Genomic DNA, 72089 nt, shown 5'->3' with positions numbered 1-72089 from the left:
AAACAAGTCAAGAGTTCGACACGGTATCATAACAGCGAGGTAACTAGAAAAATGAAAGAAAGGTTATGGCAAGATTTTCTAAAGTGGAATGGGTTGCTCTGCGCTAGTCGACATACCAGTTAGCAGTAGCTCTAGTGAACGTGCGTTGGAACAAACGAAGACGAATGGAGTCTTTGGTAATGGAATTGGATGAACATGACATATAGAAGGAGTGAAAATGATTAGTTGAATATTCTCCTGGATTACCTTCAAACTTGGGGATGTCTGAAGGGATTTTAGTAGGCATTGTTGGCCATGTAGGATTGTGGAGAAGAGGATCATTTATAAGCTGGCTAAAATCTGGGAGACTTAAACCGACCATAAAAGGAAGTAAGGGAGTAGGAGTGACCACACCGGTGGGGGTACCTTGGTTAGGACCTGGCTTACCACCGTAGGTTCTTGTACCCACCTTAGTGCCTGACATGGTGGTGATATGGGGTTGAGAAGACATGGAATCAGAGGATGAACTGGATGAATCAATAGAATCAGAATCAGAATCAGGATCATGACATGCTGGAGGACTCAGAGGATGAAATATAACTCGATGGGAAGAACTAATATTTCCTAATAGGAACTGAGGGTGAAGACCTCGAATTCGAAGCGACAAATGTCTTGGAGGCACAATGGTGTCTAAACTAAAGGGTGATGATAGGAATAAAAGAGAAAAAAACAGTAAGAAAACACCTAGTGCAGTGGTGCCAAGTGTAAACTAACTATTTTAATGATGTTACTCTAATACAAGAAAACATGTCCTATTAAAGAAAAAAACCTCTAGCCTATAGGTGATATAAATCCTCAAACAATCCTAGATATATTGTTTCAAATGGCCTTCCAAAGAAATTCTTACTTGATGGAATCTGATCCCCGCAAGCAGAGTTGTCTAGAGAAATGTGGGGTAGAGGACCAACTGCTTCCCACAGCCAGTCCTTTAAGGTGTTTTCCTAAGATTTGTCACTACGGTTACGTCGTTCCATGAGGGTGGTCAAGTCTTAAGCTTCTTGGTAGTCAGCCACTGCATAGAAATTCCCTGCCATAGGTTGGGTATCCCTGAAGAGAACTACTCGCACGATGACCTAGCCTAACCCTCTCCAAATTGAGTTTCTGGCGTATTCTAGCCTTGACTGTGGGATGGTGAAGGATTTTAAGCTCCATAATATGTCAACTTCAATGTCTCAATGAAAATGACAAAAGGGTGTTATTGGAAGCCTATCCCACTGACCCTATACCTACACTACAAATATTGTTTGGCCCTGATGCCCAAGTAGGCTTAACCTATGTGTGTTGATTTATTAAGGTGTAGTGTTTCAAGTCTTTGCTTGGCAGTGTTAACCAAGCTCACATTTTCTTAAGGTGTGAGTGTGTGAAAATTATGTGTCAAGTGGATGAGTTAATTAGGCATGTTTCATGATGCCATATGATGTTGAAAGTAAAATGCTAAAATACTGTAAATAGATCTAAAAAAGATAGAAAAATGAACAACCAATCAAGCACACGAAACCCCACCCACAAGGGCTACTAAGTAGCTAAGAAAGAGATGGAAAACAAGCTACTTAAAGAAACATAAAGAGGCGAAAAGGCTATAATATCAAGGCAGTGGAATCTAAAGTCTCTAAATTGTTGAAAATGATGCAGAGAAACAACAAAAAATAGAGGTGAAAAATGTTTCAAAGGATAGGTGTGAATATCTAAAACCTAGGATGCTCAAGGGGATCCTAAGGGGGAAAAGGAAAACCCAAACTCTAAAGGGATAAAAGGTAAAATAAACCTATCTAAGATATTTGAAAATCAATGGATCGGATCTGAAAAATAGTGGTTGAAAATGTTGAAAACCCTAGACTCCTCACTCATAAAATCTCTTCCTAATAATGTGGAGGTGTACTCTAAACCCTAGGGGGGGTTTTCCTTCTACAAAGAGATAAATAAAGTTGATTTAGGCCTAAGGGAGACTGAAATCAGAGATGAAGTACCAAAACCAGTCTGCTAACAACACTCTCAGCAAATCTAGAAGACGCAGGTACTAACCTGTTTCTGGGGAAAATGCAGTTTTCTGGCCAAAAAATGCGCTCTAGAACTCACTTATGGGGCTGAAAACTGCGCTCTATTCTCCGGATTCTTAGTCGGCAGATCTCTGATAATTTTTTCCGTCTCCTGCTCTGCTTGTACCTGTGACCTGCGGAAAAGACCAAAAAGCTACCAATATCTAAAATTTTGAAAAAATAGGGTTTAATACTATAAATAGAAATTGAGAGGCTACAAATAGCTGAAGAGAACTGTTATAGACATTTTTGTGCCTTGCAGCTATAAGCATGAAATGTCCATAATCCAAGGGATCCAAAGTCCCTAAACATGTTGTTCCTACCCCTAGAGGAACAAGGCTAACAAACCACAACAATTCACAGAAGTTCTCCACCAGAAACTTCTCAAAAACAAGTCAATTTAGGATCAATTCAGAGGCTCCACTAGTTGTCTGCGCTGAAATGCAAAGTCTGCACTAGCTACCTGCACTGCAACGCAGGTAGAAGCACTACCAGGGTGCGCTGAGCGGGAATTGACAAATGGAAAGTTCATTCAACAAGGTGTCAAGACCCTGGAAGCTTCCAGAATCTTCCTCCATGACACTTGCCTCAGTGAATTCGACTAGTGATGAGTAAGAGGTTCTCAATCTCCAAGTGGAAGCAAGAACCTCCAAGTGGAAGAAAGAACTGACAGAGGGAGAGGACACTAGTCAGATCTCAAGCTGACTCATCCTCTCTCCAAACATCTATATATGGATCTCTCCTCCATGAGATCTAGAGGCTGGAATTTTGTTATTGCAAAGAATTGCTGTTGGTTTGAGATTGGAATCATTGGGTGCTTAATGCTTTGAAGGGAGGTGAAGATAGTAATTTCATTTGCTGGGAAGGAGATGCTGGATTGGAGCCTTCTTGGTTGTATCTCTTCCTGAACCTTGTTATTCATCAATAAAGCTATCTTGGTTTCTCCTATATACTGATGTATCTTTGATGTATGATTGCATTAGTATGTTTAGTTTATTTCTAATCCTGAACTAGTTATGAATATGAATCTATGTCTTTTTGTAGTTTCTCCTCTTGTGATCTTGCAGATACCTGTTGAAGCTGGGCGAGTGAGAAGGCAAGTAGCTGGGAACTCCCAAAGAGAAGAGAAACCAGATCGAGGGACAAACGGAAGACACCGGTTAGTCCATCCATCTCTCTTCATTCTTATTTCATAAAGGAAGAATACTAGAATAGCTGTCTCTGTTTGTTGCTAAGGCACTGTCACACCTTAGGTGGATAGGATCATCCTGCATAGGCATTTTTCCCCACAACAAATTGGAGACTCCACTGGGGAGATCTGTTTAGTCATTTTATTTGTGTCTCTATCATTATTTGTTTCATAGACTCAAGAGCAATAATCGAACTGCATCTGCTATTCTCAGATGCAAAGTAGACAGCTGCTGCTTTGATCCAATCACTGGATTTGTCTATGATCTGAACAATGGACTCACAAATGATTTGATGATCCTTTGTGATAGATCTTAGCCCTCCCTCAAAGCATCCCTTTGATCGTACCTTTCTTGTTGCTTTTATTTGGCCTGAAACTGTAGATTAATCAGCAAACTGTAACCCAGAACCCAGAAACAACTCTCGTTTTTGCTTCAGCGCAGACTCTGTGAAGAGGTTCTGCATTTCAACGCAGGTCCCGTGAAGGCTACCTGCGCTGAATGTCAAAACCTCTATGTTAGGGGTGCATTGATCCAGTTAGGCCTTGTATAGCTGGGGTTCTCTGCTATGTTTTTCCTTGTTTTGATCTCTGATTTCTGTAGCCTGTAACCAGCATAGGTACCTGTCTGATAACTCCTTTTCTCTGCTTAGATTCCGCCTCCTTTTGTACAAAAAGACTGTGAGTGTTTTTATGTGTTTGTGGCATCATTTACAGTTTTCCTTTGCAAGAGTGAAATAGTCATACTGTAGCCCTTGATTCAAATCTGTTGATTGTGATCTTAGGAGAGAGTTCATTGGTTGTTGACAGATTGATTATACGTTTACTTTTGCTTTTGGTTTGAGTTTGTCTCTTTTAAGTGTCGAAACAAGTGTTCATTTCGAAAGTCGTAAAGTGTTGTATTCTCTTCTACCCTTTCTGATTTCGAAAAAGTAAACTTGTTTGTATTTGTCATTTAAAAGCAAATTCAAAGTTCTACAAAAAGCTTTCTTTTTAGGCATCAATATTAAGAGAGCAGAAAACAAACACCTGCATTGTGCATTTGCATCTTGATAGTTTGCATGCTTGATTTAGGAAAAGTGCATTTAGAGTGTGCTGATTGCTCTTTGAGAAAAGATGGTTTCTTTCTTTTCCCTTTGTAGCTAGGATTTTCATTGTTGAAAGAGGGATAAAATTTGCTTATCATCTTTTAGACTGCATTTAGGAATTGTATCATACATCTCGTGGTGATCCAAAAAGGCAAACTTCTAAGAAAGATCAACCTAAAATAAATTGAATGAACTTAACAACGCTTTGTAACTTAACGCACAACAAAGAGGTCTAGGCTAGAGACGTGTTCCGGCGTCGTAAAGCCTGGTGCCTGTCGATCTTGCTGATGGTGGGTGATTCCTCCTGAGGGACGATAGCGCCAGTACGGATTGTGCTCCCACGTACCGTCGAGTATATATTGGGAGACCCCTATAGGCATAAAACCTTTATCCTTAGGAAGCCGTGTCGGCCGCCCTATTGATCGCAATGCACTAAACACAGCATTCAGGAAGATTGACCGCCCGTACCTTAAAAAGTATTCTGCGGTTTTGCGAAAAGTTTGGCACACCCTCTACCTAGAACTCCAGAGCAGTTCCTTTTGGCCTTTTTCAGACTCTATAACGGAAAAAGTCCATCCGAGCATTTGTCACTTCGGGCTCGTTAAAACATCGAGGGAGACTAGAGTCATCTTTAGCTTTTTCTCGAATCTTTAAAACTGAAAAAGAAAGTTGTGTCTAAAGCGTCGTTAAAATTTATTTTAAACGGAATAATCATCACTTTTTCCTCGTTGATCTTCGAAGTTAGTCTCCCTTCATCACAAGTTCTTGTAGAATCGCTAAGAAATCTTTTGGATAGACTAGATATGTCTGAACAACCGTCGACATCTAGGACTGTGTCATCTGACACAATAGTGGCACAGCCTCCTACTGCTACTCCAACGATGTTCAATGGTATACCATCTGTCCTGACAAGTTATCAACAACAAGCTGGGGTCCCAACAGGGACTGCTTCGACGACATGGTTAGTTCCTATTTCTTCATCTGGATTATCATCTGGTATTTCTTATGTTGAAACTCAACAAATTGATCCAATGTGTCTTCAAAGGCCAACCTACCCTTTAAGTACTGGATTGCCACCATATGGAGGGCAGTATGCCTTTTCATTGTTCCCTCCCAGAGAACAACCATATGGGAGTTTACAACAAAGTTCAGGTCAAACTGGAATTACATCCAGTGGTTGGGTACCAATACTGCCTCAACGACCAAGGGTTGTATATTCAATGCAACCAGTCCACCCTGTGTCGAATATTCCCACTATACCTGCTATGGTGACTGCATCGCAAGTACAAGCGCTACCTGTTGTATGTCAACCCAAAGTTTCTCAGGTTGCAATACAACAGCCTCTTTCTCAACGACTCAATCACAACCTCAGGTTAGTGACTCCTTATCTGGAGCGACTCAGGATCAAACAAGTACTGTGACTCCTCATCTTGGTCAATCATCCAGTATTGGTCAACAGCAAATGGTCCAACAACCAGAGCTGGTTCAAACTCAACAACCCCCATTCCAGCAATCATATCAAGGACCTGAGTGGCAAATCTTTGAAAGTAATGGGCAATCGCACTTCCAAAGCGGTTATCAACAACCATATTATAATGGTTATGCCCATCAACCTTGTCAAAGTTTCCAGCATCAAATACATTATGCTGGTATGCAAAGACCCACTGCTCAGGCGATTCCATCTTATCCTGGATATGCTTCGCCTAACCTGAATCAACAGTTTCCCTTTGTAGCAACTCTAGAACTACCAGATCTAAACCGGCTGACGAATGATCCAATTGCTTATGCCCCTTGGTGGCCAGCGATTCCGCATAAACTTCCGTCAGATATTCCTAAATTTAATGGAAATCCGGGTGAAGACCCGTCGAATCATGTGATGACATTTCATCTGTGGTGTTCATCAAACACCCTAAATGATGATTCGATTAGGCTTCGCCTTTTTCACAGGACGTTAACTAGTCCGACAGCAAAATGGTATATTGAATTGCCTAGAGCTTCGTTCGACAACTTTAGTACCTTAGCCACAACCTTCTTAACCCATTTTCAATTACCCATAAGGTATGAAACGGGAACGGAACTCCTAACCAACTTCAAACAGACAACGGCCACTCACATATCTGATCATATACATGAGTGGCGACGTCGTCGTAGGATGGTAAAAACGTACGTTCCCGATCAGCTATTAGCTGAATGGTTTATCAAGTCATTACTTCCTGCCATCACAGAAGATGTGGCAAAGGGGGGAGTCGTAACGGAAGAGCAAGTTATCGCTCGTGCGCAATATCTAGACTTGGTCTATACTCAATCTGGCACGCTCTACGAGAAAATACCTGACGCCCCTAGGCCGGAATTCTCAATTCCTCCTCCTCCTAAATCGAACAATGACTCTCACGTCGGTGATGGCGTGATTGACACGACAGAAACGAAATCGACAAAGGCTACATCTAAGAAGGCCCGTAAGATTTCAGATCAAAATGCAAAAGACGAACTTCTTGCTTCGGAAGTAAATGCCGACAAGGGCAAACAACTGAAGCAACTAGGGGGAAAGAAGAAAAAGAAAGGGAGAAAAAGGAAACCCCCTGCAGGGTGTCATATATGCGATGAGGATCATTGGACGAGAGATTGTCCACATATAGCTGAAGTTAAGAAACTCTTTAAGAGTTCAAAACCCTCAGCAGTATTGACTGATCCGTTTCCAAACCCGGGAACCAAACTGGTTGCTAATCAAAATTCTTCTCGATCCCAAGTTCTTATGTTGTCTGTCTCAAAGCAGCAAAATGATGCTTTGACAAGGAATAAAGATTATGGGAATCCACAGCTGTCGAATAACAAGGCTAATGAACAACCTAGTAGTTCGACGACAACTTTGACCAAAGTTGTGCCACCCATCATTCCTGAACCAATGATAAATTCGCCAAAGGGAGTAGTACACAAATCGACATTTATTCCTCGTGCCAAAATAGCACAGAATTATAATATAATAAAGGACCTGGCCAAATCGTCATCCGCTATGTCGACACTTGAAGTACCGCAAAATTGCCCCTCCCAAGAGCAAGCTTTATTATCAGCAATAGGTGGGATTGGCCCAAGGGATTCCAATCTTGTGGCCTTTGATCATAAAGGATATGACCCTCAGTTACCAACTCAACTAGCTTTCCTTATTCAAGTGAAAGCCCTCAACAAAACTGTTCATCGAACAATTATTGATGAAGGAGCATCTACGTGTATTATGTCGATGAGTTGCTGGAATAATTTAGGCTCACCACCCTTGTCAAGATCATCAACGACGTTAAAAGCATTTGATGGACGATCATACACTCCATACGGGATTTTAAGTGACTTGCAAGTTGAACTAGGGGGCAAAACAGTAGGAATTGATGCTGAAGTAATTGATGGAAACCTCGATTACAACATCCTACTGGGAAGGCCCTAGATATATGCCATGGCCGCAGTTGTGTCGACCTACTTCAGGAAAATTGCATTTCCCTTTCAAGGAGGAATTACAATCGTCGACCAACAAACTTTCCTCCCCGACAGTTCACAAGTTACGGGAAGCATTCCAATGATCCATGGAAGCAATCATTTGCTTCAAAATATTGGAGTAGGTCTCCTAAAAGACCCTGCCTTAATGGGTACTTTTTCCCTACCGCCTGCAAGTAATCTGGCGGAAGTGGCCACAGTGGAAACCTACAATATGAAATCTTCTATATCTAATGGATTCGGAAGATTCCTAAACATTATGTCAGCGTGGATCATCGCCCTAATAGAAATATTGTAAATACAATGGGCTCCGAGGACGGTTCTAATCTCGTGTCAACCTCGTTAAAAAATGAAACAAGGAGTCATGAGGATAGTTCTTTTACTGTGTCGACCTCATTAAAAAATGAAACAATCCCCTTTCCAAATCTCAAAGGTAAACCTTCATTCCAACAACCAAGTTGAATGCAATGAAGCTTGGGGGGCATGCAAACTTATCATCGAGCAGTTTTAGCACACAGTTCATTCTCCTTAAAAAATAAACGCAAGATTCGAGCAGTTTTAGCACACAGTTCATGCTCGTTAAAAAATAAACGCAAGATTCGAGCAGTTTTAGCACATAGTTCATGCTCGTTAAAAAATAAACATAAGGCCGAGCAAGTGTTTCAATCCGCGTTTAAGCTCGTTAAAAAATGAACTACCCAGTAAATAACCACTGCGAACGTAAATTATCAGCCATTAAAGCCTTGGTCGTGTTTGCACCGTCACCTCCACTTTTCCATTGGCCGATCATTCACCTCCATTTGATTGTTTACCCATTTTGAGGAACAGCTGCGAAGAGTGATTTTACTTCGCCATCCTTGTGACACTGCCGTGATTGGAAAATTCCAAGCCTTACCTGGAATCAGCTGCTAACCCATTTTATCACTCGTTCCTCAAAAGACGAGTTTGCTTTAAGCTCTTTTCATCTGACCAGTAAAATATGAAAAGATTGCCGAGTTTTGGCCTTCCAGCTCGTTAAAGCAACTGGAAGTGCTATCCCTCCTCTAGATTTTAATCTTTTTGGACCTGAGGGATTATTGCACAAAAAGATCGAGCGCTTGTTTTGTTCGGCTCGTTAAAACTATCGAAAACTCATCCCTTCTGTATTGTTTTATACTTTTTCGGACTTAAGGGATTAGATGACGAAAAAGGACTTTTGGAGTTAACTTTATGTACCTTTTTAGACTCTCTAAAAATGAAAAGGACCGAGTTATCCTTGTCGTTAGACTCGTTAAATGCATTAAATAGCGACAAACTTGTCTTTAGACGAGAACGAGTTTCACTATCGCTAGGCACGTTAAAACATAGCGATGGGCTTGCCCGAAGGGCAAGTTATAGAACAAGCATATGTTATCCTCCTCAAGCTTGACAAAAATAAAGAGGTACTGGTCAGCAATGACTGGGGAAAAATTGGGAGAAACTCAAGAAAACTTTGATGGTAGCAAGTCACTCTTGAACATGACACTTTTCCTCCGTACCACAATCGGGTTGGGTTGTTTCATTCACCGGTCACATCACCATGGTCTCACCATACCATCCATATTTGGGGTAATGCTACCGATCCATCGCATAAGTGTCGCTATATGTTCAAGAGAAGTCGTTCAGAGAAGTCAACTGTGTCCCATCCACTGCCGTACATTATCCTTCATCCTTTCATGACCGCCACCCTGAATCATATGTCATCAAATCGTTTTCACCTCCATCAAAATCATTAGCTCCGTTCTGTGTCATTGATGTGGGATTCATTAAGGCCCTCCTTTGACAGATCGCTTCTTGTCGACATCAGCTCATTATCCAAGAAGTTGATCTAGGAACAACCCCTTCAGTACTTTGAAGCTTACATGCCTCAATGGCAAGTTTCTCACTTCCGGCGACAGGTATACATCAATGACCTTCGACCGAAAGATTTTGCGTGGTGTTCGACGCCAAGTCCTTTATTCACACCACGTGAATTGCATTGCAGTACCTTGAGGGTCATTATCATTATCGGTGATTCCTCTCGCGCTTGTTAATGGTTTACCTCATTGACCGGTAATCAAGCGATGTCTTTCCATGTTCGACTTCAGAACATTTCTCACATGGATCGACTTGTACCTAGAGTGAAGATCGAACGAGTTTGAAGACCCCGGATCTAGTTTCATCCATCCGGGCTGCGATATATATTCAGGAAAGATAAAGACAATGACATGTACATCATTGCAGCAGATAATCATCCTACCCCAAAGGATGATAATTTCATCAAAATTATCAGTCTACCATCAGACGATTGTCTGTTCTATGTACAGAAAAATGAATTTATAAAGCTGAGCATGGGAATGCCCGCCTCAGCTAGATCATGAAAGCAGTATGAAAAATAATGTATTGTATTGTATCTTATTACAGGTCTCCTCCCAGCAATGAATGAACTTCAGATCCTCCTGATAAAGCATTTCACCCGATAAACGACCTCATACTTTAGGGGGCAACTGTTATAAACATTTTTGTGCCTTGCAACTATAAGCATGAAATGTCCATAATCTAAGGGATCCAAAGTCCCTAAACATGTTGTTCCTACCCCTAGAGGAACAAGGCTAACAAACCACAGCAATTCACAGAAGTTCTCCACCAGAAACTGCTCAAAAACAAGTCAATTCAGGATCAATTCAGAGGCTCCACTAGTTGTCTGCGCTGAAATGCAAAGTCTGCACTGGCTACCTGCACTGCAACGCAGGTAGAAGCACTACCAGGGTGCGCTGAGCGGGAATTGACAAATGGCAAGTTCATTCAACAAGGTGTCAAGACCCTGGAAGCTTCCAGAATCTTCCTCCATGACACTTGCCTCAGTGAATTCGACTAGTGATGAGTAAGAGGTTCTCAATCTCCAAGTGGAAGCAAGAAACTCCAAGTGGAAGCAAGAACTGACAGAGGGAGAGGACACTAGTCAGATCTCAAGCTGACTCATCCTCTCTCCAAACATCTATATATGGATCTCTCCTCCATGAGATCTAGAGGCTGGAATTTTGTTATTGCAAAGAATTGCTGTTGGTTTGAGATTGGAATCATTGGGTGCTTAATGCTTTGAAGGGAGGTGAAGATAGGAATTTCATTTGCTGGGAAGGAGATGCTGGATTGGAGCCTTCTTGGTTGTATCTCTTCCTGAACCTTGTTATTCATCAATAAAGCTATCTTGGTTTCTCCTATATACTGATGTATCTTTGATGTATGATTGCATTAGTATGTTTAGCTTATTTCTAATCCTGAACTAGTTATGAATATGAATCTATGTCTTTGTGTAGTGTTCTCCTCTTGTGATCTTGCAGATACCTGTTGAAGCTGGGCGAGCGAGAAGGCAAGTAGCTGGGAACTCCCAAAGAGAAGAGAAACCGGATCGAGGGACAAATGGAAGACACCGGTTAGTCCATCCATCTCTCTTCGTTCTTATTTCATAAAGGAAGAATACTAGAATAGCTGTCTCTGTTTGTTGCTAAGGCACTGTCACACCTTAGGTGGATAGGATTGTCCTGCATAGGCATTTTTCCCCACAACAAGAACCCTGAAATTTTCTAAAACATCAATTAGCGAAGAACGTATTACAACAATGGAGTCTCCATTTGTTAGTGTGAAAATTCTTGGAAGGTGTACCAAAAATACTTCACTTAAGTCACTAGGTGACAAGTGACCCTAACAATAATTTGATAGTTGTTGTCGTCTTAGATCTCAAACACAAATATAAACCTTGCAGTGAAAGAAGATATGATCCAGAACATAAAGCAACAATATAAAATATCTAACATAATAACACAATTGGAAAGACTATTTTAAATGAATAAATATTTTATTGATAATACCTGGTTAAGGAGATCTACAGATTGGTCTATAAGTCCCCCTTCGTGGGATGGATCCTTTGATATCCTTGATGCTTCAAAAATTGATTCTCTCTCTCAATATGTAAAAGCTCGAAACAAAAGTGGAGAACTCAAAATGGGAGCTCAAGAAAAATGATGATAATGTTGACGATGATTATGATCATGGTGAAGAGTGAATGAAAAACCCTCCTTTTTATAGCAAAGTATGGAGTTAATCTCGAAAATGGAGAATAATAAAGTATTATTAACCAAATTCAGATCTAAATGCTTGGAATACTTTATTATATTTAATGGAGAGGGAAAAGGTAGTTAAAATGGTTAAATACCTTTATTTAGAAATAATTAACAAATCAAATGATTTATTAATTATTTCATGAGAAATAAGAAAGGTGTGAAATCAAAATAATTATTAAATAGTGATTTAATAATTATTCTAATAACAGAAATAATGAAATTTAAATAAATAGTGATTTATTTAAATATTCCTAAGGGATTTAGTCAAATGTGATAAGGAATAATTATTAAATAATGATTTAATAATCATTTCTAGAGAAAATAAATATATAACGATTAATCTAATTATCTCATGGGTTTTTTTATTTAAATCAGAAATAATTTAATAAAAGTGGTTTACTAAATTATTTTCCACAGTGAAAGTGATTTTACTATGGTAAAATTAAATCTACATGGTGTATTTCGATCCACCTAGTTAGAAATGGCTAGGTGATCAATTTCTGGTGATAAAAATTATTCCCTAGTGTTCTTTCTTTAGAAGCTTTATCACGCAATTAGAGCTACTTATCTTTCATGGTTTCCCTATGATACCCCTTAATTCAACTTCCTTTCCTTCCCAAAATAATTTCAAGAAAGGTTCTTGAAAATTAAAATTTATCGTCCTCAAAGATTGTAACAAGTGGAATCCTAGTACAACATCAACACGAGCCATTGGAGTGGAAGGAATTGGACCATTTAAAACATATTGCCCCATGGTTAGCTTGATATTTTGACACTTTCCAGAGAAATTTATATGTCCTCCATTTGCAACCATCACTTGACACTCTGGTGCTAGATATAAGAAACACTTCAATTCCTTGGCTATCTTACAATATATAAAATTATGGGCACTACCTAAATCAATCAGACGTATTACCCTTTTCTTCTCTATATATCCTTCTATCTTGAGTGTTTGAGGAGTGGTAATTATTTCCAATGCATTAGAAAATATTTTGAGATTCATTTCTTCTTTATTTGGGGTTGGTTCCTGGTGTATATCCTCCTCTTTTGATGTTTCTTGTCCCTTTTCCTCTTCCTCTTCACAATCTATGTAGAATAATTTCTTCTCAACACACTTATGACCTTTAGTGTAAATGGTATCACAACTATAACAAAGCCCTTTTTCTCTTTTTTCCTCCAATTGTTGTTGTGTCAACCTTGTAAGTTGTGGAATACTAGGAGTAACAAAAATTCCATCTTTATTGTTGTGAGTGGTAGACTTCCTTGTTTCCATAATTTTGCTTTTGACTTTTCTTTCCACCTTGAATGTCTTCTCTAATGAATCATGTTCCCAAAGGAAAACCTCATGTTGGATGTTCTCCTTTAAATTCCCTATGAAGACATCACTTATATGCTCGTCTAGAATATCAGTTACCCTAATATTCAATTTTTGGAAGTCTTCAATGTGCTCTGCCATTAAACCCTTTTGTTTCAGATTTATCAATTTGCTAAAGAAGGGGTTTCTATTTGTATCTTTATAATGTGTTATCATTTCCTCCATAAACATTGACAAGGTGACAAGTGGTTTACGAGAAAAAATCCATCTATACCACACAAACTGATTGTGTTATAAATATAAATATGCAATACATACCTTTTGTGAGTATTTCATTTCATGTAGATCAAAATATTGCTCCATCTGTAGTATCCATGTTTTTGAATCCTTGCCATCAAACTTCCTCATATCGACCTTTGGAATGTGGTAGGTTTTCAACCCAAAGTTAGAGTCTCGAAAATCACGATTAATATTCATTTTTTTCTCATCATGAGTTTCATGGAATGACTTATCGCCATTATGAAGGATTTATTGTAGCTACTTTGTCAAACCTTCCATTTCTTTTGTTAAACCATCCTTCAAACCTTCCATTTTTGTTTCTAAACCATCCTTAAAGCCTTCCATGTCCATTTTTATTTTTGATTCTAAACAATCCATGTTCCCTTTTAAACCCTCCATATTAACATTCATCATCACTTCCAATTCATTTTTGGTTACTCTTTGTGAGAGTAAAATTTGTTCCACTTGGTCTTGTAATTTTGATATATCATGTTGCATTTCTTCCTCTTCTTCATGTGCCATATAAGAGCTTTCTGGTTGCTTGGTAGGTGTGTCCATTTTTTTGTTTTGAGATATTTTGGAATCAAACAATTATATCTATGCTTCTCTATGCCCTTTGAATCACTTCGAACTGATTTTTCAAACAAAAGTTATGTAAACTTTTAAAAAATTACACACCTTTTTCTTGTTTTTTAGGAGCTTGATATTGAAACTATTGTATCTCCATAATTTCATATCTTCAAGGTTTGAAATTTTGTCCTATTGTATCTCTTTGAGTCTTCTTTCCAACCCCATAGGTCAGACTGATATTGGATTCTTCAAGAAAATGTTATGCGCAATCTCCCATGATGACCTGATTATCGACTGGTTCAGTAGGTTGAACTTGTACGGAGTGCCACATGTTTGCATTTCTACCTTCCTCCCTGAAAATAATATACAAAAAGCTACATTTAGTGCACTTTTAACCACTTTTTATGAAATTCAAATCTGATGTTCAGAGAGAAAATTATGATGCTTTAACCTAGGTGACCTGTTTACGATTGAATTTAGGAGCCTGCAAAAACCCTAACTTCCTCGGATCATATATATGAGAATATAGAAAACCAAGATGTAAAATTCGTACACAAATCTCACAAATATTTCAATTATAAGTGATTGCAATTTCAGATTTTGAAGCCTCGTAGAAAAAAAAATAGCGAAAATTCCAAGATGACTTGTTTAAAGGAGCGAAACCCTAGAATCCAAAACCCTGATACCAAATGTTATGCAACCAACTCACAGAAAATATAGATCAACGAATTAGAAATTATCCTCTTCGAGGGGGAAACCTCCTTTACATTACATAAATGAACAATTATTAGATGATACAAATGATAATACCTCCTTGGTATATATCAGAGTCTAAGTGGTTGCAATATAATCATAGCCTATATAACAATAATATTGTAAGGGCACAACAATAGTGGGCTATTGTGGGGCACAACAATAAAAATAAAGGGAATACACTAGTATTATAGGGAACTAATAGTTGGTACCAAGAGCAACACCAACATCAAAGGCACCTTACAAGATGAGCACTCTAGAGCTAGTGGAATTGAAGTTACAGTTGAATGAAATGCTTTACAAGGATATGTTAGGCCAAGTGTGTCACCTTGGGGTGCACTAATATTTTTTTTAAAGAAGAAGAATGGGACTCTTAGGTTATGTATTGATTATATATAGTTGAACAAGGTAAAAATTAATAACATGTATTTGTTTCCAAGGATTTATGACTTATTTGATCAGTTTAAGGGAGCAACAATGTTCTCTAAGATTGACTTGAGATCAGGATATCATTAGGTATGAATCAAAGAGAACAACATCTACAAGACTGCTTTTTGAACTAGGTATTGGCATTATGAGTCTGTTGTGGTCCTCTTTCTTTACTAATCCTCCAGCCACATTTTTGTGTTTAACGAATATTGTGTTGTGTCCTTATCTAAAAAAGTTTGTGATTGTATTCGTTGATGATATATTGATATATTCTAAGAATGATGAAGAGCATGCCAAACATTTAGTAGTAGTATTAAGACTATTGAGAGAGAATAGACTGTATGCCAAGCTCAATAAATGTAGTTTCTTCCAAACAATGGTACAATACTTGGGGCATGTTGTCTCCAAGGAAGGCATAGCAGTGGATCTAAAAATGATAGGAGCTATCATGGAATGGGAAACTCCTAGAAATGTGGATGAGGTCATATCGTTCATGGGGTTAGCAGGTTACTATAAGAGGTCCATCAGGAACTTTTCATGGATTTCCTATCATATTACATCATTGCAGAGAAATGGAAATAAATTTGAATGGACAGTGGAATGTGCAACCAGTTTTGAGCAGTTGAAGCAGTTGCTTACAAATGCTCTAGTTCTAAATATTGTAGATCCAAATAAAGAGTTTGTGGTATGCACAGATGCTTGCAAGAGAGGACTTGGTGGAGTCCTGATGCAAGACATACATGTAGTATGTTATGATTCAAGGAAACTGAATGAACATGAATAGAACTATGTGACACATAATCTTGAGTTGGCAGCAATCATTCATGCGTTGAAGATCTGGAGGCAATATCTTCTTAGTAGGAGGTTTTTATTGATGAGTGATCATAATGGGATGAGATACTTGTTTGACCAACATAATCTTAATTCTAGGAATTCTAGATGGTTGGCCATGCTCAGTGAGTCTGACTTTGAGATCAGGTAAATTAAGGGAAAGGAGAACAAGGTTGTAGATGCTCTTAGCAGAAGAGTGCAGGTAAATCACATAACAACTATGAGGTCATATGGGATAGATTTGTAGGATCAGATATTACGGGGATGAAAGTAAGATGATAGGTACATGGATCTTAGGCATAGGTTACAACAATGGGGTGCATGTTATCTGCATGTGGATTATCATCTCACAGAAGATGGTTTGGTCATATTTAGGGACAGGATCTACGTGCCAGGCAACAGTGAACTCAATAATATTATCTTGAGGGGATTTCATGTTAAGCTATATCTAGGTCATCCGGGATATCAAAAGACTTTGACAGTTTTAAAGAAGTTCTACTATTGGTTGAATCTAAAGAAATAGGTAGTTATGTTCATCATAAGGTGTTGGGATTGTCAACAGGTAAAAGTAGAGTGCAAGCATTCATGTGGGTTACTAAACTGATTCTTATTCCAGAGTGGAAATGTGAGGTCATTTCCATGTATTTAATCACAAGTTTGCTGAGGACATCTAGAAAACATGATTATATCATAGTTTTGGTTGAAAGTTTGACAAAAGTTAGTTCACTTCATAGCGATTAAGTCTACTTACTCAGCTAGTGAGGTAGTACAGGTCTTCATCAGGGAGACAGTGAGGTTACATAGTATTCCTAGGATTAATTTGTTAGACAAAGATGCCAAGTGCACTTCCAGGTTTTAGAAGGAGTCATTTGTAGGTTTGGGTAAAGAGTTGGCCTTCAGTATCATTTATAGACATATGGATAGAAAGAGAGGGTCATTAGTATTTTGGAGGACATGTTGAGAATGTATGTTATGCATCAACGAAGGAGGTGGGAGGAGTATCTTCCACTGGTTTAGTTTTATTACACCAATTGGTATCAAGAGTCACTGAGGATGAGTCTATTTGAGGCACTTTATGGGTGGATTTGTAATACTCCCATAATTTGGAGTGATCCGGTGAACAAGGTGTTGATAAGACCAGACATGTTGTGAGAGATGGAATAAGAAACAAAGGTTATCAAGAAGAATATAAAGGCATCAAAGGACATGTAAAAGAGTTATGTAGATCAACACAGGGTGTTTGAGTTTCGGGTTGGGGAACATGTGTACTTGCACATCAAGCTTAAGAAGATCTCCTTGAGGATTGGATCATGTGCCAAGTTGGCACCTCGGTATTGTGAGCCTTTTAAGATACTTGAGAGGACTGGAATATTGGCCTACAAACCTGCACTGCCTTCGACAGTGAAAGTCCATGATGTTTCCCATGTTTCATTGTCTAAAATATATGTGAAATATTTTGATCATGTGATTGATTGGTCTGTATTATAGGTTAAGCCAGAAGGATATTTGCAGCTGGAACCTTAGCGAATTTTGCATCAGAAACAACTCATGCTATGGAACCAAGCAATCAATCAAGTTAAAGTGCAGTGGAATCACTTTGGGCCTGATGAAGCTACATGGGAGATGGTTGATCAAATGTGGGCTATGTATCCTTCATTTTTTTTGGTTGAGGAAAATGATTTTTGGTATATGTACATATTTATGTATGGTATTTGTTGAAAATACCACGATGAGTTGTGGTATAAATCTCTAATAAGTGGTATGGTTGTTATGTCGTCATGCTTTTCATGTGGGTTTTCTTTTCACATGTTGTTCATTGCAAATACTACATCGAGCTATGTTATAAAGCTCCATGGGAAGTATGTTTTGGTTTACAACAGTTTTGCTGGTCATTGGTGTCATAGAACATCAAGGATGGTGTTCCCCTAAAGGGGAGGGGTCTGTAGCAGCTCGGATTAAAAGTTCATGTAATAAAGTTAATAAAGGAAAAAAAAGGCCAAGGTCATGGGACACATATTCCTAAAGGGTGTTCATTTGGTTTATTATGGCTAAGGGGAAATTGGAAAAGGCTTTGAAAAGGAGAAAAGGCATTAATTGACATTTTATTTATGAAAATAAAGGAAAATATGAGAAAAGGGAGGTGAAAGGTGATAGGTTGCATGTAAGGATGAAATTGAAGGACAATGAAGAAAATAGAGGCCTTAGTGATAAAAATGCTCTTGTGGATCAGTTCACAACTTTAGTCAATTTATTTTTGGAGTTCCCTCTCTATTCTCTCTCTCTCTCATACTCTTACACACTTAGAGCATTCTTGGAGCACTCTAGCATTTGAGCAAGGAAGGAAAAGGAAGGACAAGAAGGAAAAGGAAAGCAACGATCAAGCAAGGAAGAGATGGATCAAGAAACTATGATGAGATTCCTTTGGAGGTATTGAGTTTCATGTATTATTCCCTTGCCATTTTTGGTATGCATGTTAAATGTAGGTTTTTATTTGGTTATCTTATTGTCATTCACATGGGTTTTTTCAGGTGTGGTAGTGTGTCAACCTTGCCTTGCCATTTTTGGATAGCCATGGTGTGATGGTTTCTTTCATTGGTTGAGCTTTGGATTGCAAGATATTTTTGGAGCCCAATGAGGTGGTCTCAGCAAAATTCCCAAGGGACTAAGAATCCCATAACTGGTAATGGCGAGATCATAGTAAAGCCTGAGGGAGGAGATAGGAAAATTTCCTCAAGGTATAGGTGAAGAAATATAGAGGCACCCAAGCTTGTTTAGGGCCTAGTGATCCCTTGACTAGTTTTGGTGGGATTGTGGTAAAAGCTGGAAGTATATTTTTTTATTTGGCCTAGGAATCCCTTTATTGGTAATGGCGGGATTGCGGTAAAGCCTAGTTGTGTAGGTGCTTTCGTCTGGCCTAGGAGTCCCTTGACTGATTTTGATGGGATTGCGGTAAAGTCTCAGGAAGCCCTGGTTGTTTTCTTTTGAGTCTGATATTCATTCTTGGAATATGGCATGAGGGTGATTGGCTGAAAAAACGATTTCACTCAACACAACCTATGGTTGGGTAGTACGTGGAAGTCCCTGACTTGGTTAGATTTTGCATATGTTAATAAGAAATCTTTTCCTCCTGTATTTTATGAGTAAATATACTTTCTATTATGGGGCTTTAATGGTTTTTCTATCATTGTTATTATTTTGGTTATATGTTGGTTATAAGCATGGTTTTATGACAGATTCTAGTTATTTCTCTTATCATGTTTTGATTGATAAATGAATGGCTATTAAATGCATGACCTAATAGATGTTATTGCAACTATTTTGAAAAGGAATTAGACCTTCTTGATAGTTCACAAATAAGTATGAGACCCCTATGTTCAAATATGCATTTATGACCTATAGATTTCATGTTCACAATGTGTTTGACGAAATGTATGTCATGGTTAGGTCAATTTATTGACTAGGTTTTTCATTAATTCCTTTGTCGTGGTGTCATTCATCTTTCTAGAAAGTTCTATCAAGTTATGGGTAGAGTTCTGGACATGAGCCCTAAAAACATGGCCTTGATTTTGGGGTTGCATGTTGAAAACTGGGAAATCTAGATTGTAGTCACTAGGAGGAGAGGTTATCCATGTGAATCGAGGCTTACAGTCACTGGATTTCCTTGTTATGCAAGCGACTAGGAGGCCAGATCACTTAAAAAGAAAGTTAACTCAAGATTATGGAAGCCGGAGTGGGTTTTTGGCTCCTAGGGGTTCTATAGCTCCTAAGGAAGGTCAGTAAAGTTTTATGTTTTTGAATCCACTACCTTAACTATAATTAGGAGGTTGAGTCATGTCATAGTAGCCCTCAGCTCATGTTTACCTCGGTAAGCTGGTGAATGTGGGTAAATGTGGGAGGGGTGGTTACAGTGATGGTTAAACCCATCCATTTGGAATGAATTCTTATTTAAAATTGTTAATATAACCTTTCAAAATTATTAGGGATTAATGCAATTATTTGTTATGGTCAAAAAGAAAATGTGATAAACATCACAATAAATCATTTACTACAAAAAATAATCCAAGGACTTATATCAATCTTCTCAACCATGAGAAAAGATGGAAATTAAATAAATGTATATCAAAATATATTTTAAAACCATACATCATTCACTCTTTGTAGTTTTCACTTGTTAAGAGAGTAATATCCCCCAATGAAATTCCATAATATTTTTCCATTCCTACATATAAATAGATCAACACTAATCAATCACAACAAATGTGTATGTGATTTATAGAAAGAAAACTCTAATATCATGCCAACATAAAATCATAATTAAAAAATTAACCACTAAAAACTTCATAATTAAACACTTAAACCATTATAAATATTGACATCGACATGGAATCCATGATACAATCAAAATCCAATTCTAAAATATTCAAGGCATTAAGTCAAAGATTGAAATAATGTTGAAACTAGTCTGATATGAGTCGTTTTCCTATTTTCATTCCCATCATGAATCCTGCAAATGGGAAAACATTAGTGGTTAAAAACGTAGGTAACAAACCATAAAATTTGTAAGAAATGAGAATGATGGTGAACCTTCCAAGCATCCCATCTAAATGTAGAATCTCAGCCGATGTGGGGAGGGATGGATCTTGATAAAAAGAACTTAGAGATGGTTGGAATAATTCAATTTGAAGGTGGAAAGAACAAAGAAAGGAAATATATCAGGATGGTATCATATACATTATAGAGAGGACAATGATATTACATGTCTTTGTCGATATGTGCTTCTTTCGGTGTTGCCGTTTATATTGACTTTAATATACAAGAGTCAATAACCTCATCCCCTGTGTAGTTTAGTTGTGGTTATGTGGCACTTTTGCTAAAAAAGATAGATAAAATATTCTCTTGCGACATATTTTCCTTGACCTAAAGAAAAGATAGATAGATTCTACAACCCAGTCAATTTCTACTTCATGTATGGAAACTAGGAGATTCATTAGATGAATTTGTGTTAGTATAATATTATATATAAAGAACCTAACACAACATTATCTATAAAGATGCAAGAATATGAGTGATGCAAGACGAGAATGGATTAGTTGGTTTATCAAGTTGATCGAGGTGTGATGAGGATTTAAATTAAAATGCCACTGCTCGCATTCTCTTTCGCCACCGTAATGATAAAAACACCACCTTTCAACAATAACAGAACTAATACATGAATGCAAAATTATAATTACTAAACCCACAGTAAATAATATTGGCCAACCATCAATAAGGACTTCCAAGCAAAGAATTGTATTCAATAGTAATTCAACAACAAATGATATTATTTCTGAACTAATACACATACTAGACGAACAAGAATAATAAATTATGTTACTCTTCTATTGCAACTACTTATTTTTCCCTAAAGTTATGAAAAGCTACAAGAGGAGACGCTTTTTCCTCTCTTAAGTGTAACTAATACTTAATTATTAGAAATATAACACTGCATTAAATACCATAGAGTAATTCAGCCATAGTTATAGTTAATACGAACCAATTCCAAGAGTTTATGCAATAAATAATTTTTTCCTACCTTTCCTATAAGTCAAGTTGATGCTTCAATTTTGTAGCTAGACTGTTTAGGAAATTATCTGACCTTGATTCTTTCAAATCCCCTTCATCTAATTCTAGATGCCCTTTGAACTATGATTCCGGAGCACAAAATATTTCTAAATCTTTGGGTATTCCAGCGAGGAAATAATCCTTCACGAGAGGTCAAAAATCCAACTGCATCCACCATAGGACTTGGTATGGTCTCAATATGGTCATGGATCTATAAAAAAATAAACTAGCCCTCCTGAATGACCTCAAAGGAGCTAGAAATAGTTCAAAAACCCTTGTCCAATCTCAAAAATATTTTGGCCTTCCTCACAAGAGTCATCCTATATGAATTTCAAGGAGAAAACCATATATATTTAACTTTAGGGTACTTCATTATCCTTCATAAAGTTTTCCTTTGCTATGCCTTAGAACAAATTCACATGCATTAACCCCAAATCACAAAAAACCTCATTTCAATCTCAGAAATTTTTTGACCTTTCTCAAAATATTACGATATTGTTCTCATTTATCTCAGATAGACTCATTTATCTTCAATAATTTGGATGACTTTCCTTAGAATTTCCACAAATTCTTCCCTGCTTCTTCAGATAGTTAATTCCTTGTGGAAAGAACAAATAAAAGTGGCTAGGTATAGTGGGATTACCTCCAATAAAAATAGTCCAAGGATAAATGGGGTCTTGAAATCCTCAAAGGCTCAGGCTCAGAGAAAAATAGCAAAAAATATTCCAATCTCATGATGCCTCAAATGATTCTAACCCTAAAAATTGGCCTCTATTTCCCAAACATTAGGAATTTTGGGGTTTTACCTTTTATCGAAGACTATAGCCTATAGGGATAGATAGGATAGTTGTCTCTTGGGGAAATTAATCACTTGGGGACATCACATTCCACCTTTTTTTGCATTTCTTGTCCTAAACGATGACAAAATTAGGTGCTACAAAATCGTCCCCTCAACATCCATAAAAAAAATTCCTTCAAACTTCTTAGCTACCATTCCAAACATACCAGCACTATGAGATGTGATTTCATCCATTAGTGGTTGCATTTTACTACCTTAACCCATGTATTTGTTAGTTACTTGAAGATGGTGACCCTTGTATGCTTCAAATTCTACACTTCCATGACGCGAAAACTTCACCGATTCCAATTTATGAAATTTATGTTACCAATGTACAATCCAATCAATTCCTTTATCAAAGATTTCAACAATGTGTTGGCTACATATTTCTCCTTTTTTTGTAGGATTCAAATGACCAATTGTGTCTTCAATTAGACTTCCAACTTTCTCCACAATTTTCTAAAAATTTCCATGAAATGTTTTGCCTAGCCATCTCCCAAAGTGGTCCAACATGTAGAAAAACAATGAAAAGTGATCTAGAATATAGATAGTATCCATTATTTTCAACCTCATGCATTTCGAAACTACAGGATATGGGGAGATCATATATGTTCCTCATGATATCAAAGAGTGATCTATATGAAATCTAATGAAAATACCTATAGGTGGGTAATGTTACTTTGCGCCCTTAATTACAAAAAATATTAGAGTAACACCTGGGAGAGAAATGTTTTGATAGTGAACTCGTGTTATTTTGCATTGTACCCTCAATTATTTTAGCATATAAGCTATGCTTCACACCAATTGAGACTTCGTAGGTAATGTAATTCCTTAGGTTCAAAATTATGCATGGTAAATATGCCACATTCTTGTTTGAACCCACTTGTTCAACAGTAGGCTAGTCAACATGTAAAATATTTGTGTTGGATGGATATTGTGCCTGCATGCCATTTCGTCTTGTGTTCCTTACTTCCCTTGTTGCTATAATTAAATTCTCATTATCTATGCAATCCTTGTATTGAGGGTGATACTTTATTTTTATTGTGACTTCAATTGGTTTGTTAAGTTAGCTCTAATGAGAATCTCCTTGAGCGTAGGTTCATGGATAAAATAAATCTCATTTTCATGGAATATGATTTCATCTTCCACATTATACCTATCATCGTGAAGGAGTCCTTCTAATATTTCACAAGAAAAATGATCCTTGGAGCTCTTCTAAAATATGGGCTCTCCAACCTCTCAATAATGTGTCATGTTCCACATGCCTAACCTCATTAGATGGTAAGTTGTTACATATAGTTCCACAACATCGCATGCAAGTGAATTCTCCTTGTTTGGGTATTACCTCCATTTGTTGGGTTGTGACAATGCATGGACCATTGTCTTTTGGAGGGACTTGTGGCATGGGTGGAGTCTTTGCTTTGGTGTTGCACATCCCATATCTCGAGTGATATTATTTATTGCATCTTTTAGGGTTTTGGGGTTAAATTTCTTAGCCCATCCCTCTAGGAGTTCAACTAATCATTTTGTGAAGAGAATTATTAGTCTTTCTTCGGCTATATCTGTGATGATGACTATTCTCCATTCGAATTCTATAATATACTTGCTTGAGTTGTGTCAACTTTCTAAAGTGTATATCTGGGTTCTTCCAATCAAATCTATCTATCAAAATTTAAGCATTGTGATTATTTAAAGAATTCAGGACAACTTACATGCTACAAAACAATGGTTTTCATTAATTTACAACATTTACAAAACCCTTACTCAAGGCACATGTCTTCTAGGGTTTACAAATCCTAAGATCATCAAATTTTTGACATTGCAAATTTTTTTGTAGTCAATATATATGGGACAGTTCAAGCCATGGATTTACATGCCTATATGTGATGAAGTTGTTAATTATTAGCCAAACAAGGAATGCTCCTTCTAGTTCAAGCAGATCCAATATAGCCTTTGTAAATATTGTATGGAATTCCAATGAACTTGTTCCATGAAAATATCCTTAACATACATTAATGACAATGATCCATTCTTGATTTCATTGTAGATTCCAACATATTGATAGTGTGCTAGGATAAGGAGCATGTGATGCTTGAAATATTCCTTCACAGATATTGAAAATAGTTCAACCTTATCAATCATAAAAATGATTTTGCAAGATGTCATTCAAAAGCTCCTTTCTCTATACAACTTCTAACTAAATTCATAAACATGAACAATCTTCTTCATGAAAACAAATTTTTTGGCACCTTGAAATGACTGCAACTATCCCCCAGTTCATCAAATTTTAATTTTATTGGCCTTTCTTCATTGGGAATGTTATTGACTTAGTAGTAACTTTAGACGCATTGATCACTAAGTATTATGAATGCTATCCTTTTTCCAAATGCTCGCACAAAGACTTCATATTTTGATTAGAATTAATAAATCAATCAAATTTTGTATATATAATGCCTTGTTTAGCTCTGCCATCTTCCTAAGTCTAGGATAAGGTCAGACTTCCACAATTATATGCCCAAAAAAACAACTTCCTCAGAATAGTTTAGTTTTAGTTTCTCAATATAAATTCGTTTAAAAGGAAATGACTATAATGGACCCTTTCGAAACATGAGTCTTTACTGCCCTAAATAAACTTGAGTGACTTAGATTTTACTACTGTAAAGGAATTTAGATTTTCTGGGGTATGATTGCAAAGACTTTGAAACAAATGTGAAATCATTTACTTTAGTTGTATGAGAAATCTGGTCTCAATTGTGAACGAAGTGATGTTATTATTAGACTTGAGATTTATGAGGTACTTCAAATGCTTGATTACATTAGCTGAAGCTTTTGGCCTCCTCTTGGGATAATGTCCTAACCATAGGATATTTTAACCTCCCTTCTTAACCTCCTTGGCCCTTGTTTCCTTAAGTCGTATTAGTAATTTTGGTGGCCATTGCACTAGAGTCTTCTTGATATATTTTGATGTGACACTGAGGCCTTTTAGCCATTCTTAGATCAACCCCGAAGCATCGCACCCCCCTAGAACCCACTCCGAGGCCTTTTGGCCTTCTGTAATTCATAGTAAAGTTTGTTTCTTCTACGGTACTTCAGACTAAGGTACTTTGGTCCTTGGGATGGATCAAAACATAAGGCTTCGATCCTCTTTCTATATTTTTCATCTTCTCCATAAATAGATATTGAACTAGGGATTTTCTTCTTCAATCCCTAGATGATAACTGGATAGCTTCTTTAAGGCTACTCTTTCAAACAAATATCTAATTCCAAGTTTATTTTTCAAGTGCAATGGATATAAGCACTAATTTATGAAATTGATAATTGATTCCAATGATGTAGATGTTATCTTTAGTACTCTAGTTAATGATTAAGTAATTATAATTTAGAAATTCAACCAAAAAATGTAGTAGGATAATAAGTATCACAATGAAACATTAATGCATAAGACAACATAAATTTTACCCTGGAAAACCCCACCTAGGGGAAAAACCCAACAATCTTCTCCTTAGAGAAATCATTCACTTCAATAAGAGATACAATATGATCCTTACAGTCAAAATAAAGTCAAATTAACTAATAAGAAAACTCAAGTCAAACATTGTCAAACATCATATCCAGAAATTTAGTCTACTTAGAAAGGTATGCACAAAAATCAGTCTTCTTCCCAAAGATAAGTTGGCTCAGAAACTCGACCTCCTACCTAGAAATAGGTTTACAGAACAAATCGGCCCATCAACATTTCTATTGCAAGATTTATCAGGCAAGAGAGATTCTCTGCCTGTGAATGGGCAGATTTTCAAGAAATATTTTTCATAGAGGATAAGCTCTTCTATCCCTTGTACACTATCGCCTTTACTTTTCCTAGGAAATAAAAGTTAAATATTATTTACTTTTTGCCTTACAATATAAAAAATATCTTCAAATATTTTGATTTTTCGCTTCTATACGTAGAGATTGTTAAGAAAATAATTATAACATTTCAAAATAAGCTAGGATCTATCTCTCTGAAATCTTCTTGTTTCCACCAAAATTATTTATTCTTTGTGAAAGCCCAAATTTATAAAGAGACTCTTGTTGTATTCTCATTCAATAAAAATATCTCTAACAATGTAAAGACTCTTTGCAGATAAGCATCTTTAATTCTATAATTGTCATCCAGAAACTCTTAAGGAGTCAATGATTCTCCCCATTGAGTAAACTTTTCTCTTTTTAGAGTGTAATTCCAAAATATACTAAAACTTAAAAGATAAGAGGCCTCATCAAGAGTTGGCTTACCATGTTCATAGCGAAGTGATAGACTGACATTATTAATATTGTGTATCAAAACAGAGTAATGGCTCGAGATTATTCTAATCAAAAGACAAGGGGTCTCATCACGAGCCAACTAGTTCAGTTGAATTATAACCAGTGAATGGCATTGTCACTATTTGGCCACCAAACCAAGACAATGACTTTTAAGTAATAAAAAAGAAAAAATTTCTAGAAAAAATAAATTGTTTAAAAAAGAAAAAGAAGAGAATAAGTATATGATTCTGAATTTATCTCTAAAAATTGCACTCTTATCTGGATGGAATACTTAATCATTTATGGATAAGAGGTAACCCTATCAAGGCTATGGACACTTGCTGGAAACAGAGGCTCTTCCTGTGACAAGTGAGTACACCTAAAAGCTAATCTGCAAGAGCACCCTACTTTATCTTTAAACTAAGTAAAGACTGATATAGACAAAGGAATTTTCATTTTGAAGAGGATATCAAATGAATTGTAATTAGGTGAGTTTGTTTTCTTATTCAAAGAAATGTTACTTATCTTAAATTTCATGTCATTCCTATTTCCTAAACTATCTTTATTTTGAAAGTATTAGAAATTTCAAAAAATTATCAGAGATAATTGGTTCTTCCAGTGAATTTCCAATTGTTGTACTGTTCAACAACCCCCCCATTTATTGATTTAATAGTTAATATTGTATTAATAAATGGGGACCCTTTTGAAAAAACCTCCAAAAAACTTAGTGAATAAGAGCTTGCCTTTTGTAAAGAATTCAGAATAAAACTTTGGATAAACTAAGATATCAAACCAAGTCGTTTCATGATAACACATTCTCGCTTTATCGCAAATCGTAGGATCTGATAATAACAAGGGTTAGTCATGAGGTAGAATCCACGAGATGTGATAAGCGAAATCCCCGTAAAAGACCCAGAGATAACATTTAGCTTCTATAATACTTAAGGCTTAAACTATTCTTCAAAAGTCTTTATCGCAATCGCATCGCGGTTCTTAAAAGAGCACAAACATACAAACCACAAGAAAATGCGAAATGTGATGTAATCTAGACCCGACGGAATATTAAAACTATTATAAAACTACATTCAGCTCCCGCTCATCGCACATCCCAAAATATTAAAGAAACTTTGAATTTCTCTATTCATAATCTCAGATATTGCGATTTGCGATCTTCCCGAGATTTGCGATTTGCGATTTACGATATTCCGATGCATCAAAATCACAAAAGATTGGTATTACTCGAACATTCAAACCAATTGGAAATATGTGTTTGACACATGTGATGCGAAATTTTGACAAGACATAAAGAAAATCATGTCTAAGCCTTAATTTATAGTTAATGAGATTTAAAGGCATTTATTCGTTTAAACGACTCGAGGTGATAGATATATTTCTTATTCGTGTTTGGAATAAAATCTCCATCCTTATGTGCTTTTAGAGTTTATTGTGCTAATCGTATTTTCGCTTGCATTTACCACTCTGCATTTTTATCCTATTTTCTCCATTTGCCTGAATTTCAGGAAGTTTTCAAAGAACACAACACTCACAGAAATGGTTAAGAAAGGAAAAAATACCACAGAGGATACTACACTTGAGCAGTTAGACATGCTACCACTATTCTCTAATACCACTTGTAACAAATATGGTGGGACTACATCTTGGGAGGCGATGTACAATTTACTAGAGGGAGAAAACCCAAGGCCCCTGGAAGTTAAGGCAATAGCAGATGCCATGGCTTCATCCAATGCTTCCTACTTCAAAGCAACATGCTCTTTTCTACACAGGATTGTTGCAAGAGGGAAAATATTACCATACACAGATATGGTAAGATGGATTATTTATGAAGTAGATGTTTCAGATAAAATGTTGAGAAACTTCAGGAAAGACATTATGGGATCATTCAAGTCAGACAATTTGAGCCAAATGTACCATCTGTTGTAGCCACAAGAGATCTATGAAAAACATTTTATCGATCATTTTTCCAAAGAGAATGAAGATCGAATGGACGTTATGCGGAATTGGAGGTTTGGTTCCAACAAATTTAGATAGGAGAAAAATGGTATGTACCCCATCGAACCTCTATTAGCCCCATACAATTTTGCAACTAAAATGTTGTGTAGGCTATTCCCAAAAGATGATACCACCAAATTTTCCATTGAATGGGTTCCCTTGATTGATGCACTTGTAAATGTTACCATTTTGAACTGGAGTACTATTTTTTCCAATAATTTAGCCATGACCATTAAAGAATACAAGCATAATAGAATTGTCTCCACCCAGGTTATCCCTCCCTTTTACATGAGTGCTTATGTCATGGATGTTATATGTTTTTTCTCACATTTTCCAAACATGGGGTGGGAGTGGACTTGAAAGGATCCTATACCTATCCATGTTTATCATAAAATACTGTGGGAATCACAGTTTGGCTCCCATTTTTATAAGATTTGTCATTGCATCATGTTACCTATTTACCTGACCATTTTTAATAATAAAGCCCCCAAACTTTGAGGGGAAGCAAAGATAGACATCTTGCCGGTGGCAAGACAGTTTGGTGAGGAATGGTTCACTTATATCAGAGTTTTCGAGAGTATTATAGCTCCCCATGTTCTCCCATACTATGTTCCAGATAAACTATTGGCATGAGAGATTGCTTATCAGACAGTGGGTGATGGAATAACCAAAACCCTTAAGGAGCAGAAGAAATCCATCTGGCCAACCTTCCCATTACAATGTGGCGCTTTTGCGTTGCATGATCTCAGGCATGCATCTAAATAAATACAGAACATCATGGCTCTAAACCTAGCTACCATGCCAGGTAGACAGTATGACCCCAACCAAATTGCTAAGAATTTCACTGCCATGGTCAAAATCAAGAAATTCAGTCATGAGGATGATCTGTTTGATGATTTCTTTGAGCAAGCTGAGAAATTTTCACAAGTTTTTCATTTAGCGTCACTAAAGCTAGACCCAGAGGACCTCAAATAATTCCACATATACATAAATAAAAGGCTCGAACAACTCCCTTTGGATCTGTTTCAAATTCAAGAAGTAAGAGAACCTACTCCCAATGTAAGCTTGAGGAGAGTTCCAAGCACAATTCTGATGAAGAATCACAAGAAAAGTTAGCTCAAGGTTCAAAATACTCTGAACATGAATATGAGAATAAAGAAGGAAGCCCCGAGGTAGACCCTGAACAAGATACAGAAGAAAATATTGAAGAAATGACTGAGAAGGTCTCAACTGAACAAGGCATGGAGACTTGTTCCCCGCAGGTTGAAACAGAAAAGGCCGCAGTCATCAATATATAATAGGAATGGGAGAAATTTAATAAAATGCTCCAAACAAAGACTAGTCTTGAATGAACGCCTGGATTCTGGAATCCACAACACTCTCAACAGGTTGTGAATCCATAAGTGAAAATACAAGAAATTGTAACTACTCAAGATATTGAAGTCATCCTGGCACACCCAAATTCTGAAATTGTTTTGAAGGTTGAAGAAATACTGCCATTGGACATATTCTACAGTCCTACACATAAGGCTGTAGTAAAAAGGAAAAGAAAGAAAATAAAATTGGATGTATAAGCAACAACAACTCTTGAAAGTGAGCCAATGGAGATAGTGTGGAGAGACACCCCCATTGATCCATCAAACAACCTTACAAAGTTATCGCAATTTGTAGGAGCTTATGCAACTGCAACAATCAATAAGGCAGCAGAAGTTCGACTATTATTGAAAGAAAAAGAAGAAAGAGTTCAACTGCTTGAACAACAACTTGAGCAAGAAAGACAAAGCACCAATAGGCAAGCGGAAATACAACTAGCACAACTTCAAAAAAAAATTGAGCAAATGACAGTACAACATCAGACAGACATGGTAGTGAAGAACACATGCAGCAGGAAATATTCTGTCAAAGAATTTCATTGATCAAACCTTATTGTGAATCAAGTGACAAATTAAACAATCAAGTGATTGATCAAAGATTAGAATATGAAGAGCTAAACAAAAGAATAACATAATTCATTTCTTGGCAAGAATTTGAAGAAGGAAAGAAGGCCGATCTACCAAATATCAAGGAGTCCCACAAAGACATCTTATTTACAGATTGGGATGTACAGTTAAAACAAATAGAGAGGGCAGTAATAAGAGTAGCCAATACAACAAACAACATCATTGAGGTTGTCAATGAAAACCTCCACACTGCCAATCTTATCAGAGAATGTAGTCTAGAAGCTCTCCCGAATGTTAAACATTTGGAAGAACGGTGGAAAGAAACTACCCAAAAAAAATGTAGAAGAAATCAAGCAACTATCTGAGCTCGATTGGGAAACATACTGGCGTTTTCTAGTAAAACCACACAGTCATTGGATGACTCTACATTGTTTAACTAATTCTTCTCAAAATATGGTGCCGCCTCTTATTGATGTTTTATTCACGGGCACAATTGAGATCCACAATTGGCCAACCGTCCCAGGTTAAGCCAATGATAGACATCTGCGAGCTCAAGGACCGAATGGTTGAATATGACCATTCAATTTGGAGAAGCTTATCATCATTTATTTATATTTTTAGTTTTTATTTCGCTTATTCTGAGGAAGATTGTTTGAAACCTCCTCATGTTTTTATGTAATAATCTATTTTTGAAAAATATGTGTATTATTTAAACCTCTCTCATGAATTTAGAGAGGGGTCTAGGATTTTATCAAAAACGCTTTGCAAGACATTACACTTCTATATTTTTGTGAAGCTTTTGATGAATAATTGGAACATGATCTATTTTTTCTTGAATATTGAAGCATTCTCTACTGAAATTACACTTCTATATTTTTAGAGTGTATTTGATTGGAGGAAAATGGATCAATATTGTTGATCTCATGAGCATGACTTTTCATATATGGTACGTTTATCTTATGATCATGTTTCGTTTATGAATTAGCAGTAGTCTTTCTTTAATTGTCCTACATATGAAAATATGAGTTATAGTTTTACATTATTACACTTGTGTATGATGTTTCAACTCTGATTTCCTATTGAGTACATGAACAATTACTATATGCGATAAAGTTTTCTCAATTGTTTTATCTAACTATTTTTCCAAAACCATTATCATTCACGATTTCATTTCTTTTAGTAGTTGAATAATCTTCATTATCAGTTGCTTTAAGACATCTCTGTAGATCACATATCTCAGTTTATTCCTGGGTATATTTATAGTAAGATGATGTTAGAATAAGATAAATGCATGTGTTTATTCTTTAGATTAGATCATTTTTAGTTAAATCATTCTTCGTTATATCTTATGTCACTCCAACATCATTATCAAATCAATCCTCTCTGGGAAATTGGCCCCATTATCCCCAGTCGGAGCCACTACACAAAATGGAAAAGGAGATACTTTTAAGGTCTGGACTGGGTGGTTATCCCCCATGTTGTTGCATAAACTTTCGAGGCTTCAACAACTACCAAACTTTAACACAAATGACACAATAAACCAAGTTTATCTTAACAAATCTCTAAGTGTCTAAATATCCTAAAAACTGCCAAATCTCTTATAGAAGAGACTGAGGAATAAAAAATGTTATGACCTACAAGTATTTCCTTAAATTTTAGTAAATATCCAAAGGTATTGGAAATTTCGAACACAATTTGAGTCATGCATTTGGACTTGGCTGGTTGTTTTTTGTGATGCTGTGCATTCTATTTCCCCACTGCCAAGGCACCCACATCACAGTTGAATGTTTTGATCTAGCATTGATTCATTAGGATTTAAAATGTATAAAAATTATTTAATTTGAGCTTCAATATTAATCTCTAGGTCACACACACTAGTTGGTCTGAATAGATTTCATCCATTTAAAGCCATTCTGAAAACAAAGTAGTGAATAGTTAAAATTAAAATTTTGCGTACATCATTATGGTGAAACTTCGATAGAAGTTTCTTGTTTAGGATGAAACTTTCTTAGTTGCCTTAAAATCCTTAATTCTCCAGTCATTTTCTAAGGTAGAGAACTTGATAATCTTTCTAATTTATATTTGTATCACAATAGATGACACAAACTCTTGTTCAAAGTATCCCTCCTAAAGCCAATTTAAGTGATCTGAGGGGGATTCCTGGTGGTTTGAACTGAATCAAAACCTCGCACATGATCGATGGGATTTAGTTTAACGAGGTCCTACAAAAATGATATATAGGTGTTCATGATGAAATGATATATCAAAAAATTGTCTACATGGCATTATTTTATTAATTTATAAATTTTTTGTTAGGTGGCTATTTTTGAGTTGAAATTTCCTCTGATGGTGCTTCTGTCACTAACCCACAAGTTTTTTCTAGCATTCAACGAACATATTCTTATGTTTAGGTTTATTTTTCCATCTTCCTTATGTTAGGGACTTATTTCAGAAGAGGAAGAAAGAATAATTCTTGCACAAGTATGTATTGCTTTTATTCATGATTGAGTAAAATTTGATTACTTGCATCTTATTCAAACTCTCTACTTTCAAGAATATGACTTAATCATATGTAATGCATGTTGTAAGTAGCCCAAATTTGACAAAATCGGATATATATTGGAGAGAGAACAAAGAATCTACTTATCTGAGAATCAGTTATTTGAAGAAACCAGTGATTATGTCAAAACTAAAAAGGTATGGAAATGTAGTGAGAAGATAGCCAGACTTTCTTGAGGTTCTCTCATTCTGTCAAGATTATAGGCACATTAAATAAGGTCAAGATTCCAAATATTGGCAATGGAAATTCAAAAATAAAATTAAACATGTAATCATGGTTAAATTGGTTACAATCCATATACGTTTAACTATTAAATATATCATTTGACATATTATGCATATTTATAGAGCAAGCTCAACTCGTAAAGGCTAAATTCATTCTCCTATTGTCTCTATCTTTTCTATACATGCTTGTGACTCGGAATACTTGAATGCCAAGGCATATTTTCCACTTTAGATCATGTTGGGCCTCCATTTTGATACAATTACACACACCTTTTTCCTTGTGATTACTTATGCTTCTACTCAGTTCTTATCATTATCATCTCCAATATGTACACCCTTGGACTACTACCTTGACCTTGAGCATGATAAGGTAAATTTTTAATTACTTAGTACATTTCCTTTGTATCAATGTTTTGAGGAGGTTTAAATAGTTTTTTGCTAATAATGTTGAATGTGGAGGATTCATTCCTATGTTAGGTGAAGAGCTACTATTCACCTAGTTCAGTTCCTATTAGGAGAATATAGTTCCTATTCCTACCTCATAGTTTGGCATATGTCCAATTGTCATGGTGAGAATTGAGCACATGGGTTTTGTAAAGAAAAGGCCCAAGATGGTTTTATGTTGTTCCATTTGCACTTAAGTCCTTTGGAAGAAGAATTAAGCCACTATCAAAGATCTAGTGAAACCTTTCTTTGTACACAACGAATCCATTCTCATACGTAGTAAATCAATTTTCCAACTCATTAGCAATTCGAGGTATTCAATCTTATTCCTATAAATAAGATCATACAAGACATATTTGGGAGTTCCATAATTTGTTAGCCAACAAGACCTTTAGATCTAATTATGGTAGCATATTTGGTGACTTTGTTCTATGGGTTGAGATAGGCCAGAGCTCATGAGATAGAGGATTATTTGATGGAAGCTACTAAGGGAAAATTTTAAGGATGGAATTTTATATTAAAGTTTAGAAACCTTGGCAAATATTCCTAGTCCATAATATGAAAATTATAAAATGTTTGGTAATATTTTTGTAAAAATGTTTATATCTCTAATGATTTTATATTAATTTATATAGATTTTTGGTGATTTTTGAGGTAAAATAATTTTTTACTATAAAATTTGGGCGAATCTTTTTTAGAAAAAATGGAAAATTGGTGATTTTTTTTTTTTGAAAAAACATGTAAAATTAGCCCACTTGCGAATATTAGTCCCTAAGATTTTCCTTGGTAGCTAGTGTGGAGCCTTATGTTTCATGCTCATTTTGTTTATGTAGACACAACTCACCATTTCAATCCAACCAAGGACACTTTTTCTATTTTATAGGGATTAAGATTAGGATTAGAACCTTAAAATGTATGTAACGGTTTGATCTTTGATCCATGAGATTAGAGACATTGATCTTATCCATAACTGAAGTTTATTCTTATCAATATATATGTTAGACCTTGTAATGTAATATAGAGGAGGGGAGATATAGAAACGTATGTATGTAAAAGTATTTTCTTAATATAATGATATTTTGAGTTCTATCATATTGTGGTTTTGTTGTTGTTGTATTATTGATTTTCTTTAGGCAGCCTGCTTCCAAAGAAGGCAGACCCCACTTCTGAAGAAGTAGTCCTACACTTCTATATGGTAGATTTGTAGGATTTTTAACTTAATTGTAACGATATTATTTCATGCCTATGTATCTTCTTTCTCAACAAGTTTTATTTCCAAATAAATTAGTGATTAATTGAAAATATTGTTAAGGATATTTGCTAAACCATCTTTTTGTTCATGTCCCTATTCAAGATTGAGAGCGGCATTTACTATTCAATATTAAGAGGAAATAATTTTCCCTTTGAAGTTCTATGCAATTGTTATTTGCAGTGCCTTTAGATGTTATGCTTTCAAGATAGTTTGAGCTTTAGTGTTGCACACATTTTTTTTGTACCTTATAAGTTTATGAGCCCCGAGTTGATGATAATTGTTTGAGGTTTATGAAAATAAATAACTCAACAGACCAAAATTTGGATAAAGATTAAAACTTATTTGATAGGAAAATAGATCAGCGCTCTTACTAAAGAATATCACTCTCACCTTTCATTCACACTATTCAAATTTAATTATGAAGCTTCATTAAGCATTACGGGTATATTGACTAGATTTAAATGTTAATAAACACAAATTCTATCTTTATCATTATAATAAATGTTTCGATTGGTGTCTTTATGTTATCAAATGAAATACATAGCTAAAACAATTTCATTTAGCCAAAACTATTTCAATCACATCACTCAAATAGAAATATAGGAAGTTGCTTAAAATTGAAAGGATATACCAATAAATATAGCGTCTCACCCATTCAAAAGTAGCATAGATTTTTCATAATACCATTTTTCTTCATCATACCTACCTACCAACATTCAAGGCTTTCATTTGTTTTCTTGAGAACTCAATACAATTTATCTTCTCAACCTTCAACAACGCCATTGTTCTTCATCACACACCCCTCCTAGCATGTCATGCTTGCATTTCTTTGCTCAAGAAATAAGCAGAAGAATAAGAAGAAAAATGAAAAAGGAGCAAAAATAAAGGGTAGTGGTTCTCTTCTATGATACAAGACATCGAGAACAAGCGTGAACTCTAAACCTATGCCTTCTCCTCATGTTTTCTCATTATTCTATATTTTATCTTTAGTTTAGAGTTTTTATTTATATTTTCTTTTAGTTGATAATATTGCTAAATTTGGAAAATGCATTGGATGGATTTAATTGAAACAAGAGATATAAATGATAGCATGTTTTCTTTCTTTGATGACGCATGTTTTCAAATATAAAGTCATGCATGAGTTGCCCACATAGAAAAATTCAAAACCCAATTAAATAAAATAAAATGAAAACTACCAACTAGAAGAAGCTTTTCCATGGATAAATTCTCATCATTATGATTCTTTGAGACCTACTTGGGATGTTATATAATGCATAGAAAAAACAAATCAATCCTTGGTCACACTATTTTAGAACCCATCATGAAATTATTTCCAAACTTCTTGAAGGACCAACATTTTTCCCTTGTGTGCGTTTGGGCCTCAGCTTGACCTTTGCATTGCTTGATCCTTTCTTCATCCCTTAACATGTAAAAGCTTTATCTCCACTACCCATGCATACATAATAAAACCTTTAATCGTTCATGGGAGATCCCTAAATTTTGAGGATAAAACTTGCCATTCTCAATTGTGTTATTGAAGCAAAAAATATGGAGAGCATTATGACAAAAAAATAGAAAAATAGAATAAACGATGCACAAATAGGGTGAAATAGATATTAAAATGAAATCTAGTTAGAGATGTTAAAGCCATGAGATTGTCACACAAAAATTTAAAAGATTAAAGATAGTCAAACCGGGATATCGGACATAGTTGTCTCGCATGGAGACAAGTTCTCTTAAGTTCTACAATGGTTTCAACAATATAGGTAAATCTTGGACATAGACTTCAACTATGCAATATAAGTATAGTTTTGAGTCTAAATCGTTATATAATATTTGGGAAAGGGTATTTCTATTGAAATACCACTACATTTCATATTAATATTTCAACACTTTGTTTCATATATTGAGAAAAAATTCTCATGGTATTAACACAGTATGATAAAAATCATAAGACGTGAGAAGCTTCTAACTGATTATGAGAAATAAACGTTTTTAACCCTATTGTGTTATGCTTGCACCTTGGTTAACAACGAATCCTACGATTAGGATAATCACCATCACCATTATCATCTTCATATGTCATCATCAAAATGATGTTTTCTAATTTGGTATTTGTTTTGCATGCAGAGCCTTCTCCACCATCACCACCATCAACAACCTGAAGGAGTCAGAAGGGATCAATGACACATGGTCGGACTCAACAGAGATCTCATAGCCTAGCTAGATGTCAAATTTCACTGGTAGATCCTAGCTGTAATGCTAGTGGGAGTTTGAGAGCCAGTGTATATATCTTTGTACATGATGAACATGCATACCATCATAGCTTCACTTGTTCGAGATATTCCATTTACATGTCCTGCATTTTTAAATTGTATTTAATTTATATTTGTTCAATTTATGTGTTTGAATTTAATGTATATGTTATTATGTTTAGTGTGTTATATGTCTAATTATCTTTAAGACTTGCAGAGTCTGAGCAACGTGGATTTGACCATGGAAATGTAGCTTCACTCCCTTCATGTGATGATGAGGAGACTGGTAGCATGCTCCAAGATGTTAGGGCACAATGTGACTAGATTACACGAGATATTTTACACACCCCGTGGGCTCTTCAACTAGATGTATCTTGAATATGATGTTGGAAAGAATTAGTCAATTTTTGGAGTTCTACCAAAATGTGGGCCCACAAAGTGACATCCTACATGCCATATAGAAGGCTATGAGGTGAGATGTTCTAGGAAAAAATCCTTGGGAGGTAGTGAAAACTGCCACCGAGGACATTGATATTTGTGGGGAGTTATTTGAGATCCATGCGAGCCATGCTAGACATGGTCCACTTAACCTCAAGAATTTTAGGAATTTTGATGCTACTCCTTATGTTTATGATTGATTCATTGGAGATTGGGGCATGTGCCCCAACCATGATGAGGTCCCCCTATACTTTTAACAACAAATATGTGTGGATTTTGTGCTCCATATGAGGCTAGATTACACCAACACCCCATCACACTTTTATGGATCTAGCATGAGATGTAGCTATGATCATCTCGGGGCTCATAGAGACCCTTCCCATGTACCATCACTTTTGATATTGGTGCCACTACTATCTTGGAGCATGTTATTTTTGACCAAGCTAGAGGACATGTCATAGCTCGGCGTTGAGATGAGGGGTACCATTGCATAGACCATGTGGATTTCATTAGCTTGTGTGCCTATCGCATTGCATGTAGGGGAGAAAATACTACTCGTGTTGCCTCGTTCCACACCAGTTGACTTTGATGATGCTATTGTGATAAGATTTTACCTTGTGAGCATATTTTTCCATATGCGTGTAGATGCCATGATGCGATCTAGGATTTATGGAGGATGTACAACTAGCATGACTTAGGTTAGGTACATATATATGAATATTTTGACCCTTATCATCAAATTATACATTATTTATATTAATAAGTTTGTATCATATTTCATTCATATTAATAAGTTCATGATAACATGTAGACACAGGGCTATATGGATTAGCTTACAAGGTCATTTGAGGTATTACTTGATCATCTAGTGTAGGATCCAGTAGTGCATGTGCGCATGGAGTGTTTGTGACCTCCACCTCCTCGCGATCACACTGACATTGAGGAGAGCCACAATGTTTCTCCACCTCAACTAACAATCGAGGTCAACTTTTTATTCCTAAGATTTCAACATTTTATTTTTTTAAGTTACATGCATGCTAATTAATTTGTAGACTACTTATAGTTATGTATTTACCATTGTGTACATAGGCCTAGATACAGGGTGGTGTCCAAGCCACACTGATATGGGCACATGATTGGGAGGCATGTATTAGAGGCGATCTCAATGTAGGCCCCAACTATTAAGCCATAAGCCTAGGAGCACCAGATTCATATTGATGTCACCCCCATCCCACAGAGATTTCATTTGGACTCAAGTCAAGATAGTAGATTCATATGTGATTAAACTTAAATCATTTATTGCTATATTGTTTATATTGTAAATATTGATAGTTAATTTGAATTGGAATTTGTTATATTGCAATACCAACATCTGGACACCATTTTCGACTAGAAGTCACATAGGGATAGTGTTACTTAAACCAAATAATTTGTATATTTTTAGACCCATTTCATAGGGCCGATTTTTACATGGGGAAAGGAATTACTAACCTCGAGACTGTACAGATGAATAAGGGTAGGCCAAATCATAAATTTACAAATTGTTGTTAGTTGAGCTTGAGTGAAAAGTGACAATGAGTTTTTGTGAGGGAAATGATGTTGTTCCTATGTATTTTGTCCTGGCCAACAAGTTTCACTTATGTTTTGGTAGATGGTAGGTAGTTGGCTAGACTTTACAGGTGATGGATGGTAATTGATCGGAAGTGATGGAGTGATGTACATCACTATTTCTATAAATTAATCCCCAAGAAAACAATTTTCCTCCCAAGTTAATGCTTCTAATGGGCTTACAACTCTTATTGGTGGCATCCTTTGTGAAAACACGTCCATTCTCTTACAAGTTCTCAAGTTATTTATTTTAGAAAAATGTAAACAAAATAAATTTATTCAATAATTTTAGAATTCATCTTGGGAGTTTAAAATACTTGTTTTTGAGTATTTTTGTATAGAGGAATTGATGACACATAATGTAAATATAGAGTGTGCCTCCATCATGATTTGTATGTTTCTTGCACTAGAATTGATTAGAGTGGGAACATTCCAACATGTATGCCTATTCTGCAGCTACTTTAAAGTCAAGTCCTTATAGTGTTCGAGGATCAAAAGAAGGGAGATTTTCAGGGAGTAAAGTCATCCATCCCTTGGTGCATATTGTGGAACATGAGGAAGTGGGGAGTGGGTTACTAAGATGCTTGGTTTTGTATTTTGTTTCCTTCAAACTGCATTGGGATGATTTTCAATATTTTTCTAGTGTTTTTGGTTCTTATATATTTTTTTTAAACGTGTTCTTCCCTATCGGTTTATATAATTTTGAAGCCAAAATAAATGTAACTTCAGTTCTTAGAGGTCATTAAGCTGAAAGGTCATGGCATTACTCGGGAAGAAGTTGTCGTGTCTAGAGATATGTTTCTCTTATAGGTATCTTGTATTAAAAAAGTTACTTTCTATACCAATGATTATGTTGTGTATTCTTTCTAAGATTTATTATTTAATACTAACATTATTAACAACTTTGATGGACAACTTTGCACTGGAATTGATGAAAGTGCAACTAGAGCATGTGTTGAGCTTGTTTTTGCACCAATTGAAGAATCCTTTGTTGATCATCCTCCTTTACTTCCTTTTGAGTTTAGGGTTATTCCTTTGGAATAAAAAACAATTGGTTATATTTTGAAAATGTTTATGGCATCTAGAATTTATTTTTTATCTATGCTAAAATTTCATGCAAAACAACTTGAATTTGGTGTTGCATTATATATTTATTTTTGTGGAGCTTGAACAAATGAATATATATGATGCAAGATGGATATGGGGGTCCCAACTGCACATTGGACTTGGATTTTTCTCTTAAGGTTGGATCAATTAGAACTAGAACATATAGTGATTCTGGAACCAACTTGAATCTAATATTTTTGTTGACTATTACATTCCAGTTTACTTATGAGAGTCACTTACAAGAAAATATGGCAGATATGACTCACTAATATGTGCATAGTGTTGTAGCATTCGTCTAGGGGGTTTCCATGGAATTAATACCTTCTTGATTGAGTTCACATGTTGGCCCAAGGCTACCTCTAGGGAATTTAGAAGCGCTTACTCTTTCCCCTTGGATTTTCCAAAGCTACAGGTAAATAGGAGGCTTACATTAAAGGCTCTTATGTTATTTCCATTCTTTAGTTCTCAATTTTGAAATATTTTGTATTAAGAGTTGAATAAAAGTTTTTGGACAAACTCCACATAGGGGTAGACCTATTTCGAATTGATTGTGAAGCCAATGAGTCTATACTAAAACTAATTTGGCACCATTCATATGTAATCATGTCTTATTTTGTGAAGGTAGATATTTCATTCAAAATTATAAAGAAGTATAGCACTTTCAAAATTTGCCTTATATTTTCCTAGTTCTGAAGTTACTAAAGCTGCCCTATGACTTGTGAATGTGGAGTCATTAACAAGTTTTAAATTTGCAAATCAAGTAGGGTTGGACATGCTGGAAACAAATTTCGTTGCATTGCAAGATATATCTTTGGACAAAATTCTAGATGAAAATGGTCACAATTTTTTTTCACAAATTATGGTCAAATTATTCAACATTTGACATTGGATAAATATGTTGGAAATAATACTGAGAGGGGGGTGAATCAGTATTATCAAGCCAAATATTCCCTTTTAAAAATCAGAGGATATACGCTACTTCAGTTAGTAAAACCCGCGTATATACGCAACTATGTAGAAGGAAACCCGTGTATACAATGCAAACTTATGATTTACTTTATCTTTTAGATGTTGATTATTAATTTGTGTATCTAAGTGAAATAAACAGTAACCAGACCAGTAAAACAAAACAGAAGACAATCACACACAAGAACACAAGATATAAGGTGGAAACCCAATGTGGGTGAAAACCACCTGCTGTAATTCGTCTCTATCTTTCTTTAATTAGAAACTTCCTTTTACAATGTACTGGTGCAGTCCTTTACCAGTATGCAGGCTACAACCTGCAGAGAGCTACAACCCTCTCTCATTTTCCAGCTTCTCCTGGAAGGGAGCTACAACCCCCTTAGCTCTTGTACTAGCCAAGATACTAGTACGTAGGTGCTGGCCTACTGAAGGCTACAACCTTCTCTTTCTTCCAAGGACCACATTTGATAAATTTTTAGACTGGATCCATGAACATCAATCAATCATCAATATTTATGCTTCAACCAATCTCCTTTCTACAGAACAAAACTGATTCACAATAAACACTTCTCTGACAGCTATATACCCAGAACACAGCAACAGTAACCATATACCAAATTCTGAACCCAGAACACTGCAACAACAAACAGAGGCAGCTAGATCACAATAAAATATGTATACGCTACTTAAACAACCTGAAACCTGCGTGTATACGCTCCTGTGGGTGGAGCAACCTGCGTATACACAGTTTTCCTTTACTGAACCTGCGTGTATACGCGCCTTCGCTTCACTGAATGTGCGTATAGATCTATAAAGGAGAATTTACTCTTTCAAACAGTCAAATGCTAAATAACCCAGATTATCAGATTTATAGATCAAGTGTGCGCCTCACAGAATAGATCAAATCATACAAAGATACTATCATTCAAGCTTTAAAGATTATGACCCATCAATAGATCTTATCCTTCTTTATGCGGTTAGGTTACTCCTTCATTCAGATCCAGATCTGCACCATAACCCCAATCACAAAAGTTTCAGATCTAGCACATGTTAGATATTCAATTGATTCCAAAGATGCTTTGCCAAATGATCTCCTTCCTCTTTTATAGTCTTAGGCCTTTCTCAATACCACGGTCCAAAACCATAATAACACAATACCACGGGCCCAATACTTGGGATCAACACTTTTGACGAGATACCATGGTCCAAAACCATAGGTTCAAGTACCAAGGACTAACTACCACAAACCAAAGGTAAGTTTTCCAACATGTACGCGCTTTTCCTTGCGTGAAAGTGCGTGTATATGCATACGTGCCTTTGTAACGTCTAACCCGCGTGTATACGCATCTTCGTCTAGATGAACCTGCCTATATGTCCTTTCCTTCATTCTCAAAGCCTGAACTGAGATCTGTTATCAAAGATAGTTGCCATCAAGGAAAACACCTATGCCATAGCTCCAGACCTGTGCCATAATTCCAACAATCTCCCCCTTTGGACTTGATGGCAACCCCAAGATCCTCAAAGTCATTCTCCCCCTTTGTCATCAAGGGCAAAGGGTTGTGCTCCCCCTGAGTACATGCTGAAATCTTTGCCTTGCTGTGCTGACCATGCTCCCCCTGACTGTAGGCAAGATCTGCAAAAAGATGTTCTTCAAGAAGAACCATGACTTATACATCATAAAAGACCTTCCTATCACCAAAAGACTCAATACATACATCCATCACCCAACCAATTGGGGATCATCCACCCAACCAAGTGGGGATACATCAGAAGTTTACATATGACAACCAAATTCATTACATGTTCATCCCAGGCATAGTGGGGAAACCAAAATAGGCCATTACATGACCTTGACACCATAAAATAGATACCACAAAAGAGATACATGAAATAGAGATGAAATACTTATAAAAGTCACCAATAACTGATAGCAGCATCATCTGTCAATCGCCATTCAGATCAGCAACCAAGATTTCCTTCTGTTCTTCCTCTTCCTTTGTTCCACCTGAACTCAACAACAACTTAGAACCAAAAGCTTCTAAGACAATTCCAACAATGCATCATTAGAAGTTTATCTGCTCCCCCTGAACCTGTGCCGGATGGTCTCTGTCAGACCCATATCATAATATCTTCAACCACAGCCTGTCCCTACTGATATCCATCAAACCTCCATATACACAATAGTCTCTGCACAAACTGGCGTATGTACACAGATCCTCCTCAGGCAACTCGCATACACCCATTTTTCTTTGAACTAGAAAAGATTTAACAACAAGATGATGCATCAACTACCCCTAGCTTCTGTCTGAGGTATTCAAAAGTTTCCCTGGGCAATGGTTTAGTGAGAATATCAGCAACTTGTTCCTTAGAAGGAACATACTCCAATTTGAACATTTGTTCCAACACTTGTTCCCGGAGAAAGTGATACTTGATCAGTATGTGCTTGGTCTTTGAATGCATGACTGGGTTATTTGAAATGTTGATTGCACTTGTATTATCACATAAGATGGAGATAGGTGGTGTACAAGTGATTTGAAAATCCTGCAAGGTCTGCATCATCCAAAGGAGTTGAGTGCAGCAAGATGCAGCAACCACATATTTCGCTTCAGCTGTAGATAAAGCAATTGAACTCGATTTCTTGCTGAACCAAGATACTAATCTGGAACCCATGAAGAATGCACCACCACTTGTGCTCTTCCTGTCATCCACACTTCCGACCCAATCTGCATCTGTATAAGCATGAAGTGTGAGATCTGTACCTCTAGGATACCATAAGCCATAGTTTTGAGTTCCTTGAAGGTACTTGAAGATTCATTTAACTGCCTGAAGATGAGTTTCCTTAGGATTTGCTTAAAATCTTCCAACTGTTCCCACTACATGCATGATGTCTGGTCGGGTACCTGTCAAATAAAGTAGACTTCCAATCATAGATCTATAGGTTGGTTGATGCACTGCTGCTGATTCATCATTTGCACTGAGGCTGCATCCTGTAACCATGGGGGTACATACTGGTTTTGCATCTTCCATGCCATATTTCTTCAAGATCTGCTTGAGATAATTGGTTTGAGACAAAAAGATACCGCCTTCATTTTGTTGGATTTGCAATACAAGAAAATATGTCAGTTCTCCAAGCAAAGACATTTCGAATTCTTTTTGCATCACCAAGGCTAAGCTTTGACTCATAGCTTCTTCATTGCTGCCAAAGATAATATCATCTACATACACAACAAGTATTAGCAATTTGTCATTTTCAATTTTTATATAAAGATTGCTATCTGCTGATCCTTTTGAAAAACCTTGTTGATGAAGGTATTTGTCCAAACGATAGTACCAAGCCCTTGGAGCCTGTTTAAGACCATAGAGAGCTTTTTTTAGTCTGCATACAAGATTTGGATCATTCCCAAGGATGAGCCGTCGGGTTGCTCAATGTACACTTCTTCTTCTAAGTCTCCATTCAGAAAGGCTGATTTCACGTCCATTTGAAATACTTTGAACTTCTGAAAGCTTGAGAGAGCAAGGAACATTCGGATGGCCTCAAGTCTAGCAATGGGAGCAAAAGTTTCTTCAAAGTCTATACCTTCTTGTTGAGCATACCCTTTACAAACAAGTATGGCCTTGCTTCTAATCACTTCCCCATTTTCATTCAACTTGTTTTTAAAGATCCATTTTGTCCCTATGACATTCTTATCTTTTGGTCTAGGAACCAACTCCCAAGTGTTATTCTTTTCGATCTGCTCAAGTTCTTCATCCATTGCCTTGACCCAGCATTCATCTTTGCATGCCTCTTTTACATTTTGAGGTTCAGTGGAGGAGAGCAATGCCAAATAGCTTGAGGCTTCTGCAATTGTTCTTCTTGTTTGTACACCTGCCTCTTTCTGCCCCAAAATCTGAGATTCTGGATGATTCTTCTAGACGTACCTAGATGGAGTCTTCTCTTCTATCCTTATCTGTTCCTCTGGTGCCTCTTGAGGTTCTTCTTCATCATCAGTCTGATTTGGAGAGTAGTCTTCATCCTCTTCGATATTTTCATAATTTACTTGCCTAGGAATGTATCCTTTTTCATCAACCACTACATCAATGCTATCAACAATTCTTCCAAGTCTTTTATTGTAACACTTATATGCTTTGCTATGGGGAGAATAACCAAGGAGAGTGCCTTCATCTGCTCTAGGTTCAAGTTTGCCAAGCTATTCATCATTATTCTTAATATAGCATTTGCTTCCAAAAATTTTGAAATGCTTTACCGAAGGAGTCTCACCATACCAGAGCTCATGAGGAGTTTGAGTGTTGTTCACCCGGACATTTGTTTTGTTGAGAATAACAACTGCAGCAAATGTAGCTTCACCCTAGAAGGTTGCAGAAGTTCCAGACTCATCAAGCATAGCACGAGCCATTTGTTGGACCGTTCTGTTCATCCTTTCCACCACTCCATTTTGTTGAGGAGTCCTAGCTGTAGAGAATTCCCTTCTTATTCCATGTTCTTCACAGAAATCGAAAAATTCGTTTGAGGTAAACTCCCCATCTCTGTCAGACCTGAGGCACTTAAGTTTGTGATCTGATTCGTTTTCAGCCAAGGCTTTGAAGGATTTGAATTTTTCGAATGCTTTGTCTTTATGCTTCATAAGTCCTAACCAAACCATCCTGGAGAAGTCGTCAATGAATAATATAAAGTATTCTTCTCCACGAGGTCACCTTGTCCTAAATGGACCACATACATCTATATGGACTAGCTCAAGAGGCCTGCTAGTTGGTCCTTCCTTCTCAGGGAAGTTAGTTCTGGTATGCTTACCAAACTGACATGATTTGCATATTTTGTTGTCTGGAATTTTGATATCTGGAAGACCACGAACTGGCTGGTATTTGCATGCTTTCCTTATTTGTGAAAAGCTTAGATGCCCCAACCTCTGGTGCCATAACCAGTGTTCATCATCCTTGCTCAAATAGCATTGTTGTTGTCCTTCTTCAAATATGTATAAATTATTTGGAGTTCTTCTACCTTTGATCATTGTTTTTCCTGTATCAAGATCATGAACACTACATCCATTTGATCGAAATATTGCCTCAGTTCCTTGATCGCACATCTGACTGACACTCAGAAGATTATGCTTCAAACCATCAACATACAAAAAATTTCCATCTTTGACCTTTTCTTTCAACTGAGCTGTGCCTTTTCCTTTTATGACTGCAGGGGTATCATTTCCAAATGAAACTTTCTTTCCCTTTTCTAAAACACTATATGATTCAAGTTTTTCTTTATCACCTGTCATATGCTTCGAACATCCACTATCGATGTACCATTGATTTTCCTGTCCTTTTGCATATAAAGCTATCCCACATGTTTCTCGTTGTGGTTCCTTCATTCTCCATGTTCTGGCACTTGAGATTTGTTCCTTCTGAGTTGTCTTCCCAAACCTGCTCCTGCATTCAGAATCTTCATGACCAAAGTTATCACAAATAGAACATTCAATTTCATTTTCAAGGGCCTAAAAGTTGTTATAGGTCCTTTTCGTGCTTCTACTCATACTTCTTTGTTTTTGAGCTTCTCTAGTCATGATTGTCTTATAGGCAACACATTGAGCAACTTTGTGGCCAAAGTTATGGCATGAGAAACATTGGCCATTGAAGAAACTCCTGTGATTGTCAAATCTACCAGCCAAATGATTGTAGTTCCTATTGGCATCCATTCTTGAGGCAAATTGAGAAGGTTTTACCTGTGGCTGGTTGTAGTTTCTGTTTGTCCTTAAAGTAGATTGTCCCCGATTTTCCTGATAGTATTTGTTCATTCTTGAGGAAAACTGTTCCTGATTTACCTGATGATTTCTATTAGGCCTTTGCTCGCTCCTCCTTGCTGCATCAAGATAACTTTTGGAAGTGGATGCTTGTGATGCTCCTCCATTGTATCCCAGACCTATCTTGATTAGTTTAGAATGCTACACATTGATAATCTCATCCAGAGTTTCAGATCCTTTAACGAATTTAAGATTAAGAGCTTTTGTTTTCTCAATCTCTTTTCTAAGACCAAGAATTTCACGTTCCAATTTTTCATGATGTTTTTCCCTTTCAACTAGTTGACATTGTAGAGAATCAATAATCATATTTTTCTCTTCTAAACAGACTTTGAGTTTAGAGATTTCTTCATAAAAACCTTCTTCATCTATAGCATCCATGTAATCATCATCTTCAAAAGCCATTAAAAGTTTATAATTATTACCTCGTTCATCTTCATCACTATTTGATAGTCCATCACTATCTTCATGAGTGTAATAGCTTTTCTTATCTGCATTCTGTTTCTTGTTCCATCTAACAGGTTCCTTCCCCTTGTCATTCTTACCATTATGAGGACATTTTGTAGCATAGTGACCTACTCTTCCACAAGTAAAGCATTTGAAAGGTAACTTACCTCGGAATCTTCTAGCACCCCGTTGAAGGTTCTTGACAAAATTTGATTCTTCTTCTTCTTCTGACACATGTCCTGATTCATAGTAGTCTCCTTTGCCTGAAGCCTTGAAAGCAACGTCTCTCCTATCTGATGGCCCTCCTTTCCTCATTTCATAAGCAGTTAGAATTCTGTGCAGCCGTGACATTGTAAGATTTCGTAGATTCTCTTTTTCTTCTATTTCAGAAACTTTAGATTAAAACCTAGGGGACAAAGATCTTAGAACCTTTTCAACCACAACAGCCTCTTTTATTTCTTCTCCCAGATTTTTGATACAATTAACAATCTCATCTACATGAAGGAAATAGTTAGCCACACTTTCATCATTATGCATTCTGAGATTTTCATACTGAATTCTGGGGGTTTGAAGTGTTGCTCGTTTTACCTGATCATCTCATTCATAGCTCAGTACAATCTTGTCCCATATTTATTTTGCGGATTTATACTGCATAACCTTGACAAATTCTGATTGAGATAGACTTCCTAATAGAGTATTGACCACCTTTGCATTTGTTTCATATTTATTCTCAGTCGGATCTGTAGGAGTTGCTGATGGAAAAGTATGCCCTGTATCTATGATATCCCAGACTTCTGTACCAAGAGATTGAAGATAGGCAATAACTCTTACCTTCCAATATACGAAGTTTGTCCCATCAAAAATTGGTGGCCTGATTGATGCTTCCCTCTCGTAGTTGCTCATGATGAAAGATCTTCCTTCAAGCGATCAAGCTTCTTCTGAAGGACCAGCTATGATACCAATTGTTGGAAATAATACTGAGAGGGGGGGTGAATCAATATTATCAAGCCAAATATTCCCTTTTAAAAATTAGAGGATATGCTACTTCAGTTAGTAAAACCCGCGTATATACGCAACTATGTAGAAGGAAACCTGCGTATACAATGCAAACTTATGATTTAGTTTATCTTTCAGATGTTGATTATTAATCTGTGTATCTGAGTGAAATAAATAGTAACTAGACCAGTAAAACAAAATAAAAGACAGTCACACACAAGAACACAAGATATAAGGTGGAAACCCAATCTGGGTGAAAACCACCTGCTGCAATTAATCTCTATCTTTCTTTAATTAGAAACTTCCTTTTACAATGTATTGGTTTAGTCCTTTACCACTATGCAGGCTACAACCTGCAGAGGGATACAACCCTCTCTCATTTTCCATCTTCTCCTCGAAGGGAGCTACAACCCCCTTAGCTCTTGTACTAGCCAAGATACTAGTACGTAGGTGCTGGCCTATTGAAGGCTACAACCTTCTCTTTCTTCCAGGGACCACGTTTCATAAATTTTCAGACTGGATCCATGAACATCAATCAATCATCAAGATTTCTGCTTCAACCAATCTCCTTTCCACCGAACAAAACTGATTCGCAATAAACACTTCTCTGACAGCTGTACCCAGAACACAGCAACAGTAACCATATACCAAATTCTGAACCCAGAACACTACAGCAACAAACAGAGGCAGCTAGATCATAATAAAATATGTATACGCTACTTAAACAACCTGAAACCTGTGTGTATACGCTCCTGTGGGCGGAGCAACCTGCGTATATGCAATTTTCCTTTACTGAACCTGCGTGTATACACGCCTTTGCTTCACTGAACCTGCGTACAGATCTATAAAGAAGAATTTACTCTTTCAAACAGTCAAATGCTAAATAACCCAGATTATTAGATTTATAGATCAAGTGTGCGCCTCACAGAACAGATCAAAATCATACAAAGATACTATCATTCAAGCTTTAAAGATTATGACCCATCAATAGATCTTATCCTTCTTTATGTGCTTAGGTTCCTCCTTCATTCAGATCCAGATCTGCACCATAACCCCAATCACAAAAGTTTCAAATCTAGCACATGTTAGATATTCAATTGATTCCAAAGATGCTTTGCCAAATGTTCTCCTTCCTCTTTTATAGTCTTTGGCCTTTCTCAATACCACGGTCCAAAACCATAATAACATAATACCACGGGCCGAATACTTGGGATCAACACTTCTGACGAGATACCATGGTCCAAAACCATAGGTTCAAGTACCAAGGACTAACTACCACGGACCAAAGGTAAGTTTTCCAACATGTACGCGCTTTTCCTTGCGTGAAAGTGCGTGTATACACATACTCGCCTTTGTAACGTCTAACCCGCGTGTATACGCATCTTCGTCTAGATGAACTTGCATATATGTCTTTTCATTCATTCTGAAAGCCTGAACTGAGATCTGTTATCAAAGAGAGTTGCCATCAAGGACAACACATGTGCCATAGCTCTAGACCTATGCCATAATGCCAACAAAATACTCTTTTTTTCTTCCTCGGAATAACCATAGTAAATAAAACTAAATATATTAATTTAGGAATACAAACAAATTCTAAATTTCTATACTCTTCACTATTTTGGTAAATCATGCTTCATGCATGGTTATGCTTATCTACCTATTGGGATATGTCTCTAAAGTATGGGTAGGCCTACTTCATATGACTAGGCAATAACTTGGAAGGTTCTGAATGATGAAGACAATACCCACTACATCATTTTCATGTTTGTGAATTGGTCCTTTATGTGACCATTTTTTTCATGCAGGAGAGTATATGAATACATTTTTTGTGGAAATTAAGTAGGTTGGCTAAATTATCACATATTTTATTGAGAATTTTTGGCTAATACTCTAAAAAATCATATACCTATAGATAATTTGGATGGATTTTGTAAGCAACACTTTGTTGTTGCATCTTTTTATCTTTAAAGATTCTTAATGAGACATTGTGGTCATTTGATTATGGTCAATATTTTGATTCTAGTCATTTGATGGCTATAATTTGCGTAATTTTAGTTTTCATCTGCTTTATTGGGTGGTTTTGTATCTCATTACATATTTTTGGATGTAGGAATAAAGTGTGCATTATATTATGGCAAGTGAAAAAGGCTAATTAAATCATTGTATCCACATTTGTTAAGATTATATGCTTTGAAACAATTTATCATTAGCAAGGAAAACCACTTTTGAATGTTTGTCATTGTAAGATGTTGTACATATATAAAATGCATATAGTGAATTTTGGTGGGTTCTTATGAATTGATCTCAGAACAAAACTAATGGGATTACTTTGTTTTGCTAGAAGCTTCCAAGGTGTAATCACATTCCAACATACAATGTATCGATAATCTTATCTCATGTTAAAGATAATAACCGTAGGTCACTAAACCTAATACAACTAATCCAATTATATTAATGGATTGTAGGTTTTAACACTGTACAGAAATTACATGCTTATGAATTCTAAAAAATAGAAAATAAATAATCGTGAGACCATAAAACATAAAACATATATACACAGATATTTTCCCCTAGATCCCAAAACCGGGACTACCAGATTGATTTTTCATTATATTCCTTTCAATGTTACAATACATATATATACATGTTGAAGCATCCATAAATGCCAATCCATTAACCTTGGCATAGAACATAACTGTAGTTCCCTTGACCGGATATACAAAATACCATGGACAGAAAACCATCATACCCAAAACCATAGGTAGGTCTACCCACCTAATATAGGGTCCAAAAAAATTTCTCGGGGCACTGCCCTAGACCCTGTGAAGGCGGGCTAGCACCCCCTTTCATACCTCTCAACATGGGAGCAACTGCGCGTGGGGTAGTCGTGGAAAGAATATAACACACATCCAACATTCTCCCACTTGTTGTTTTCTTTCCATAGGGGGCCATAGGAGAGCTTAGTCATTGGTCCAACCCTGTAATGCCCATTGTTTCTCTACACCAAGAGAACTTCCCAGTGCTCACAGACTTTTTCAATGCATCTATAGTATTCTTCAAAGTGTCCACCTTTACCAGCAACACATTTTTATCCTCAACCATATCCCTCACAAAGTGATACTGAACTTCAATGTGCTTTGTCTTTGAATGATAAGTAGGGTTCTTTGCCAAGAAAATTGCACTTTTCTTGTCACAGTCTATCCTTATATCTCGTTGTACTAACCCCATAATTGAACACAATCTATGCAACCAAACTGCTTCCTTCCTTACATGAGTGCCTTCCATGTATTCTGCCTCTGTAGTTGAAACAACCACTACAGACTGGCTCTTACCCATCCAACTGAATGCACCTCCAAATAGCTTAAACACATACCCACTTGTAGATCTTCTCTGATCCAGATCTCGAGCCCCATATGCATCAACAAAGCCATGAATGTATAAAACTTTATCCAATCCTGGAGCTTCATTGTTGTCTAATGGTCCTTCCCTGTTTTTGACATAAACCTACTAAATACTCCCATTTCATGTGCAATTTCTAGTCTAGTATAGACCATTGCATACATCATGCTACTGATTGCACTTGCATATGGAACATAGGACATGTCCTCTTCCTCTTATTGTGTCTTGAGACATTGTTCAATAGATAAATTTACACCTATAGGAATAGGAACCTTCACCGGTTTACTATCCTGAATATTAAACCTCTGCAATATTGTCTCGACATACTTCCTCTGGTTTAACCAGAGCTTCCTCTTTTCCCAATCTCATTTAATTTCCATGCCCAAAATATAGTTCACAAAACCAAGATCTTTCACGTCAAATATGGAGGACAATTGGGTCTTCAATTCTTGGATAATTTCTTTGTTATTTCCAATTAGCGACATATCATCCACATACAAGACAAAATAAATAACATGGTAACCAATTAATTTAAAATAAACACAGTGATATTCTTTGATTTGGGTGAAGCCAAGTCCCCATATATATGTATCAAAATTTTTATACCACATCCTTGGTGACTGTTTTAACCCATACAGAGACTTTTTTAACCTTCATACTGGGTCTTTCTTACCATTCACCACAAAGCCTTCAGGTTGCTTCATGTAGATCTCTTCTTCTAGATCCCCATGAAGAAATGTTGTCTTCACATCCAACTTTGCTAGCTCAAAAACAAAAGCAATAGCAATAGATAAAAGTAATATAATCGAAGCTACCTTCACAACAGGAGAAAAAATATCAACAAAATCAATTCCCAGCACCTGGGAATAACTTTTTTCTACCAATCGAGCTTTGTATTTCTCCACCTTTCCTTCTACATTCATCTTCTTCTTAAACACCAATTTTTTCCAATGGGTTTCCTTCCAGCCGACAACTCCACCAGATCCCAAGCCTCATTTTTGTCCAATGATTCCATTTGATCAACCATGGCCTCTTTCCAGAGTCTTCCATCCTCTGAATCTACTACTTCCCTCATAGTTTTGGTATCATCATCAATAATAGATAAAGAAAAATTTCAATAGAAATCATATGGACTATACCTTTCTGGTTGCCTTCTTTCTCGAACTAATCTTCTCACAGCTAGAGTTTGTGGCTCTTCATCTTCTGATTCCTCTTTTGCCATAAAGTCAGTTTCTTCTTCCTTTAGCTCAAACCCTATCTTCTCAGGTTTCCTTGGTAGTACTTCATGTTTAATAACATCTTTCACCTCTATAAAAACCACATCGCGATTATACACAACCTTCCTTGTATTCGGGTTCCAAATATTATAACCTTTTAAACCATCCTTATACCCAATAAAGATGCACCTTTCAGATTTACTATCAAGCTTGGTTATTTTCTCCTTTGGAACATGTTCATATCAATCACATCCAAATACCCTCAGATGTGAAAGAAAAGGTTTCTTACCAGTCCATACCTCTTGTGGAGTCTTATCCACCAATGCTGATGAAGGTGATTTGTTGACTAGGTAACATGCAATCTCCACCACCTCTGCCTAGAATTTTTGTCCTAACATGGCACCACCAAGCATGCTTCTTGCCTTTTCCATCAAAATCCTATTCATTCTTTCTGAAACTCCATTTTGTTTAGGTGTGTATGGAGTAGTCTTCTACCGTACTATACCACACTTCTTACAGAACTCTTCAAATTCCTTCTTGCAAACCTCTCCACCGTTATCTGTCCTCAACACCTTTATCTTCTTCTTTGTCTAGTTTTCCACCAGAGCCTTAAATTCTTTAAACCTGTCAAAGACTTCAGATTTCTTCCTGAGGAAATATATCCATGTATTCCTTGATAATTCATATATAAATGATACATATTACATAGACTTAACCAGTGATGGAACCAACGCTGCTCCAAACACATCACTGTGCACAAGCTCTAATATATGTTTTTCCCTCTTAGCACTAGAGGGGAAACTCACCCAATTCTACTTCCCATATACATAATTTTCATAGAAATAAAAATCCAAAGAGAAATTAGACATACCTTCTACCATACCATTACCATGAAGTATTCAAAGGCCCTTCTCTTCAATATTTCGAAGCCTTTAATGCCATAGCATGGTCTTTTTTATAAATACCACTAGATTTTTTGCTCCACTTTCAGGAACCACATAACTGTTGCACCCATCAATAATAGTGCTACCTTGAAGCTTGTACAGATTTTCAATCCGAACTCCCTACATCAATAGCAGTGCTCCCCGAACCATCTTGCAAGCATCTTTCTCAAACATTGTTTTTACACCTACATCATCCATGTTGCTTACAGAAATCCGATTTCTATCCAATGCAGGAATATGAAAAACACATAGAAGTGTTCTAATCCTTCCACCTTGTAACTTCAATTTGAATTTTCCACGATCGATGATTCTAGCCTTCCTGTCATCCCATAAGGATACATCACCACCATCATATTTCTCATACTCGTAGAACCAATCCCTATGGGGAGTCAAGTGAAAGGATGCACCTGAGTCAATCAACCATGCCTCATGATATACTTGTGTACTTGAAGAAGAAGCCAAGTACACATCCCCACCTTCATCTGAGGTGGTTTTCACTTCCGCAGAAGGAGCATCATCAGATCCATTTCCTTTCTTAGGAGCTTTAGAATTATAGTCCCTTTAGAAGTGCCCTTCCTTTTCGCATTTCCAGCACACCTTTACAAGTTTTCTTGGAGATCTAGATCTCCCTCTAGATTTAGATTTCCCACTTGAGGAATTGTTTTTGTTTTTGTTCTCAAACCGTCCTCATATAGACAAGGCATCACCATTCTAGCCCTCCATATTTTTCCATCTCATCTCCTTTGATAGCAAGGATGAGACTATTTCATCAAACTGCAAGGTAGTTGCATTTCTACCTATTGCAACAACCAAACTATCCCATGAATCTGATAGAGAACAAAAAAGACTAATGCACTTATCTTCATCTAAAATTTTAAAATCAACAGATAATAACGAGCTTACCATAGTATGAAAGGCATTCAGATGCTCTGTCACCGAGTCTCCATCTTTCATCCTCAGGTTATACAGATTTTTCTCTAAGAACAGTTTATTCACTGGAGACTTAGATCGGTATAAAGTCCCTAACTTGTCCCACAAAGCCTTCGTTTAAGCTTCCCTTGATACATTCAACAATACTAAATCTATGACACGCAATCATATTGTGCTCTTTGCCTTCTGATCCAACTTTGCCCAATCTTCAATTGACATTGTTATTGGTTTAGTACCCGTATCTACTGCGATCCACTGATCTTTATCCACCAGAAGATCCTCCATCATTATTTTCCACAACTCAAAACTATGACCATTAAATTTCTCGATCTTTATCTTTCCATTGCTCATCATCTTCTTTCACCACAAGAATCAATCCTGCAGATCTCCCACTGAAAAGGGTCTACCACAGGCCAGAGAAAAACCCCTCAGTAGTAAAGGTGTCCCCTTGAAGCCGAAACAACTCCGGTAACAAAATAGGTTTTAACCCTATATAGAAATTACCTTCATACGAATTCTAAAAAACAGAAAATAAACAATGGTGAGCGCATAAAACATAAAACATATATACATGGATATTTTCCCCTGGATCCAAAAACAAGGACTACCGGATTGATTTTCATTATATTCCTTTCAATGTTACAATACATATATGTACATGTTGAAGCATCCATAAACCCCAATCCATTAACCCTGGAATAGAACATAACCATAGTTCCATTGACCGGTTCTACCAAATACCATGGATAGAAAACCATCATGCCCAAAACCATGTGTGAAATCCATGCAAAAAACCATAGGTAGGTCTACCCACCTAATATAGGTTCCAAAAAAAATTTCTCGGGGCACTGTCCCAGACCTTGTACATGGGGGGCTACCACCGCCCTTGTGACCCCCCCGTGCATGGGGTAGTCATGGAAAGAATATAACACACACCCAACATATATTGAAACTATAAATATATGGTTTGTGATGATTTATCTTCCAAATGCTATGTGAAAACTACTTTAATTTGTAGTTTCAATATGCCTATTGAAATTTTGCATTGATGCTCTGTATTAGGGCTCAAAAGACCAACCTTCAATTCTTGCAAATAGAGTTTATATATGAGAAATGATATAAAGGAAGGGAAGGGGAAGTGTGCCCTATTCCTCTTTGAATAACACTATTTCCGAAACAAATACAAATTCCATAATCCTTAAGGATCAATACCACGATTTACAACACTTGAAATACGATGTTATATGCAACCAAAGTTTCATAACTTCAACAAATAATGTAACGAGCCTTTGATAGTTAAAAATATTCAAGAAAGAATTCAGTATCTGCTTTAGAATTTTAAATAATGATTCAACTACACCTCCAACAATGCCATGAATAACTATGTGTCTCAATAGGGGTTATATCATTTAGTCTATCACCACAATCATTCAAATGAAAACCACTCAAATTTCAATGCATATATCAATGCCAAATACAATTAACCATTCAAATAGAGTATATTAAGTATCAATGCTAAGAAAATAAACTTTTGCTACATGAAATACTTAGCCTATTTCTATGTTAATGTGATCTCACCAACTATAAACAATTGAAATAAATTAACTAACACAAGATAATATATAGAGCTTCTTCATGTCTGGTTTGTTGGGCCATTTTCAGTTTAGGAGGAGAAGGTATAAATTTATAGTCTCACCACGAAGCATGTCAACACTCAACACAATTATTCCATTAACCATAGAAGGTTGTTACACAATTATACTCTCATGTTATAGCCATAATAGAACCACTGCTTTTGGAAAAAGTGATATGAGCCTTGTAAACAAATCTCACAACATAATAACCTTGTATCAAAGTTAATCACACTTAGTTTTTATATATTTTTGGTATATAATATATAAGAATAAATCCTAACTGATAGATAAAATCAACCCTCTGATCTCTAGGATCAGAGGGTGATTTACTTCATTGTTTTTTCAGAAACAATTGCTCAAATACACATTTTTAAATAGAACCTCTAGCAATTCTTTGATACACATCTCTAGTAGTTGGAGGCTCAAATCATGGTATATTCAATTGGAAAATATTCCTCATCTACATCGACGGTTCTTGAATCAAAACCACCATAGAAAACCTCGCTCAATCTTCCTCGAACTAATTGGGTGGGCTTTGATAATGCCATGTGACCATACCTTGATCAAAAGCACTAACCAAAAGGGGCTATAACATATATGAAATTAAAATTTCTTCATAGATAAAATCACTCTCCAACATCTAATTAATCTAATGAAAAGAACTTAGGAAATAAATATTAAAATATTACTTTTACCTTAAGCATAGGGTCAAGGGAGTGGTAACCCGATATTATGGATTTGAGCCATATTAGGATTGAAGATGATGTTGTAAGGACATTTTGATGACGAAAATGATGACTTTCTAACCACAAAAATGACCCAAAATGGTGATTCAACATGTATCAATGGATAGGGCAATTTTCAAGCTATATGTATTTACAAACAAAAAATTCAATTTATTCTTATTTTAGTTGTCACATTTCTAAATTACAAATTCATATTTGGATCTCTTGTTCTAGATTATATTACACTTGGCTTCTATAGAATCCACTTTAGGGCTTTCCACTTGCATAATCTACTCATATAGTCAATGGTGATAGGAATGCAAGTCACCATAATACATTCATGGTTAGATTATGTCATCTTCCATATCCTTTCTTTACCTTCCTTCACTTTGATTTCTATGAGACTAATGTGAGATGTTATGACTAGTTTACTGTAATGGAGAGATATATATTTAGGCATAAGATATATATAAATAATAGGAAACCTTGTTGTTTTTTACATTTTCAAAAAAGTGACCCATCACATCCATGTCACCAATGTGGTATGTAAACTTTCCATCTTCATATGGTCACGCAAACCTTCCTTTTACTTATGTGCATCACATCAAATAGTAAACCATGTTCTCTTCGTTTCTTATGGGGGAATGACAACAAAACCACCGTCTACAACCAAAATACAAAATATTAATTGGTTATACATTCAATATTTCAATTTATATATGTAATCATTAATGATGGACATCGTGTACCTTCCCTTACAACATCATAGACTTGATCATAATCAAGAGAAACACTGACATCTTCAATGTGCATTTATTGCCATGTCATAATTAAATGAGGTCCATTTGGATTAATAGGGGCATATTTCCATCCTTTCACGTACTTATGTTTTTCACATTGATCAAGTCCACATTCATCTGCACCAATACAAAACTCACAAAAAAATGTGAATTTTCTTGTCTCAATGGAAAATATTTCCCCCATGTCTTTACTCCGAATTGAGTTTAATTCCCTTGTGCCTTTTATAGTATTAAAATAACAAGGAATGGATCTATTCACATTTTTGAGTTCAACATTCCAGAAAAATCTATGCAAACACTTAATTTATTCGTGACCTTCATGTCCTAAATGGGATATGCACCATTTGACCACGTCTACTAATGATTTGAATCGATATGCATCATGGCTCATTTGGTACCTCCTAAGAGCTCATTTCACACAAGCACCTTGTTGGTTATGATTGGTCTGGCCTGGGTTTGATATATACTATGCACCAACAAAACCCTTAATCATTGGCCCTTTCGGAAACGACCTGCAAGTAGATCATAGTCTCACCCGAAGTGACTATGGGAGGATGTAGAACTAGGTTTATGCAACCTTGAAGGATGATGTGATGTGGTGTTTTTATGTTTTCTTACACTTATATTCATAAATCACTTCGCCACATTCATTTAATCACATAAACATATCATATAAACCCATCATCATCACTATGTTGTAATAAAATGCAATTGTAATAAACTCCTACTCTACAACAGATAATAAGTGAATATACACATGGAGACAGCAAGTTTACCATGGTTCATCTCAATGTGGGACTACATCCACAAGAAATATTTCTTATAATAATGAATCTTGTACAACAAACAGTTCTTTACCTGCACACTAAGCTTCAGGTTATCTGCGCACTCAGCTGCAAACTCAGGCCTCTGCGCACTCAGTTGAGCATTTCCTTCACTACAATACCATAGATCACAATAACATGACCATAAACACAAATGTGGACCATAAATATTATGCTTCTTATTATTATTTTACCCTATATATACTATTACATCAAGGGTACATCTTTACAATACCATGGTCTAAATACCATGGACTCTCTAAAACAAGCACCTATAACCATTGATCCTTTACATTATCACATGCTTTTACAAAAAGGAGGGTCTTTGACCCACTCCGACACCTTTATACCACATGGTATATTCTAACTTCTTTGTTGCGTGGTCCACTTTGCACTTCGCTATGCGCTCCACTGCACACTCCGCTCCTCAAATTGTAGAGTATTTTACCAAAAACTAGGCCAAGTTGGCTTGCACCCAACAAGCCCCAACACTCACATGTGACTCATCCCGAGTCACTCAGTTGCTTTACCTTTGGATTTTTCTACAATACTATTATAAGTATTTTTGAACTACTACAGATTCTCCTTGAATTTCTTTTCTTCGTTGCGTACCTCTTCTAATAGTGCGTCTTTCACATGTCCTGCAACCTTCTGCACCATCGTTGTCTCCCTTTGTCAAATCTCTTTAAGCTTCTCATCTACTGCTTGTGATAGTTGGAGACCCTTATCGTACAATGGATGAGTCATCTCTTCTGAAACCTATTCTTCCTTCTTCAGTTCCTCAATATTCTTCTAGAGGTCCTTTCCCTCATTGATTTTGGCGAGCTTCTATGAGATTGGTAAGGTATTCGTAGAAGCTCGACTATCTTCCCACTGCTACTACTTCTGTTGAATATCTTCCTATATTTTTTTTACATTTGGATCTTCCTGTAGCAAAGTCCAAATTTGTAAACTCTCGTCTAATAGTTTTCCACAGTCTGCCACTACTGCGGAGACGCTGGCCATTGCAGTCTTTCGGTTAGTCTCCCTCCGCTCTCTTACTTCCTGCGATGTAGTTAGCTGTAACTTCATTTGTAGCTCACTGATATGCATTTCATACTTAAATTGTACATTTGTAACATTCTTCTTGTATCCTTTCACTACAAGGTCGAGCTTCGCGACCTTGTCCTCCACTGATTATTCTTCGTAGATATCAATTTCCGAAATCTCTTTACATGTTTATTCAACCACCTCCTTGATATTTTGTTGCTATTGAACTACTTGATCCCTCTCCTGGATCATCTGGTCAAGCTTCTGCTATAGTGAATCCTACCCTTTTCTACCCAAATATTCAGCTACAAGCTGTGTTGTTCGTGCAACTTCAGCTCCTCAATTATCTCCATGTGAAACTTATGTAGTCTTGGCAATGGTACCGCTACGATGTTCATTTTGACATGATTCCACTCTTTTGCTTATTGTTGTACCTCACTGGAGTCAAACTATAGTGATCCTGTTAGAGTCGGTCCTTACAGCCCTCCGTCAGAGATCTATTTGCTTTTGCATATCATATTTAGGTTTCTCGCTTGTTCCACTTCGTTGCATTCCGCTAGGGGCATGCCATTGACTGACGAGGGGGTCTGGTTGTTTTGTGTTTCCTCATGTTTGTCCCTGCAGGGTTAGTGAAAAAACAAATTTTCTCAAAAATCACTGAAGTCCATAATCATGCATTCATTGTCATAAAAGCGTCCTAGAGTCTATGGTTGTCAGTCCTTTGCATATACATGAAACAAGCCTGCAGGCCATGAGGTTGGTTTCAAAAGACTCTTATTTAATAATTTTTTCATAGAGCATTTTAAAACATTTTTAGTCCAAAACTCTGTTTTGGAACTAAAAATTGTTATTGTAAATAACTGTATTTATGTCATTTCAAAGGTTTCAGAGCAAGTATCTGATCTTCTCCAAAGCCAAATGCTAGATCCGTGCAAAAATCAACAAAAAGGATCAGTCCAAACCTCAGAAAAGCATGAGAAAATCAAAAAGCAGTGTTGTATTTAAAGATCAAAAGTGAAAAGTGCCAAACCTTACAAAGTGGGTTTTTGAAATCAATTTAAATCAAATGAGATCTTTTGTTTACTTATAAAAAGGGAAAACAAGTTCATTTGCACACAAATTCCCAAAGCAACATCGTGTCTAAGCATTTGAAGGCCAAAACTGCGAGTTGCATAGCTGTGGACAGTGTTGGAGGGTGCGGTACGCGTTGGAGGTGTGCGCTACGCACCGGGCAGTGTGCTACGCATTGGGTTAGCGCGGCCAATGTAAAAATACACGGGCGCTACGCATCAGGCTGTGCGCTACGCATCAGGCTGTGCGCTACGCACTGGGATAGTGCGCTACGCACTCAGTCCAGCACAAAATTTGTTTATATTCATGCGCCCAGATCGTGTCTAATTGCCTCCAAATCTGCAAGTAGGTGTTCTATGACCGATTCAATCAATTTGATATTGTTTATAGTGTGTTTGAAGAGAGGTGTGATGTGTTGAGTGTAAAAAACAAATGAAACCCTAGGCCTCACCAAAATATTCCTTAAGGGTGTTTATGGATGATTGGTGAAGATTTTTCTGCTCTCCCTTGGCGAAACATAGCCTCATACCCATTTGTAAGCTTTGAGCCAACAACACTTCATATTTTGGTCCATTTGTCAAACTGTCCTTATGACTCTTTTATGCCCAATACACTAAAACATAATGTCCATTATGGCATAAGTCTTATGATGTTTCGGTTGGCTTTTGAGCATGTATTGAAATTGTGATTTCACCACAGCTACAACATACATTCTACATATTGCAGACCTCCTATATATTGCAGTCATTGTGTTTTTGAACCCATGTCAGACACAAATTCAGTTTATGAGCAGGAGAATGACAGTGATTCCACAACAGAGGGTAATGTGCCTCGGAGGTCTCGCAGAGGTGGCAAAGGTGGAAAGCATCTCAGAGAAGAGCTCACTTCTTTAGCTCAATTGCAGGCTTGCCCACTTGCAATGGATTGTTTTCGCCACCAGTCATGCTATCACTATTGTGAGCTAATTTCACAAATTCACCATCATCATGAATTAGCTCCCTTGTTTGTTCTACATTTACATGATGGACATGTAAACCTTGCTGGAGTTAATTTCATTTTGTCACCAGAGACTATTGCAAAGGCCACTGGGATACCAAATATTGGAGAGAAATGGAATAAACGTCAGCAACTAGAGAAATCCTATTATGAGCCATACATCAAACCTGGGTATATGAGGCACTTGAGTAGAGTTTTTCCTTTCCCGTACCTGAATGATCAATTTGCACCTTTGATGAAGCTCATCATTCGGTACTTCAGTTGTGAGGGCAGATTCTCCCGTCTTTATGCGTACCATGTCCGTTTGTTGATGCATTTTACAAGGGTACGTCTGATGAACATTCCATACTTCATGTTTCGCAACATAGAGAGGATGGTTGTATTAGTACAAAGGAAGACCCCTGCACAACAGCACAAGAGTATTTATCATTATGCGCTGATCAAGATCATAGTGGTTCATCAGTTGGCACAGCAGGGCATTACTTGGGAGGATTTCATTTCTCGCGACTTTTTCACAGTGCCACAGCCACCTCCCGAGATAGTTCATGATGAGGGAGGGCCTTCACATCAGTTTGACATTCCTGAGACCGAGCATGTCAGCGCTCCAGCATGTGTGACATATCAGCGAGGCCACAGGGCCTTATTTGCAGCTACACGGCGAGTATTATCTCCACATAGTGTGGAAGGGGTCTCGCCTTCTTCTTCAGTACAGGTACAGGTTCAGGACAGAGGCAAGGAGCCAATTTACGAGGAGGGCCATTCAGGTGGTCATGATATTGATGTTGCATTGAGTGATGTGGATAGGAGCTCTCCTAGCTCGAAACAAAAGACCGAGATTGATAGATTGAATGAGAAGTTACTGAAGGCAGAATGTCGGATCAAATACTCGGAGCAGTGCAATAAATAGTTAGAGGACGAGCACACACTTATAGAGCTGCAACAAATCCGTGAAGACTGAGGGTTGGCCCGTAAAAGACCGGGTGATTTGACACCTGTTGCGCGGCAATTTTTGCTTGAGAAAGTCAATCGACATTTGGAGGAGTTTGGTGAAGGCCAATAGAGACAAAGACTTGCTTCATCACATGAAGAATCATTATTGGGCTCGCATGCATGTGTGCAAGGCAAAAATGAAGATTTTACAAAGGAGGTTGAGCAAAGCACTAAAACGGAAAAAGAGGCTAGATCCGCTTCGAGTTTTGGCTGAGGCTTTGTTGGCTGAGCATGACACATGATGGAGGGTCTTTGCTCCGAATTTGAGAAAATTCAGAGAAAATTTTGTCATTTTGAAATTTTTGGTCTCAAAAACAATTTTTTCCGCTCAATGGGTAGCGCGCCCGCGCGCTCGCTTTTGATTGGGGCACTTGCTGGAGAAAAACCTTATATTTTTGGGTTTTTCATGATGAAATATACATTCTCAGTTATTACCAAGGCATTTCATCAAATTCTGGATGATCAAAAGGTCTAAAAACACCATGAAAACCACCTTGCTGCCACCTTTTGCAACAGCAGGAAGTACTTCTGGGAGAATGCAGTTTTTTTTTTTTTTTTTGCGGGGGGGAGGTGGGGCAAATGAGCTCCAAATTGGAAAATTCCACTTGGGTTGGAAAGTAGACATCTAGGGCTTTCCAACGAGCTATCATGAGCTCAATTTGGATGTCAGGAAGTGCCCCAAAAATAGGCTGAAAGGTGCGCTATGCATTGGGATCAGGGCGCTACGCATTGGGGTTTTTGGTCCAGTTTTCATCCTCCAGCTCAGGAATTCGGCCAGTTTTCACCAGTTTCACTCCTTGATGTAATTTTTGACCCAACATGATGTAATTTGATGTATGTAAGGTAACATGGCACCTATCTACCTTCTTCTAGATGATTCATTCACAAATTAGCAAACAATTAATGTAATGAATCAGTTTCCTTCTTTTTAGAAGCAGGTTGTTTTGGTCACCTAGATTCCTGCTCCATGTTTAGAATTTGTTGAAACTGCTCTTAGAAGGAGGAGCTCGACCCCTAGAGGGTAGGGAATGAGGTTAGCTTGATCTATATATGTAAATTTTCATTCAGTAGCACAGGTTGGACTCTTGGGAAGATTTTGGACACTATTGTACATATTTTTTCATATTTTGGCTAAGGGAAGATCAGAGATTTTGCAGCACCTGTTGGGATCCTTGTGGCTTTGTGTGTTGATGGTGTGTTTCTTTCTGTAATTGTAAGTTGTTAAGGTTTATCATTTTCCTTCTTTCATCTTCTGTAATTGGACAAATGAAATGTTAAGGTAGAATCCATAGATTGTTATGCTCTGCCTTTAAGTTTGTTTGATTTTCCATGTTTTCGTCAGTTTGAAGAGGATCCATATTCTCTTTTTCCCTCTTCAACTCCTTGTCATTCTGATCCGTCCATACACCTGATCAAAAGGCATCAAGACTATTGCCTACCTCGCCCCAACTCGATCTCTGCAAAAATCTGACCTCAATCCCCGCACCCAAAATTGGTTTTCCCATTTCTCCAACAAAAAACTCAAAAATCTAAAACAAACCTTCCTATCTCTTTACTAGCCTAAAATCAGTATTAAATTTGAGTCATCTCAGCCCCTTTGAAGACCTTTTGCCGAGATAGACCCGGAGAGAGCCCTCTCCTGTCCTCGTAGGGCTAGCTACGAGGCTGAGCGTGGTTTGATGTGGCCTCGAGTTTTGCCTTCCTCAGCTTGAGGCAGATTCGAATGCTAGCAGAGTGGCGACCATACTGGGGACAAAATTGTTATTGTTTGCTAGATGATGTGTTTGTTTCATGAGTCTTAGACGGAGTCTGAAGTCATGCCAGGTAGCCTTCGAAACGCTTTTGCTATGCATAAGCGAAAGTAGATAAACGCTGCTTCAGTCGATCTCCGGTGAGCTTGTGAATGTAGCACTTCTTTTGCATTTACCCCAGTACACTTATTTGCTCTAGACCTTGGATGGTTGAGTCTAGCAAATTGATAGGCTGAAATTTGTTGTGTTCCTTTGATTGTTCAGAACAATTCCACACTGGCTTCTAGAAGATACACAAGATTAAATCCTGATCTAGATCCACCTCCGGTATATGAGAATCCAAATCTGATTGTGAGAATACACCGACAAGAAAGTTCCATAATCCCTTTGTTTAAGTCTCATTCTTGTCCTGCAATTTTTAAGTATCTTGAAGAACTTGACTTTGACGAGAAATTTGAATTGTCGCTGTTTAAAACTGAATCTGAAAGTGCGCTTGATTCTCTCATTCCAAATCCTGACTTTGTTGCACCTCTTAAAGTTGAAAAACGTAATAAATTAATTGAAAATATTATTTTGAGGCACCTTCAGAGTGACATTCAGGCTGCAAATCTTGCTGATTTCCTAGAAGCTGCATCTGCGAACATTGGATCTCCTGTCACGGCTTCCGCTTCGAAAAATCCCACCGAACCGCCTTTCATTCCCACTATTCCCCTGCAACCTATAATCACATATCAACAATCCATAGTGAATTCTCCTTCCTCATCTCACATCGCTTCTCCTCCACATACACCTCCTCATACTCCTCATACTTCAGTTACATCTACTCCACCAACAACTCCCAGACCAAATCCGCCTAGAGCAATGGCTGCTCGGTTTGCTCCTCTCGCTCTTCCTCAAGATTTGCATGATATGCCCGCGGATTATCAGAGTAAGATTCCTATATTTGATGGCACTCCTCAAAGTGTTTCCGCTCAGCAACACATAGACAGAATGGCAGATTTTTGTGATTTACATGAGATTGATGAGGAGGATGTAACTATGCGATTGTTTGTGCAAACATTCGGAGGAGAGGTAAGGAAATGGTTCAGAGGCTTGGGAGCTAGAAGTGTACCTACATTGGCTGAACTTCATAGACAGTTTCTAGATTGTTGGGAAATCAGAAAAGATCCACTTCAGATCAATGCCGAATATAACAATATCAAACGCAATCATGGTGAGTCCATCCAAGACTACATTATCAGATTTAATACAATGTATAATGCTATTTCGGATGATCTAAGACCATCTAGAAAATCATCTCTTCTTAAATTCCTGGATGGTTTTGATCTGGAGATGGCTTATTCATTGCGGGGCAGAGATCCGCCTACCTTGGAAGATATGCAGAAGATTGTTGTTAGTGTTGAAGCGAATTTGAATGATAAAAGAGCTAGGATGAAAGCTAAAAAGCGAGTGACCATTAAAGAAGAAGCTTCTACATCAGATCAGATACTTCGCAAGGTAGAGAGGATGGTCGAGAAGCTCACTCTTGACAAACCGGAACTGCAGATCCGCAATCCTAATTTCTGTGGTCAGCAGCAGCCACAATTCAGAATTAAGCAGCGTGAACAAAGAACACAAGAGCAGGTAGCTCAGCAGCAGGTAAAGACTCCTCTTCAACAAAATTTTGTTGGTCAAGAATCTGATGATGATGGTGATACTGTAGGGGAGGAAAATCATTTCTTTACTCCTGATGATCTGCCTACCTATATTATGGTAGAGGAAGAATTTGTAGAAAGCTCCACCACACACCAAGATGAGTATTATATTCTATCAAATGATGCAGCACTTGAAGAAGAATCGGAGGAGTACCAAAGAGGATACCTAAACGCTTTGTCTACCCAACAGAAGCAATACTCATTAAGAAATCAAGATGTGCCCATAAACCCCATTCAGAAAAAGAAAGAGACTTCAGCAAAAAATGATTCAGCTGTACCACAGAAGAAAGGAAAAGAGATAATTGATCCCGCAGCTAGTAAATCATCATCAGCAGACAAGGTAAATCAGCCACCAAACACAATGAGGGATAAAGCTGAAAAAAGAGAAGTTTTGGTCAAAGAGGGTGAAAAGGTTTCGGCATTTAGTTTGGAGAATGAAATTTCAAAACTGAAAGTATCTATTCCTTTGACCGAAATTATGAAGAACAGCAGCTACCGAGGTCAAGTCTCCAAAATTCTGAATTTTGATCCAATGTTTGACACGGTAAATGTTGAAGACGATCATCCGAAATTGATTTTTGGGCCTGCTTTAGATGGTGAGTCTTCTGAAAGTGATGTTCCTCCCTTTTATATCAGTTTGAGGTTGCATGAATATGTTTTACACAATGCTATGTTTGACTCGGGTGCTTCGCACAATTTGATGCCAAAAGCAATCATGGAAAAGTTGGGATTAGACATTACAAGAAAATACCATGATTTGTATTCATTTGATTCCAGCCGTGTAAAGTGTATCGGATTGATCAAGGATTTGGTGGTAAGCTTAGATCAAATTCCAACAAAGAATGTCTTGATGGATGTGGTCGTGGCGGACATCCCTCCGCGTTTTGGTATGCTGCTTTCAAGATCTTGGGGGGCTAAGTTGAAAGGTACACTACAGTTAGATTTTTCTTATGCTACAATTCCAGTCTTCGGTCAAATGAGAAAGCTATATTGAGAGCAGAAGATGAAATACATGATAACAAGCAAAGAAAAACCAATCAATCATCCTGTAAATTATGTACATACAGCTTTGGAGTCATTTGTTTTGTTTGCTGATTGTTTTAATGAGATAGATAGTCAATTAGTTCAGGCAGAAGATATACCAAAAATCGCTGAGAATTTTAGAGAAGTTCTGCAGAAAGAAAGAAGTGAAAAGCAAGCTATTAGGGAGCAAACAACTAAAGATAATAGGCAGCAAATAGGAAAAACAGAGCTAACACAATTTCAGCACTTGGAGGAGGATGAAGATGGTCTTCGGACCATGGATTTTGATGGCGCTGTAAGTAGTGATGGTGCTGGAATTGGTGTGTGGATTCGAAGTCCATTTTTCGCTCAAGATAAGGTTCCAAGCAAGGTGAGAGTATGTTCCTACAAACTAGCATTTGATAGTTCTAATAATGAAGCGGAATATGAGGCTCTCATCGCTGGCCTAAAGATTCTTCGAAAGCTGAAGGCAAAAGAATTGCAGTATATGGTGATTCAGAGTTGGTGATAAAGCAACTGAAAGGTGAGTTTCAAGCCAAGCATCCTCACATGAGAGCATATCGAAATGCAGTTTTAGATATCTTGAAACTCTTTTCTGATCATACATTGACGTGTGTGCCTCGCATACAAAATGGCATTGCTGATGCACTGGCTAAGGCAGCAAGTAGTTTAAAAATTCCAATGAATTCCAGCAACAAATTCGAGATTCATGTGAAACACCGCCCCACAGTTCCGGATAATCAGCGACGTTGGCAAGTCTTTCAGGATGATGAAGAGATTAATGATTTTCTGCAGAATATGGGTAAGTTTAAAGATACCTCCATAGATACAGAACATGATGATGGTAATGTTGATATACAAGTAAATCAAATGGATGTGTTGCAACTTAAAGATAACATTATTCCTAAGGGATTGATTCCTTTGGAGGAGCTGTTTGACCAAGACGATGTGGCCCGCAAACCGACATTGAGACCGACTGAAAAAGGTGTTGAGGAGGTAAACATTGGGACAACTGAAAATCCCAAGATGGTAAAGTTATCAAAGTCATTGTCACCAAAGGTAAAGGAAGAGTATGTCAAATTGTTGTCTTCATTTTCTAAAGTTTTTGCATGGGATTACTCAGATCTGAAAACATATGACACTAATATCATTCAGCATACTATCCCTATAAAACCAAATCAGAAGCCTTTCCATCAAAAGTTGAGGAGAATCAATCTTAAGCTACTGCTATCGATAGAAAAAGAAGTGAACAGGTTGTATAAGTCAGGAATCATTGTGCCTATCATATTTTCTGATTGGATATCAAATTTGGTACCTGTAAGAAAGAAAACCGGTGAGATCCGTTTATGTATTGACTTCAGAAATTTGAATAAGGTGTCCTTAAAAGACAATTATCCGCTGCCCAAAATGGACCATATATTGCAACGAGTAGTTGGAGCATCAAGGATGTCACTACTCGATGGCTATTCAGGATACAACCAGATTTTAGTGAATGAAGATGATCATGACAAGACTGCGTTCACCACTCCATGGGGAACGTTTCATTATGCAAAGATGCCGTTTGGTTTGAAAAATGCAGGTGCCACTTTTCAGCGTGCGATGGATATGGCTTTCGCCAACGAGAAAGATGTATTTTTGGTTGTTTATCTTGATGATTTAACCGTGTTTTCAAATTCTGATGAGGAGCATTTATATCATTTGAAAATTGTTTTCCAAAAGTGCAGCAAATATGGCATTTCACTGAATCCAAAAAAGAGCCTTTTCACCATGGATGAAGGCAAGCTCCTTGGCCACATCATATCAAAAGACGGCATTCGTGTGGACCCTGCACGTGTTGAGGCCATCCAGCAGATTGAACAGCCCCAGAACAAGAAAGAAATACAGTCATTTAATGGCAAACTGAATTTTCTGCGTCGTTTCATTCCAAATCTTGCCGAGCATCTTAGAGAAATCATGAACATGCTGAAAAAGGACAGTCAGTTAAAGTGGACAAAAGAGGCGGTGAAATCATTCAATTTGTTAAAGTTAGCTCTTTCTTCAGCCCCTAATTTAATTAGTCCGGATTACACACAGGACTTCATTTTGTTTTCATCTGCTTCTGAGCACACTTTGCAGCTGTACTAATGCAAAAAAGGGATGGAGTTGAGAAGCCTATTTCCTTTTTCAGTCACATTATAAGGGACGGAGCATTGAAATACAATATCATTTAAAAACAAGCACTTGCGCTTATAAAGGCCTTGAAGGATTTCCGTGTGTATATATTGCATTCCCACATTATAGCATATGTTCCTAACGCAGCGGTAAAAGATGTTTTGGTACAGGCAGATCCAGAAGGAAGGTGGGGTAAGTGGATTGCTACGTTGTTAGAGTATGATGTGGAGATTAAACCAACCAAGCTGATCAAAGTTCAAGGACTCGCCAAATTGATGGCTAAAACAAATCTGCATGTTCTAGATATAAATTTGATTGCTGCTATGTCCGATGAAGATGAGGAGAGTCTAGAAAATCAGGTATCTGATATATTTGTTTCTTCTCCTTGGTATGCTGATATTATATACGTACTTCAAAATTTGTCTTCACCTCCCGGGATGCCTAAAAATAAGAGTAGAACATTGAAATTGAAAGCTGCCAAATTTTGCATCCTTAATTCTGCATTATATTGGAAAGACCCTGGTGGAATATTGCTGAATTGTTTGGTAGAGGAGGAAGCCAAAAGAGTCGTGGAGGATTTTCATAGAGGTGACTGCGGGGGCCATCTGTTTTGGAAAACTACAACGAACAAGATTCTAAGGGCAGGTTTTTATTGGCCTTCGTTATTTTCAGATGTGTATAAGGCTGTTAAGAATTGTCACGAATGCCAAATTTTTCAAGGAAAGCAGAAACTACAGCCATTGCCTCTCAAACCAACTGAAGTCAGCGCACCATTTCAGCAGTGGGGTTTGGATTTCATAGGGGAAATTCATCCGGCATCATCAGGACAGCATAGATGGATATTAACAGCTACGGACTACTTCACCAAATGGATCGAAGCAATTCCCACCCGACAGGCCACAGATGCGGTAATTATTTCTTTTCTTGAAAATAATATACTGTCACGTTTTGGATGTCCTCGTAAGCTAATCACAGATAATGCAGCGGCATTCAAGTCAAAGAGAATGGTTGAATTTTGTTATAAGTACAATATCAGCTTGGGGCATTCAACCGCCTACCATCCGCAAGGAAATGGGTTGGCGGAATCTTCAAATAAATCCTTGGTAAATATCATTAAAAAGTTGTTGGAAATCAATAAAAAGAGCTGGCACAAGAAATTAGTGAATGCACTGTGGGCTGATAGGGTAAGTCAGAAAAAGTCTATTGGCATGTCTCCTTTCGAGTTGGTGTACGGGACGGACACGGTTTTTCCTACTTCACTTGCTATTCCGGTAGTCAAATTGCTTCAAGAAGCTGATAGTGAGGAAGATCCCATGCAGCGGCGGATTAATCAGATGATTCATTTACAGCAGACACGGGAGGAAGTATTTCAAAATACTTTTAAATTGCAGGAGCGCATAAAGAAGATTTATGATAGGAAGGCAAAAACAGATAAGTTTCAGCTGGATGAGGTGGTTTTGAGATGGGATGCCCGGAATGAAGATAAAGGAAAGCACGGCAAATTTGACAATTTATGGAAGGGTCCTTATAAGATTGCAGCATATCATGGTCAAAACGCTTTTCTTCTCAAAGAAATGAATGGAGATGATTGTTTTGGAGGGCCGGTCAATGGTCGGCTATTGAAGCAATACCATTTCTGAGTATTTTCTACTCATTTCATCATCATTGTATATACCGTTTTACTTCTGTCCTATTGCATGTGTGTACTGATCTCTCATCTTCTGTCTGGGGCCCGCAACGAAGGCTATAATTCTAGAGATGAAGATTAGTTGTTTTGAGATTTGTCGAGTCATTTATATCAGTCCTTTCAGTTTTCAAAATCGAGTCAGTTTAGGTCAGAGTTGTATTCAGTTTTCAGTCAAATCTGCAGTCAATAAAAGTATCAAAGTTTTGTGTTAAATGTTGAAATAATGACTCCATCGCCCAATGGATGAAAGCACTGGTCTACTCCCCAGAGATCTGCCGTTCTTGGCGTCTCCAAGGAGCCACCATCCCCATTGGAGCCAATGTTAGAGTCGGTCCTTACAGCCCTCC

General features: G+C 37.1%; 1 pseudogene; it reads left to right on the top strand.

The window, feature by feature from the left end:
* Positions 1 to 39934: 39934 nt before the first annotated feature.
* Positions 39935 to 50580, top strand: LOC149152840 (homeobox-leucine zipper protein HOX32-like; annotated as a pseudogene).
* Positions 50581 to 72089: the final 21509 nt, after the last annotated feature.

Source organism: Pinus tabuliformis, chromosome 9 (genome assembly GCF_031772625.1).
Source record: "Pinus tabuliformis cultivar Carrire ecotype Pingquan chromosome 9, CPIR1, whole genome shotgun sequence".
NCBI lineage: Eukaryota > Viridiplantae > Streptophyta > Pinopsida > Pinales > Pinaceae > Pinus > Pinus tabuliformis.
Note: the sequence above shows the minus strand (reverse complement) of the source record. Positions and strands in the feature narration are given on the sequence as shown.